The following is a 71,343-nucleotide window of genomic DNA, read 5'->3' as shown; positions in this document are numbered from 1 at the left end:
TATGTTCCCTGTTAGCATATGGGCATGAAGGCCCACACGTCATTTCCGTAAATGTGTTTACACATAGGTTCAGTCCATCTCAAACCTTATAGAAGAGCTGAACTTTCTCACAGGTTTTTTTCACATATCTTCCCTGTTTCCCTGTTACTCAATCATCCACTCGACATAAAGCCTGTTAGTGGTCGACTGGTCTTTAATGTCTTTCTTATTTAATTATGTATGAATGAATTTGATATTACTTTCCTTTCAACACTTAGGCATCAACAGTCATATTTGAATTCATGGCCTTTTGGAATAATGCAAATCTGGGGTCTTTGGACCAGGGTGGAGTGCTTGGACTGGTGCTAAAACAGGCCTAACTCAGGATGTGTTCAGACAGGAGTGTTTGGACTGTTGCAATGCAGATTTACACTGGCTGCAACACTAAGTGTGACCTCTTCATATACAGCAGTCGTAAATGCACAGCTTGCTGTGTTGTAGTCATGGACACAGGGGGTCAGTGCTGCTGTAGGCATGGAGATACAGGGTCAGCCCTGCTGTAGGCATGGAGATACAGGATCAGCCCTGCTGTAGGCATGGAGATACAGGATCAGCTCTGCTGTAGGCATGAAGATACAGGATCAGCTCTGCTGTAGGCATGGAGATACAGGATCAGCCCTGCTGTAGGCATGGAGATACAGGATCAGCCCTGCTGTAGGCATGGAGATACAGGATCAGCTCTGCTGTAGGCATGAAGATACAGGATCAGCTCTGCTGTAGGCATGGAGATACAGGATCAGCCCTGCTGTAGGCATGGAGATACAGGATCAGTCCTGCTGTAGGCATGGAGATACAGGATCAGCCCTGCTGTAGGCATGGAGATACAGGATCAGCCCTGCTGTAGGCATGAAGATACAGGATCAGCTCTGCTGTAGGCATGAAGATACAGGATCAGCTCTGCTGTAGGCATGAAGATACAGGATCAGCTCTGCTGTAGGCATGGAGATACAGGATCAGCTCTGCTGTAGGCATGGAGATACAGGATCAGCCCTGCTGTAGGCATGGAGATACAGGATCAGCTCTGCTGTAGGCATGAAGATACAGGATCAGCTCTGCTGTAGGCATGAAGATACAGGATCAGCTCTGCTGTAGGCATGGAGATACAGGATCAGCTCTGCTGTAGGCATGGAGATGGGGAGTCAGCTATGGGATAAGAAGCCAATGGATCGCCTCACATGTTGTAGATTATTAGTACTATATACACATTAGGATATATAAACTCTGTGAATGACAGAGGAAGACAGTCAGAGAAACAAAATGATTAAGTGGTAAATGAACGTGGAATTTATAAATCTTGTTATCATTTATTTTATGTTAGAAAACAAACAAACAAATATACACGAATAGTAGAAAAAAGGAAAATAATTCTATGCTGAACAGTAAACTTGAATATTCAAAACATGTGTTTTAGCCAAGGGCCACTAGATATGCCCAGGATTGTAGTTTATGACACGCCTCTAAAATATGCCATGGCGGGCTTACGTAGCCTCCTGGTGAAAAAATGCGTGTGCGAGACACTCCTTCCCGTTAGACTATACATAGGTATGCCTACAAGAAAAAGGAGTATAGTCTTTTTCTGAAGCATTCTCCCTCTCCCTCTCTCTCTCTCTCTCTCTCTCTCTCTCTCTCTCTCTCTCTCTCTCTCTCTCTCTCTCTCTCTCTCTCTCTCTCTGACACACACACACACACGCACGCGCGCGCGCGCGCGACCTGGCTCAGGCTTCAGCGGCGCTGAAGTGGAGCGGCGACGCGGAGAGAACCATAAATCTTCATATAGCGGCTGTTTTGATTAATGCAGCCGAGTCGAGCTAGGGGGCTGGACCTATCCCATTACGCCCTAATGGAAGATGGAGCGGCGCTGTCTCCACCACTAGGCCCCTGTCATTTGTTCCACTTTGCAGTCCATTTGGCCGAGAGACTACAAGCCACTCCATCAAAAATATTTTCAGAGTTAATTTCCGCCCGCTTAATTCGCCTTGATTCGGATTGCGTATCGAATGGCAGGATCGATTTTCGCCTGGCGTCTAAATTAAATAAAAGAGGGGGGTATACTTTAAGACCGCGTTTCTTTCTTTTCTCTTTTCCATTCTTTCTATGCTCCCGTTTCCACCCATCTTTCACTTTGGTTGCCCCTAATTCTCTGTTCCCTCATTGCAACCAATTTCCCTCCTTTTTGGTTATGATGTTTGGTGTGGGTGGGACAGGTTCTGTTCATAACCCACTGATAATCTGAGATATACCGGAACACGGATGAATTGAGCTGACAGATAAATGATTCGTTTGTAAAGTGCACGAGTGAACTGTGTAAAGAACAAATCGGGACGACATGAGCTCTTGGACATTTCTAAATGATCTAAGATGCCCATGTAAGTTTAGACCAATCTCAAACTTTTACAAAGGCACAATTTCAAAAATACTGTTTTTTATTAAGTATGCGTTGATTTGGACTTCCTGAAGCATAGGTGGATATGTGAGGGCGTGATTGGGAAAGTAGACTTTTGGAGACATGAAGCACATAAGAAACGGGGTGAAAACGTAAAAAGAGCAATGACAAATTGGTTGAGTGTGTCGCAAATTCCCTTTTAGATTTAAAGCCGCATGTAGCCCATCGTCATATCTTTCCAGAGTAATTTATTTTCTCATTTCTCTCTCTCCCTCAGTCCCCCTCTGTGTGAATTTATCTGTTGGCCCCCGTGCGCGAGCTCCAGTCACGTGCGAATTGTGTGGGGGGGAGTCAATAAAAGTCTCCAGCGACAACTGTTTCCCCCCTCAGGCTCTTGTCTTCCTCGCGCCATCTCCTTTTCTCTTTTTGTTTCTATTTGTTTATCTCCCTAATACTTTTTCTCTTTATTGTAGACTCACGGGCCACTCGTTTCCAAAACAACACATGCGTAGGGTCAAATACACAAAGTGAAATTATGCTTTATGTGTGAAATCATCTGTGTGTATGCCTAATTGAAAGTTTAAAAGATATTGCAGACAAAATGTAAAGGTAAAGAGTTGACTATTTATGGACAAGGTGACAATGGTAAAGACAACCCCTGGTGTGACTATATTGACTTCTCTCAGGCCACAACACACTCTGTCAGTTTCAGTCTACACATCAGTTACCATCTGATTCTTAAGAAAAACTGCCCCAACCCCGAATAATGAAATAAATACACAACACACACAGTCAAACGGCCTCTGGTAAGATACACATTGTGTCAATATTAATCTTACTGACAGAAGATCGAAATACAGCGACTGTCACACATCATCTTCCCTTGCTCCTGTCTCTTTGTGGAATTGGGAAATATGGAGAGAAAGAGACAAAAAGAAAGACAGATAGAAAAAGTGAGAGAAAGAAAGAGGGGAGAGAGAAAAAAGATAGAAGGATACAGAGGCCTTGAAGGTTCAGACATGGACAGTGTAGAAAAGACTGTAATTTGCAAATGAAAGAATAATATACAAAAATGCACATGTGGAGAGTAGAGGGGAAGGGGGTTAATAATGAAATAAAGAGCAAAAGAGGATCGACATGGAGACATATGTGTGGGAGCCATCAGAGATGATTTTATGAGCGTACAATTGCTTTCATTGGGCCACCACTCTCTCCGTCAATTTCCTTACTTGGTTCTTGATTTCATTTATAGACCCTGCTTGAAGCATCTCAGCTCTTACTGTAACATGACTTGAAGCAGACAAGGGGTCACAGAAACTCTAAAGAAGCACCCAAGCTAAACACACATTATCCTTCCCACGTTTCCAACAACATCTTCTGGAAAAAAAGGGTTCTCTCATCCAAACTTGAGAAAAGAAGAGACCAGTACTACTGTTGTTTTCAGTTCTATACAAATATACATATATATATAAATATATATATAAATAAGTAAATGTGGGAGAAAATGTTCAATTTTTCCCGGAATGTAATGTGTTTAAATTTGAGTGATGTAATGGTGTCTGAGAGGAAAAGACACTGAGAACCCATCATGGGAGACCAGAGAAATGATGAGTGTTTAAGGCAGAAAGCTCTAAAGTTGGGCTCTGCTTCTGCTCTGGGAACATCGTGGTTCCTCGGAGGACGCTAAATCAGGCATCATAAATCTGTCAATTGGCCCTTGGGGAATGCTGAGCTTACACAGTGACAACACTTAACATTAGAGGGCATTGTATTTAGTGCCTATTGGCAGACAATTAGCACTGATTTAGCAGTTATTAGTACTAATTATAGGACATTGGCCCATAAGAGCCTAATAATTATAAGTATTTGGACTGTATTTTTTCTATGGTAGTTGATACCAGTGGGCCTGTTAATTTGAACCTTTCTGTTGCATCCTATGTATTAACCTTTATTTGTATAAAAGAGTTCCTCCAGTTACCATGGTTTCCTTTTCAAAATATTTCTAGCACCTGAATAATTCCTCATTGTGGTTATAACCATCAGCTGTCAGCAAATCTTTGTAGTAATTTCCCAGTTTTTGTAATATGTAATAATTTATGTAATTTCCCTTTTCAGACATTCAGTATGCTAACGGGCACATAAGGTCATTAATTTGAATATCATGTCAATCAAAGACAAAGCTGATCCAACACACATTACAATCCCAATCCAAACACAACACATTTGAGTCTTACAATCTCTCCTTTCACCATCGCATGGTGTACTCCAACTACACTAGTACGTTTTTCCAAACACTATTGCATTATTGTATTTGTTCCAGAGCCCACACTTCCTATGATACATGACTGAACTGATCATCCTCTAACTGGTGAGTGATGAGGTGGAAGACTTGTGTCAGCTTCCACAGTTGGACTCTTCTAGTGTCCAGTAGGATCCATTTTGTACAAAGAAGAAAAACGTCCCTCGTGGCAGTGTGGATCTAAGCCAGCTCCCAACAGAAAACATCAAAACCACGGCACCCATATTCCAGACGTCAGACTGTTTCAGACATCGCCTTTCACCCAGCTTCACCGTTTCCAAGAAACGAAAGCTAAATTTTGCCTTTGATGAATTGGTGCATTTAGCATCCCAGCTGGCAGTAGGACAGACTGACTGAAATGGGCCTTTAATGACTTCAGCTTCTCCTGCTTAGGTATGTCTTTAGTGGTCAGTGCCTTTATTCAGTACTGACATGCCTCTCAGTGGTCAGTGCTTTTGTCCAGTAGTGATGTGCGCCTGTGTGGTCAGTGATTTGTTCAGACGTGACATGTCAGTGGTCAATTAATTTGTTCTGTAGTGACATGTGTCTCAGTGGTCAGAGTATTTGTTCAGTGGTGTGGTGCATTTGAGTGGCGAGTACCTTTTTTCAGTACTGACATGTTTAGTGGTCAGAGTATTTGTTCAGTAGGGTTGGCTTTACTGGCTAGGGCCTGGCCTGCACATCTTTATTCCTTTACCTCTCTAGTCCTGTTGTTCTTCTGCCACATTCACCTACGCTCTGTGGCTCTTACCCACCTGACTAACCCCCCCCCACCCCCCACACCGACCACCACCACCCCCCGTATCCCACAGCCACTCCTCCCACTTATCCCTCTTTCCACCCCCCACGCCCCCATGATAAATGAGCCTGTCTGTTTGGCTGCAGTTCATATTTACTGAGCAGGGTAGCACTCACTGTCAGTCTCCCTCTCCCTCGATATCTCAATCCCCCACACTAAACAGACATCCAGAGCCAAAGGTTGGGCCAGGGGCCAGGCAAGGGAGAAGAGGGAGAGGAGAGAGAGAGAGCATCACGTGGCACGGGGACCTCATCCAGAGAGCGGCAGCTAGCTCTGGTTAGCGTCTGGTTAGCATCTGGTTAGCGCCTCTCCACCAGCAGAGTCCGGCACTGACACACTGCCACTGCTGTAGACGAAAAAGGGAGTTGACAGCAGTTAGCAATACACTGACACTAATGGAATATAAGCTCCTCATTTTTTACTTTGACAGATCTGACCCCACTCGCGTACAATGCTAACCAGCTTTCCCCCGTAGCTCTTTCCAGGCAAAACAGACCACAACTCTCATCCTCCTGCCTATCTGTGGTTTCCGGCGCACTGGAAACCCCTCCGTTCCAAAGAACACCACAAAGCCAAAATCAAAAGCAGCTAAAAATACACAGTTTCATCTGCGCCCACGTGAAAACCCTCCCTCGCATGGCTCAGGTTATTTTGAATGGGGGGTGGAGGGGTGCAGAAAAGCGGTGAGATGACCCATGTTCTGACCCCTTCATGAATGAGAGAAGTGGATCTGGGCTTGGCTGAGCCCGAAGGGAGCTGGCCAAAGACACCCCAGAGCCCTCCAAAGACCCCGAGAGCTGCCAGCTCTTCCCACACACTGACCCCCGGGGCCAGCGAGCAGCAAAATCACTCCAGCGTGACGACACCGTGACACCAGCACACCGACGCCAACAATGTGTTTCTCCTGCAAACTGACAAATGTATAGACAGTAAATACGGTCAAAATTGGACTGCTTGAATTACACCATGAAAAAACAAAGCCAAAAAAAATGTACAAGTGGACTTTTATTGGATCCAACATGAGTGTAATTTAATTTTTAGACAATATCTAAAGGCCTAAGGGTGACGGTTTAGAAAATGGTCTCCCACTCCACAGATAGGATTTTAGATGGTGAAATCATTATAGGCTATGTTTTGTTTGTTTGTTTGTTTGTTTGTTTGGGGGGGGTTCTTTTTAATAAAGGTATGATTAAGAGAGTATTCAAAAAAATTGTATGCATAACATGAACTCAAAGAAAGCACTCCAGGCCAGTTGAAAGGAATCATGTTGTCACTGAGTCGAAATAAATATGCCAATTGATGAGACTTATGAGATTCATCAATATTGTCCCTTTTCCACTGATAAGTAGTCCTTTTCTGAATAGAGTTTTTCAACAAATTTTGCGAAGTATGTTAATGGCAGCTACATTATGGGTGAATTAGTCTGCAAAGGAGGAACTCGCACTTAGGGAATAGTGGGGAATCAGAGTCATCTGTGCGTGTCCAAACCAGAATTCCCAAAGCACCTATCGATAGCTATCTGTTTCCCCCTGGTGCTTCAGTCAGGAACTGCTCCAAAATTAAAATACATTCATGGCGATCTATTAACACGGGCAACAAAATTTGTTTGTCTAGCGTATCAGTAAGACATAATAAAAAAGCTAAATATCCATGAATTTGCCCTTCACTCTTTATTACAGAGTACGCACTCTTTTGGTTAAGTCACCGTCCATCTGTGCTCTGCGTCTACAGAAAATCACAGGAAAAGACCTTCAACAAGGTTCCTCAATTTTCAAACTTTTTTTTTGTGCCACTTACATTATGTGTAATATTTGAATGCTGAAATCTGTCCCTTTAATTATTCGTACTATGGGGGGAAATTTTCAAATACTCCCCGCCTCCATTCATCTCCACGCCCCTCCCCTGACAAGCTGCTTGCTAAATGAAAAATGGACGTGCTTTAAAAAGCATTGATTCCAGCTTTAAACAAAGGTGCACTCAATATTATTTAGCCCTAAATACATCTTTGTTATCTGTGTTGGTGCACTAGTTACACTGCTGTCCTAGTAATCGCAGACATAAAATAATAGGGCAATTCCCCCAGCATTGACTGAAGCAGACCTGCTCTGGGCCTTTGACCAGCCAAGTGATCCATCTATTGGCTCTAAATGTCTGTTCAGATCTAATGCTTGTAACTACACGTACTAGATCTTTGTACAAGCGGTGTTACAAAACAGCCCACTATTAAAAATCTATAAGGCAAACATAGATTAAGATAAAATGGCCGTTTCAGTTTTTAGGACAAACGCACGGAATTATCAGCATCATATTTTTAAGGTAGAATTAGCAGCAAATTTCACCTCACTCACTTTGAACTTTACAGTAAAAGTATTATTTTATGTTTATTTTTTGTGACAGACTGACTGAAATGGGCCTTTAATGACTTCAGCTTTTCCTACTTAGGTATATCTTCAGTGTTCAGTGCCTTTGTTCAGTACCGACATACCTCTCAGTGGCCAGTGCTTTTGTCCAGTAGTGACTTGTGCCTGTGTGGTCAGTGATTTGTTCAGACGTGACATGTCTCAGTGGTCAATGAATTTGTTCTGTAGTGACATGCATCTCAGTGGTCAATTATTTATTTATTATTTGTTTATTTTTAAACGTGTCACTTCACACAATGTTAAAATTGAGAAAAGCTGTAGTGTTACCAGAATGCCACCTCAGCAGGGCCAAGGGTCTAAAGCAGCAGGTATGGAGATGACTGCTTCTGTGTGGAAAGCCAAAGTGAGCTGCCATGATTTGCACAGTGGACCGTAGCTACTAAGTTTTCTTAGACAAAATAAAAGTGCCCTTCATATCCACACTGAGCAGTTACGACTAAACAAACCAGACATACTGTTCTCCACTGGAAGCGCCTCACCAGTACACTTCGTCCCTAGACTAGTTTATATCGACAAGCATCAAATGAATTAGTCAGAAATAGTGGATGTGAAGGTGTAATATTAAATAGCATAAATCAATATACCAAAACAGGAGTTGCAATTTCCACAATATCGCAGAGCAATAGAAATTAGGACAGTTAGGTAAATTTAAGCTAGTTCATCTAAAAGCTCCTGTGTTGATATCAGGATTACTAGAATGGAAAACTGATTGAAATGAGGGTTTGAAGTTCTTTAATTTGCCATCACACAGACTGTTCCAGAAAAAAGAGAAGCAGACAACTGCAAATAGAGGAGACACGCCGTCCCTGAGACGCCCAGCCCGAGCAATACAAGAGCTTCCGATGTGGAGCTGCACTGTATTGTCTCCAGACAAATCTTGCCCTTTCCTAACCCAATTTGGCAATGTAATTTCTTTTCAGTTAAATTCATTAAATGCAACCAAAATGCAATTCAAGTACTCTCTATATTGACAGTAAATGAACGATTAATCAGTTTAATACAGTCTTCAACATTAAATCTGTATTTGAAGTCTATGCAATTTGAAGCTAATTTGAAACACACATTCCAGTTGTATTTAGATGTGTGAATAAGTCCAAAGCTGTGAAAACTTTATTGAGCACAAACATTTCAGAAAAAATCCCAAAAAACATTTGAACACAAATTCATTTTATGTTTCCTAAACAAGACACACAATATTTTTTTATCTTTTGTGTTACAAGCACCTTGAACAGGTGTTTTAAACACAAAGCATGCCAACACCGTCACTCAAGATATTTGGTGGATGGATTTTAGCAACACGAATTCCATTATTTTACCATGAGGTTACTTGCAAAATGCATACAAAGAATTGCAGGAACCCTTCAAGGCCAGATTTCCCAAAAGCACTGCAACGATCTTAAAGCTGTGAAGCTTTTAGAGAAATGGGGGTCCAATTCACAACCGTTTCACATGTACACTGTGCAATGGAACAGATTGCAGTTCTGAGACCTATAGATGGTCATTTGATTATAAAATACACCAGGCGCAAGTGAGAATATAAGAGTCCAGGAGTAAATCATCACACATAGCAAGCCCGATCAGAGAGGAACAGCTCCATTGGCAAGGTATTCTCTACAGGACTCGCAATAAGGATGAGCGTAATCAAAGTTGTTGACCTTTCAACAACAATAGTGAAGACCTATGCACTAGAAGCTTCTGCCATTTCAGAGGGTGATGTTTAAGAAGGAGAGTAAAGCGTTGGTGTACAGTGCCTCTAATGGCCACAGACTTGCCTTCTGAAGGCATTTCTACAACCAGTTTAATCGCTTAGAACATTCTGCATGCAATTTCTTAACATGCGTTCCTTAATCTTTTAGTCAGCCAGTCTCTGATGTCCATCCCCAACTCAGTGGTGTTTGTTGATGTGCTGGGTGAGGTGGTGGGTGCGCGTGAAGGTCCGGCAGCAGCGTGGGCAGGCGTAGGGCCTCTCGCCCGTGTGCGTGCGGATGTGCGTCTTCAGGTGGTGGGGCAGGAGGAAGGCCTTGCCGCACTGCTGGCATCGGTAGGGGCGGAGTCCCGAGTGGCTGCGCGCGTGCTTGTTCAGGTCTCCCGAGTTGTTGTAGCGGCGGGGGCAGTGCGGGCAGGCGTAGGGCTTCTCGCCCGTGTGCCTGCGGGTGTGCTTGGTCAGGTCGCCCGACTGGGCGAAGCTGGCCCCGCACTGGTCGCAGCTGTAGGGCTTCTCGCCCGTGTGCGTGCGCTGGTGGTTGGTCAGGTGCTGCACGCGGGTGAAGCGCCTCCCGCAGGCCGAGCACAGGTAGGGCCGCTCGCCCGAGTGCACGCGGGCGTGCTTCTTCAGGACGTCCGGCCGGGCGAACGCCTTGCCGCACTGCTCGCACTCGTGCACGCGCTCCGTGCTGTGCATGCGCTGGTGCGCCTTCATGTTGCCCAGCGTGGAGAAGGCCTTGCTGCAGTGCGGACAGGAGAAGGGCTTCTCGCCCGAGTGGACCCGCTGGTGGAGGTGCAGGGTGGCCCTGTGGCTGAAGCGCATGCCGCAGTCGGGGCAGGGGAACGGCCTCTCGCCCGTGTGCGTGCGCAGGTGGGTGCTCAGGTGGTTCATGCGGGCGAAGCGCTTGCCGCACTCGGGGCACTCGTAGGGCCGCACGCCCGTGTGCACCACCGCGTGCTTGCGCAGGCTGCCCAGCTCGCCGAAGCGCCGACCGCACACGCTGCAGGCGTGCGGCTTCTCGCCCGTGTGCGTGCGGGTGTGTATGGTCAGGCACTGGAGCGTGGGGCAGTTCTTACCGCACTGCCGACACAGGAAGCCGCGGTCTGTGCAGAGGGGGCGTCCCGAGGTCACGGAGGGCTTGCTCCCCTCTTCCTCCTCCTCCTCCTCCTCTTCCTCCTCCTCCTCGTCGTCCCCCTCCGCCCGGCGGCACCGATGCGGGCCGAGCCCCCACATGCCGGCGAAGCTCTTCCCGCACTCGCTGCAGCTCAACTCGCCGTCCGAGCACACGGTGGCCAGACCGTGGCAGCGTCTGCAGTGATTCTGCAGGTTGCCCATGTAGTCAAAGCTGCGGTCGCACTGGGGGCAGGTGTAGCGCTTGCGGGCGGGGGCGGGCGGGGGCAGGTGGGCCCGACGCACGTGCGCCTTCAGCTGCGCCTGCGTTAGGAAGCGGTGGGGGCAGGAGGAGCAGCTCAGCATCCTGGAGGAGATTTTGGGACACTGGGGGGGTTTGTGGTTCCTGAGCCAGGCCAGGTAGTTGCTGCGGTGGGTCCATTTCAGGTGCTTCTCCAAGTAGGAGGAGTCTGTGAAGGACACGGAGCAGTAGGGGCAGGAGACGACAGACGCAGGAGCTGCAGGAGGAAGAGGGGAGAGAGGAAGGAGGGAGAGAGGAAGGAGGGAGAGAGGAAGGAGGGGAGAATGACAGCGACAAATCAACATGTTTTCTCTTCACCAGACGTGCTGAAGGAATTCCTATTCCCTGTATTACATTCCATCATTCATTTTTGATTGCTTCTTAATCTTTAGATGTATTTCTAAACACTTGGGCTACACAGACCTTTAACACGTTTCACTCCTAGGCTGCTCTCTCTGTATAGCTTTAATCGGTTTTGTACCCTTGTACAGTGTCGAACATGCCAAGGTCAGATGAAAACTCTCCCAGACACATGTGACTGGGGCCTTGGTCACACACCTCCCTCGTCTCCTCCTCCACCCTGCCCTGGCACATCACGCAAGAAATAAAAAAATCTCAATATCAATACTGCCTACTACCAACTCATCTTCGCAAAAATTTCCAACAGTCCAGAAGCAAAAAGCTACATTAGAGGATTCAAAGCAAAACAAAAAAATAAGAGGTTTCTGGCCAAAGATTTACAAGTTAGCCTAATAGAGAAACGTCGACACACAAGAGGATGTCGTCCAACACGGCTCTCCTTGGGCAATGGGGAGAGACCAGACGTGATCATCTGGTCCCTGCCACGAGACAATCACGCAGTCATCACCACCCAAACACAAACCAGCAGACTGGGGGAGCTCAGGCCCATCTCTTTGTAGATCAGACTGAAAATTGCTAAAAAGGTTGTGTTCACATTACAGGAATTCTTCCTCAATTCCAATTAATGCATAACAAATTGCTGCGGTTTGCCAGCTGTAGAGAAAAATATTGATTTCATAGCACATTGCATTTGAGTGCTAAAATCCCCAAGAGGTTTAAAAACACAGGTAGCCAATGACAGACTGCATATATAAATAAAATATTATTAATTTTTCTACTATTACATTATTATTTCCATTTGGATTACCATAAAATTACTATTTCCATACAACTAAGTGTTATTGAAACAAAAGCAAAAAAAAAGATACAAATCTTAAATATAGGCTCATAAATCCATTAACCATAGGCCAACCTGTGAAAGATACGCTCCAAACACTTCATACAACACCATGAGAGTGTTAGAGAGATGCAGAAGGGAAATCTCACCAGCCGAGTTGCAAGCAGTCCTAGAGATTAACAGCATGTCTGCCTCAGCTTAGAGGAGTCAGTCAGAACACAATGTCCCAAGTGTTTTAATAGGATGGGATCGAACGGTTCAACACCTCCACACGACATGCCCGTCCGTGTGGAGCTTCAAACATCACGAGCAACGCCTTGAAGTCAACATGGAGTTTAATAGGCAGCCAGTGTGAATTTAAAATTACTTTCCTTCTTCTCCTAGAAAGGATGCTTTGTTTCTGCGCTGAAGGACACAAAAACAGCTGGGACACCAGCCAGAATCACACTGCAGCAGTCTAATCTACAAACACGCAGGACCAGTATAATCTACACGCATGTCATTTAAATCTGCTCACTAAATGGTAAAATATTCCATTTAAGAGATGTTTTTATATTTAAATGACAGGCAAGGCCTACTTCTTCCAAGTACCATCTTGACATATTAAGTGCCAGTAAATTTCCAATTTGGAGAGACCTGCGTGTGTTCTCTCAACAAGCAGCTTAATTACTGGAACCCCAAATAACAGGCACCAAGGCGGAGCGCCAAATCAGGCCAGTCAAACGAGACAAGACACCCAGAACTGCACACAGGCCTGGGTTCAACTAAGGCCCGACAGCCCTATGAATACATTGAATGGTTCCTAAGGACCATCAGCTGGATGTTGGATCAGAGTTAGAAGGTGGAAGAGAAGACATGCCCACAAACTACAACTAGCCTTAATGTGTGGGACAGCAGGCAGTGGAAGAGGACTGATGGTGAAACAATGAATAAAAACCAAATAAGAATTCCAGTCTGACAGTTCTCACTGCCCAGTGATCATAATGCATATGAAAGAGGACAATATTAGAATGTGGTCCAAATGCAATTTTCAAAGATCTAAACTTTGTTGATGTGGCTTTTGTGTTCTTTTTCATAACCCGATCAATAAAGTACAAAAACAGACCTGAATGTTCACATTAGCACCTATAAAAGTCAAATAGAAAGTTTTCTTGCATCAACTTCCTCAAAACCAGGTGGTCTCATCGTGAGGAAAATTAACTATGGAAATTAATATTTATCCTACACGTTTTCAATCCAGTCCTGAAAGACCCACAGCCAGTCCACCTGAGGCAGGTAATCAGCACTCTCCACCTCCTTCGTTATCTGATGGAGGTGTGTGGAGGCAGCACAATCTAAAACTGGACTGTTGGTTATTTTTACATGGTGACCTGACCTCTGATCTGGCTATCTTCAATCTGTGAACGGCATAGCCTTCAGGATGAATACACAAACACTGTTGCTAGATCGACACCGTACAATTACACTTAAATGTAACTTCCAAGTTAATGTATAAGCAGAGGTGTCAATTCCAGGTTCAGAAAGTAAAAGTCCTCACCAGGATTTTGCTTTCTGAACCTGGAATTGTAAAAGTGAGGACTTTTACTTTCTGAACCTGGAATTGACACCTCTGTGTATAAGTAAATGTATTACTTGCACAACACAGAAAAAGTGCAGTGGATAACTTGATAAAAATGTGCTTTGCCTTACTTACTGACCGCCACTGTAAATTCAGAAAGCCGCCAGTCCTACCTTCTCCGTCATCGTGCTGGAGGTCACGCGCGGGCACGTACACCCCCGTCTCGAGCTTGACCGTTGACCCGTCCTCCTCTTTCTCTTTTTTCACACAGAAATCTCTCTCTCCACTCGACACCTCGTCGTGCGTGTCCGGCTCGGTTTTGAATTCGGCTACCAGATTCACCGGCACACAGTCCGGCTCCGTCTTCAGTCGCTTTCTGCCAACTCGTGGCGTTTCCTTCTGGACTCCGTACGAGTCGAACTGACCCGGTTCTTGTTTAATTTGGTCCATCTCGGCGGACGGGTCGGTCAGAGAGTCTTTAGGTCCGTTAGATGGACGCTGTACTAGAGGCTCATCCGCCTCTAAATGTAGCGCGTCCTTGTCTACGGAGAGTGTCTCCTTCCTAACGTGTGCGTCTCTGGCACGTTTGGTCCTCGTCTTCTTTCGGGACGGTCTGCCTCTCTTCGCAGAGCTGATTTTCATCATGATGTCCAATATGTCTTTTATGGACTCAGAGACTCGTTATTAGACTTATAGACGTCCTACATATTTCATAAGTCAACATCGATGAGTCCTTGATATGCAGCTACAGAGACTGTTCAACAAAATTAACACCAATCAGCTTAAATAGGGCTGAACACTGCAGTATCTTGTACTATTAAAGGGATTTATGGCGACAATTCATAAATTAGGCCTACTTACTACGGAATTGCTCAAAACGACCTCTTTGCATTGTCGCACCCGTCCACAATGTGTAGTCCAGCACAAACGTGATCATCTCTCTGCTTAACCAGCTAGTGGTGGGTTAGCGGGTCCAGCTAACCTGCACACACAGAACCAGAACCAGCACCGACACTGCACGACCACGCATTAGCGTTACCGTAAACGGGGCTGCTGGCTCGGTTCGTGCGCAAAAAAACAGCAACAACATAAGAAGGTACTAACGTTTTGTTATGTAAAGATGTGATCATCAAAACTATTTACTATGTAGGTAAATGCGTGTTGACCAAAAAGACAAACACTGCCAGAACTAGCTAGCTGTTTAAGTTTCGAGAAGCTAGAAACGAGCCAACCTACGTCAGCGTGGCTGGCTTTGGTCGGCTTTTCAAAATAATAGTGCCCGGAAAACGGTGTGAAGTAGCGCGCTGCTCGGAAACATTTTTTAAATCAAATACTTGGCATCTTTTTAAAATGTTCCTTCGTGGTTGACTTGATTTTCACTTTTCCCACTTTTCATTGTTATTTCAAATCATTTTAGTAATAATAATAAGAAGAATAGTAACAAGACTATTACGACTTCCCCTTATATTTCAGATCAATATTTTTCATTACCGCTGTGAACGAAAGATTTGATATACTTAAACAGAATTTTTTAAAATAAACTTTACAACCCAGTGACTGCATACCTTTTAGAAATGCAGACGTCAGATCCTAATTCTGCTTATCACAGTGCCAGTGATCCAGAGCAGTCTCCTGGGACCTCCATCCTGCTTACGTTTTCATTGTGTTCCATTTCCTGTCAAGTCTAGTCTTCGCTTTAATTACCAGCCATGGCGTTGCATAAGAAAAGTGTGGGCTAGTCACCCATCCCCTGAGGTAGTGTGTTGATTATTATTTACATGTCCCTTGCAAGGTGGAAAAAGGTCTCCAGCATGGCTACTCACCCACTGGGAGTGAGCACGGGTGGGGTGGTCCCAGTAGAAACCTTTTAAGTACCACTGAACATAAATTTGTCCTCTGAGCTTTGGTGTAAAAATAGGGGAACACCCCAGTTACATGTATGCTTAGCATATATATTTAAGCATCATGTGAGCAAAGATTTAACTCTGGATAGGACAAGGTCCACTTCTGCAAACACCAGTAACTCTTTAAAGTATGGAAAACATCAAAGCTGAATGATGTAAAATGAAACATTTCTGCATTACTCCAAAACCTGTCACCATGTAAGATTTCACATTATATTATTTAAAAAATACTTTTTAATGTGATAACTTCCCTAAAAACTGAATAAATTATCATGATTCTCCTTGTCTTGGTTCAGTCAATTTCCTACAAAAGACTTGAGCTGAAGGACACCACTCAGGAAGAGACAGCCACAGTTGTGAGGTCTTAGAATGATCTGAGTTTATTTTCACACCTGTAAACTTATATTGTGCCAAACAAGCATAAAAATAACCTGCGCCTCAAAAGGATGTGTGGAGGAATAGGGCTTATAAAAAAAGACAGTTCAACTAAAGGTCAGCATCAAGGATGCAGTGATATACTTATTATAATAAGTCACAATATTTCTATGAAAAAACAGACTATGAATAGACAACAGAAGCATACTTGCTCTATGAAGACGTTATGGGAAAGCGTGCCCGCACAGACCTTTCTAAATGTTTAAGTGTTGGCTGTGTTGCACTAATCTAAGAGTTATTTACTCCTTTCTAAAAAAATACATTTGTAAGCAGGCTTATACAATTTACACAAGTCCTTCTGGTTTTTGTGTTACTTAAAAACATTTACAGCTCTCACATTTTCAGAGATGTAAAAGGTTCTCAATAAAATTAGTTAATTTTTAGTTATTTTAGCTTAACTGCATTGTCTTGACCCCCTCCTGTCCGCAAAGAGACAAGACTAAATAATCACCCACACACCTTCTAGAGGTATAAATGTATTGTATTGAGAAATCATGAGGGGTTGTGTGGAGTGTGAATAATATTCCATGAGAGAAAAACTACTTGTGTCAGTCATGGTGCATTTTTCACACATTTTCACTGTTGTGTTGTTGATGGACCATATCAAGCTGGTAACATCCAATAGGTGAAGAAAATGACCTTAACTGTTATAACAACATAAGAAAACGCCCCTCTCGGATAGTGTCTCTTCACGGGCAGAGGGAGTGAGGGGGTATTAGTGCTACTCTCACATACCGGTTTTGAACAACAAAATATTCTGTTCTACAGTAACTGCTGGACCTCGTTAATCAAACTTACAATAAGCAAATTAGTGCACACCTGCAGCTCTGAGGTATGCATTCCAGGGACTGGTGTGGCAAAGTGTTTACGGAGCCTGAAATGTTGTGTAGCCAATGGACTGTCTGTCGTGAACCCCCCTCCCCCCTTCTGCTTGTAAATGTGTTTCAACCCAACGGCTTGGCTGGGGATTCCATGTGGATGTGGATTTACCTGCAGGGCCCTACGAGAATTATGGCCTCACTCACATTGACGGCAGACGCTGCTTCTAGGCCTGTCACGATAACAAAATTTTCAGAATGATATATTGTCCCAGAAATTATTGCGATAAACGATAATATTGTCATTTTAAAGTGCCACAATAATGTGGCATAATAATTTTTTTTTTTTAATTTAAATTTTTTCTTGCTTCTGGGCTCCCCAAAGGAGCTTTAAGACAATGTGCCACAATAATAATATAGTAGCATAATAATACAATTACACCAGTTGGCAGTAATGTATTGTAAAGCTCATGTATGGGTTCATATTTGAGCTTGACCACATATCTGTAGTGGCAGAGTAAAATGAGATGTCTAATCTCCTTCAGAACACGTGACTTCATTATATAAGGTTGGAATGGCAGTTTGGGAGATAAAGGTTTTCTTTGGCAGTTCATACTGCATGTTAAATCTTTGCAGCATGTTTATAAATGTTTTCTGACTGTATTTAACGGCAGCATCTCTTTGGCTATATAGCGAGTTGAGTCTGGTTTAAGCCTGTGTAGCGCTTTAGACACGAATGGGTGATAACGTACAGTAAGGTTACCTCAATTGACAATAGGGATAACACCAATGGACCAGTTAGGTTCGCTCGGGGAGCAAGTACATGGAAGAAATGAGACCAGGGATTGTTGAAATTTTAAAATGTATTGAAAGTTCCTTTTGTAAGATCTTTGAAATAAAACAAACGATCTTTAAACAAAACAGGTGTTCACAAAATACAATTTTCACAGAAAGTAAAAGAATATGAATGATCAACCCACAGGTAAATATGCACCTTTACTCAGTTTCACCTTTTACTTTGAGTTAAAGTGTTAATCAGGTCTAACACATATTTCTTTCTTTTAGATGTATTTACTCAACCTCTGTAAGTACGTATTATTATTATGGTATATTTACAGCTATTTTATCAACTAATTAATTAATTTATCCTTCTAGGTTCCCTTTAATTTAGGAGAAGTATTACGGTAAGTATTATATTTATTATCTTGGTAGGCTAGAGTTTAGAAATTTATTCTCTGTTTAAGAAGTTAGTTCAGGATTAGTTCTATGTTAGATTAACCTTTAGATTATTTAACCCAAAAACCATGAGTTTTACAGAACCATGAACAGTTACAGTAAAACAAAAAAAAAACAATAACCTCTTGTTTTCTTTCCACAGTTCTCAAATCTACAGAAATAAAATAACTTGTTCAAAACAATTAAAATGTCCAACTTCTTGTTTCAGTGTCTAATATTTTTTCTTCCAGAAAAAAATGCTTTTGAATCAAATTTCAGTTCATTCAATTACCAGTGTCCGTGTGAGTGGAAACTGCTCAAGAAAATATTCCAAAGAGAAAATATACTCAAAGTTTACTCGTGTTGTCCGATACGGGCTTGGCTCGCCATCTTGACACCCACTCAGTGCACCGGCCGTGTGCAGCTGAGCGATGTGAAGAGAGTTCTTGAAGATAAATCAATCCCAACCAAAAAACTGACCTGTTTACATAAAACAGCGTCTGAGTAACTCATATCATTTCTACAGTTCACTTAGCAAGATTAGCTTAGCTTAGCTGCTTGTGTTACATTCAATAGGATTAGTTTAGCATAGCGAGTAGCGCTAGCCGCTAAGCTAATTAGCGATATTTCATAGCTCTATTTACGTGACAGTTTCAATCAAAACACGTATAAAAGTGTGTTTAACACTCACCGAATCCACCCCGGTGTTCTTACACCGTATATTTTGATGAAACCTGGTTCAAAGTTCTCCTCCGTCTGCAGATTACCTAGGGCTAACTTAGAAAGTTTGGAAAGCTCGCAAAAGGATAAACTTCCTCCGTTTACCCTACTTTAGAGACGTCCTAGGTTCACTAGGTTCAGCGACCGTACTCAGCTATGATTAGAAAAGCTAAATCCTAGCATTTTCTAGGTTTAATACTCTTAGGTTCAGAAGTGCTCTCTCTATCTCTCACACAGAAGTCGTTCTGAGTATCCGAGCACTGCCCACTCCTCAACATAACCCGCTTCCGTCTCGCGGAGCAGTATGATTGGCTGCTGTTTAGCGCTCTTTCATTTTCTGGGAAACTGGTTGGCTACTTTTTTAGCGCCTTGAACCCTCTGAGAACTGATTGGCTGCATTTTTTTCCTTTTTAGCGCCTTAAAATCTATTATTTCTTTTCTGAAATAAATTAAGTTTCTCTTTTTTTTATTTTAACCTCTGTCTGGAAGAGTTTTTAATCTATTGGTGAATTATTTATACTATTTCAGAATAAATATAGATTATAATTATTATTTGCATTCTCCATTAATCTACTTTATCAGTGTCTGTGACCCATTTAAGACCTGGGTTACACCCTCCCGCCTTTAACTGCATTCACGTCCCTGTGCATTGGACTAATGGGGTGTTTCACAGCAGGCTTGACGTATTCCATAGAGGCAGCTTCTACAAGAGACTGGGTGAGGGCTGTAGTCATACCTTGGAACAGGGATTGGACTATGGAAATCAGCGGGTTTCCTAGCTCTGGGTAGGTTAGTCTCTTTGCTTTTCCTCTTTGTCTTGTGGAGCGTCTCACTGAGGCTTGAACTTCTTCATCATCAGATTCCTCTGTGGAATGCTGTAGGTGTTCTGCATTTTCTTCTTCCACTTCAGCAGGTGTAGCAGATTGTGACAATTCAGAATTGACAGCTGGATCATCTACATGGTCTGTAGGTAAGTATTCTATTTCTGCAACTCTTTCAAATAGGTTTTCTCTTTCAGGGATGTTCTCAGGTAAGTTCTCTCTTTCAGGGATGTTCTCAGGTAAGTTCTCTCTTTCAGGTGCTCTAGGTTCAGCAGGCAGATTCTTTACAGCTGGTTCATGCCGGATTCTGAAATTAGAGTCAACTGGTATTCTCTTATCCTCATGGATCTGAACAATTTTTACTGGTTCAAGTCTTAAAGGGACTGAAGAATAGTAGACTGGGTAGTCATCTGGATCAGAGTTGGAATCAGACTCTTCTGAATTCTCTTTGGGTGGCATCTGTCGTGTTCTTGGTCTCCTCACCTTGGTAACAGGGAGGTCAGCATCTTCTGGTGACAGGAAGTTGCATGGTCGGAGCAAATCTCGGTGCAATGTACGTAGGGGCCCAGCCTTGTTCTCAGGCTTTACCGTGTACACTGGGAGTTCTCCTGCTCTGTCTACAACAACATACACAGTAGATTCCCATTTATCTGACAATTTGTGTTTGCCCCTCAGTTTCACATTCCTGACTAATACACTATCACCCTTCTCTAGGGTTGATTCAGTGACTCTTCTGTCAAATCTGGCCTTGTTTCTTTCAGCAGATTTTGCAGCATTCTCTGTAGCCAATCTATAGCTCTCTTCCAATTGACTTCTCAGGTGGCTCACATACTGAGAGTGAGTTCTTCCATGTTGCTTGTTGACAGAAACATTGAAAGCAAGGTCAATTGGCAGTCTTGGTTTCCTTCCGAACATAAGCTCATAAGGGGTAAATCCTGTACTGTCATGCTTTGTACAGTTGTAAGCATGTACTAATGGCTTTACAAAATCTCGCCAACATGTCTTCTCTTTCTCTTGCAAAGTCCCAATCATGCTCAGTAGCGTCCGATTGAATCGTTCTACTGGATTTCCACGTGGATGATATGGTGTAGTCCTTACTTTACGGATTCCCATGACTTCACATAACTCTTTGATCGTTTTTGATTCAAAATCAGGACCTTGGTCACTGTGCAGTTTTTCAGGAACACCATAGTGGATTATGAAGTTCTCCCATAGGCACTTGGCTACAGTCCTGGCCTTCTGATTGGGAGTAGGTATTGCCACAGCATACTTGGTGAAATAATCTGTGATTACCAAGATGTCTTTGGTGTTACTGCGATCTGGCTCTAATGACAGGAAGTCCATACACACCAATTCTAGGGGTCTGGTTGCTCTGATGTTAACTAGTGGAGCAGCTCTTTCAGCTGGTGCTTTCCTGAGTACACAGCGACTACAAGTCTTAAGCTTCCTCTCTACATCTAATGCCATTTGGGGCCAATAAAAGCGTGCTCTTAAAAGATCTAGGGTACGCTCAAACCCTAGATGGCCCATGTCATCGTGGAGGCTCTTCATTACCATCTCTCTTAGCTCTTCTGGTAGAACTAACTGGAAATTGACATCTTGTCCTACTTGTCTTTTCCTGTACAAAATTCCATCCTTCAGTTGTAATCGATTCCATTCTCGACACATCATGGAAAGTTTTGGCATCTCTCTTCTCGCAGATGGGGGTGGCACCTCTCCCCTTTCAAAGGATGAGATTACTTCCCTGATAACAGGATCTGATCTCTGCTTCTGTTGTAACTCAGCCTCAGTTATCATCGGGATTACAGGAAACCCTTCAACATGTTCACCCAACACGAAAGCGTCAGGTATGGAATCAGGATGAGTGGCCAAGGATCCGACTAAGGGAATGGATTCAACTTCTGATGCATTCAAGGATGGCTGGCATACTAACCGAGCTTCACAGATTGCTTGGACCACTTCTGTGCTCACTTCTGCATTAGTGGTAAGCTCTGGTAAGTGCTGCAGTGTAAACTGTCTGATTCTGTCTTGTTCTTTCTGTGATGTAGGATCATCTATCCTAGTATTCATGGGATGGCGTGAGAGAGCATCTGCATCTAGGTTATGTTTCCCAGGTCTATATTGCAACTTAAAGGAAAACGTTGACAAAGCTGACAACCACCTGTAGCTTGCAGCGTCCAACTTCGCTGAAGTGAGGATGTACGTCAGCGGATTGCTGTCAGTAATCACTGTGAATGAATTTCCATATAAATAGTCAGAAAATTTGTCTGTTACAGCCCACTTGAGGGCCAAGAACTCAAGCTTATGCGCTGGGTATCGCGCTTCACTCTTTGAAAGACCACGACTGGCATATGCTATTACTCGTTGGTGCCCATCCTGCTCCTGGTATAAGGCAGCTCCGAGACCAATGGTGCTGGCGTCGGTGTGTAAGACGTATGGCAGACTGGGGTTGGCAAATCCCAGGACAGGGGCTGAAGTAAGCTTAGCGATGACTGTGTCAAAAGCTTCCTGACAGTTTTCTGTCCAACGGTCTCCAAACAGTTCTTTTGGCTTGTAGTACTGATTTTGACTTTTGGTCAGTTGGCACCCTTTTCTCTTAGGAGCATATCCTGCAGTTAGCTCATTCAGGGGTTTGACTATCTTTGAGAAGTCTCTGATGAACCTTCGATAGTACCCTGCAAATCCTAAAAAGGAACGGAGTTCTTTGAGGTTCTTGGGACTCGGCCAGTTCTTCAGGACTGCAATTTTCTCTGGGTCGGTTTCGACTCCATTACGGGATACAATGTGTCCAAGGTATCTGACAGATGTTTGGAAGAATTTACACTTCTCAGGGGATAACTTGAGACCATACTCCTTGAGGCGTTGGAGAACTTTGAAAAGGCGCTCCTCGTGCTCTTCCAAGGTTTCTGAGAAGATGATGAGATCGTCCAGAAAGACGATGACTTCTCTCAGATTGAGGTCTGACATACACTTCTCCATGAGCCTTTGAAATGTGCTTGGGGCATTGGTGATCCCTTGCGGCATACGGTTCCACTCCCAGAATCCTAATGGGCATACAAAAGCTGTTTTGTGTTTGTCTGCTTCTTCTAGCTCTATCTGATAATACCCTGACTTCAGATCAAGAACTGAGAACCACTTGGACCCTGTCAGCACAGAAAATGTTTCCTCCAAATGAGGTAGAGCATATGCATCTTTCACCGTCTGCAGATTGAGTTTACGGTAATCTACGCAGAGCCTTACTTCACCGTTTTTCTTCCTGACTACAACAATAGGGGATGAAAAGGAGGACTCAGACTCTCTGATTACTCCAGACTCTAATAACTCTTCTAGATGTCTTTTAACTGCATCAAAGTCCTGAGGATGTATGGGTCTAGCTCGCTGTTTGAAAGGAGTTTCATCAGACAACTTGATGCGATGTTTCACTTGGTTTGTGTGTCCAAAGTCCAGGTCATGGTGAGCAAAGATTTCAGGCATAGCTCTCAGTTTGCACTCTATCCTTTCTCTCCACTCAGTTGGGATAGGTGAATCATCAAAGTCGAACTTGATATTTGCATCTGTGACAGAGGCTGTTATAGGTAAGGTATCACTGGGCAGGATTTGTTGCAGTGCATGCAATTCAGCAAGAACTCTGTTAGGAGTTAGAGTGATATCATGGTCTGTCTCATTCCTCAGCACAACAGGCAGCTTAGCATGAAACTTGTCAGGCAGAGTAATCAGGCTGTTGGTCACAATGAGGCCACCAGGAAAAGAAGCTGTTGAGGGTGACTCCAGAACAACCCAGCGGTCGGCACCTCTGTGGTTTACAGATCCCTCCACAATAGAGCTCTGGCGTGCCGGGATGACCTCGGGTACATTACTGTGAAGCCTTACGGTGCCTACTGTGCAGTTTTCAGTTTGTTTATGTCTCATTTCCAGTGTTTTCAGGACCATTTTATAGCCATGATGCGGTGACTGATGGTTGAGCCGATTCCTCTCAAAATGCTTCTCATACAGGACATCCAAGGTGTTTGTTCCTATCAGCAAGGTGGGTCGTGTGGCTTCGCTGATGTCTGCGACAACTAAGGCTAGGGTAGGAACTTCCACAGCTGTACCTAGAAATTCTTTTGGAAAAGTGATATTCAATTCTACATAACCTGAATAAGGAACAGGCTGTCCATTAGCTGCTTCTACTTCTAGAAGATCACCAATAGGGTTACATCTCAGGGTTGGCTGATGTGTCTCATGAAAGGATTGGGAAACAGTTGTCACCTGTGACCCTGTGTCAAGCAAGCAGTTGTATGTCTGTCCATTGATTACCACTTTAGAAGTACACTTGGTCCCTACGAGACCTCTTGGTAAGTTACCATATGTTTTGGTCTGCGTGGTTTGGTTATTTACACTAGCCCTGGTAACATTAGGGTTCTTAGTTCTCTGTGAGATTGCCGGGTTCACTGGATTGTGTTCTCTGTCCCAAGCATGCTGCTTCTCAATCAATTGCTTCTTTTTAGTAGCTACTAGGGAAGGATTGGAATCAGCTGAACAAAATACAGCAGTATGTCCGTCTTCCCCACAGCAGAAACAGTACCATGGTCTTGGCCTTTGACTGGGCTCTCGGGGTGCACTTATCTGTGTTTCTTGTGTCACTGCTCTGTCTCTTTTCTTGTTTCTCATCTCTGACAGCATTGCAATGGGTTTCTGTGGCTCTGGAACCATGTTGGCAACTTGACTCTGTAATTGGGCCACTTGTTGTCTCAGCTCTAAAATAGCACCGCCTGAGTACTCAGGGCATTTTGGCTTCGGCTTTGACACTTTAAGTTGCCCTTGCAGGTCTTTGATTTGTTTCCTTAGGCTGTTAACCTCAGTACTAAGGGATTCTTCTTCTTGGCTTATGTCACAAGTCTCAGCCCTGACAGCATGGGAACTGGCACGAAACTTTGCATTACCAAGATGCTTCTTCATTCTCACGTCTTTGGCAATGTGTTTATCTTCTTCCATACGAAGATGGAACAAAAGCTCAGAAAAGGAAGGTGGGTTGTTCCTCTTTTGTTCCAGCTGGAGATCAGCAAGTAACGCATTATCCCAACATCCACGGCAGAACTGGCGTAACAGGTGCCTGTTCATTTCGCTGGTGGGTAAACTGCCTTGTTTGATCACTTTACTTAAGACAATGTAGAGCCTTTGGAGGTATTCAGATGGCTTTTCACCAGCATCCTGTAGAGTATTCAAAAATCTAGCAAAGAGCTCGTCGCCGTCTTCGACAGTGGCGTAAGCTGAGTCAAGTAGATCAAGATACGCTCTTGGGGAAGCCTGTGGTCCCAGATGCTTTACTAGATTAGCTGCTGGAGGCAATAGACTATCAAGAACTCTTCTAGATCGACACAAGTCTGACATTGCAGGGTCTTGCAGAAGTAGCTCAACATTGTTTCTCCAAGTCTCATAATCTACCTCATTGTTAGGATGGGGTTTCTTTCCTGAAAAGACTCTGAGCCTTACTGGGGCATTTGCAGATGCTGCGGTTTCTCCACTCCTTATAACATGTTCAACAACAACTCGTTGGATAGCAGGTGGGTTCAATTCCTCAGGTGTGAGCACCATATTATGTCCCGATCGTCTTTCTGAGTTCATCACTGGGAAGCTCTGAGAATGCGTTGGTGAATGTGGATAAGCTGAAGGCACTTGATTCATAGGTTCTGCCTCACATAAGCTGGAATCATCTTGGATTCGGTCAGTTTGGTTGTCTTCTTGAGATTCCATTGTTTCACGGCATAGGGAGAGTTGCTCTTGTAAAAGTTCTACTAGTGGTTTTCTGCTCTGTGCTGCTAGCTTTTGAAATTCTGCTAGGAACCAGTTTGCATCAGTTTTTGTGGCTGAAGGCATGTATACACTTGCCAAAGCAGTTATCTTGTAGGAGACATCTTTTTGCCTTGAACTACGGTAAGTAAGGGGCAGCAAAGGTCTTAGAGTTCCGAGAGCTAAAGAGCTTTTAAACTCGATTATTGCACTTTTGTGAAAGGCTGACGTGGGGTTATCAATATGAAGTACCCTTCCAATGTAGCCATGCTGCTCTAAATAGTCAGATAGTTCTGTATCTATCTCTGTCTCAGTTAAACCACTAACAAGAACTGAGTTAGCAACTATAACTGCTTCTTGTTCTACAATCTCCATGGTGAGTATACGCTTTGAGTACTGATTTAGATCTAGCTTTTGCTTAGCTTACTTCTGTAGTTTATAGGTACGTGTTCTAGTTATTTGGTCTCACTGCTTTCAGTTTTTATTGCTCCTGGCTGGCTCGCCAAGTTTTATGTAGCGCTTTAGACACGAATGGGTGATAACGTACAGTAAGGTTACCTCAATTGACAATAGGGATAACACCAATGGACCAGTTAGGTTCGCTCGGGGAGCAAGTACATGGAAGAAATGAGACCAGGGATTGTTGAAATTTTAAAATGTATTGAAAGTTCCTTTTGTAAGATCTTTGAAATAAAACAAACGATCTTTAAACAAAACAGGTGTTCACAAAATACAATTTTCACAGAAAGTAAAAGAATATGAATGATCAACCCACAGGTAAATATGCACCTTTACTCAGTTTCACCTTTTACTTTGAGTTAAAGTGTTAATCAGGTCTAACACATATTTCTTTCTTTTAGATGTATTTACTCAACCTCTGTAAGTACGTATTATTATTATGGTATATTTACAGCTATTTTATCAACTAATTAATTAATTTATCCTTCTAGGTTCCCTTTAATTTAGGAGAAGTATTACGGTAAGTATTATATTTATTATCTTGGTAGGCTAGAGTTTAGAAATTTATTCTCTGTTTAAGAAGTTAGTTCAGGATTAGTTCTATGTTAGATTAACCTTTAGATTATTTAACCCAAAAACCATGAGTTTTACAGAACCATGAACAGTTACAGTAAAACAAAAAAAAAACAATAACCTCTTGTTTTCTTTCCACAGTTCTCAAATCTACAGAAATAAAATAACTTGTTCAAAACAATTAAAATGTCCAACTTCTTGTTTCAGTGTCTAATATTTTTTCTTCCAGAAAAAAATGCTTTTGAATCAAATTTCAGTTCATTCAATTACCAGTGTCCGTGTGAGTGGAAACTGCTCAAGAAAATATTCCAAAGAGAAAATATACTCAAAGTTTACTCGTGTTGTCCGATACGGGCTTGGCTCGCCATCTTGACACCCACTCAGTGCACCGGCCGTGTGCAGCTGAGCGATGTGAAGAGAGTTCTTGAAGATAAATCAATCCCAACCAAAAAACTGACCTGTTTACATAAAACAGCGTCTGAGTAACTCATATCATTTCTACAGTTCACTTAGCAAGATTAGCTTAGCTTAGCTGCTTGTGTTACATTCAATAGGATTAGTTTAGCATAGCGAGTAGCGCTAGCCGCTAAGCTAATTAGCGATATTTCATAGCTCTATTTACGTGACAGTTTCAATCAAAACACGTATAAAAGTGTGTTTAACACTCACCGAATCCACCCCGGTGTTCTTACACCGTATATTTTGATGAAACCTGGTTCAAAGTTCTCCTCCGTCTGCAGATTACCTAGGGCTAACTTAGAAAGTTTGGAAAGCTCGCAAAAGGATAAACTTCCTCCGTTTACCCTACTTTAGAGACGTCCTAGGTTCACTAGGTTCAGCGACCGTACTCAGCTATGATTAGAAAAGCTAAATCCTAGCATTTTCTAGGTTTAATACTCTTAGGTTCAGAAGTGCTCTCTCTATCTCTCACACAGAAGTCGTTCTGAGTATCCGAGCACTGCCCACTCCTCAACATAACCCGCTTCCGTCTCGCGGAGCAGTATGATTGGCTGCTGTTTAGCGCTCTTTCATTTTCTGGGAAACTGGTTGGCTACTTTTTTAGCGCCTTGAACCCTCTGAGAACTGATTGGCTGCATTTTTTTCCTTTTTAGCGCCTTAAAATCTATTATTTCTTTTCTGAAATAAATTAAGTTTCTCTTTTTTTTATTTTAACCTCTGTCTGGAAGAGTTTTTAATCTATTGGTGAATTATTTATACTATTTCAGAATAAATATAGATTATAATTATTATTTGCATTCTCCATTAATCTACTTTATCAGTGTCTGTGACCCATTTAAGACCTGGGTTACACCTGGTTTAAACTTGACGCATCGCGAGCCGAGCGAAGGTCTGCGCGGCGAAAATTACGTAATCGCGGTGGCCTCGCGCACTGTCGATTCGCGAGGTCGTGCACCTCTCGAATTTTGTAACTTCGCGCTCGCGCGCCGCAGCGCAATGAACAAAGTCATGTTTGCGGAGTTCATATTCGGGCTATGCGGAGTTTAATTCATAAAGCATTTGTACGTCACTTTAAAGGTCCATTTCAATATTTCCCAGCACGTTAAACTTAATTAAGTTAAATATTTATACATATACTCGAAATAATTCGCTTTTTATCACATCATTTAAGGGTTGTTTATTTTAAAAACGCCCAATCTTAGAACGTCTTCACGTTCTCTCATGTTTCATCCTGGAATTACAAGAGGCTCGTATTTGTTAACTGTTCAGTCAGTCAGATATTTATTGTGAAACGAAGTAGTTACAATTTCAAGTATTTTCAAGTACTTTAGCCTAAATTCCAGCACTTTTCAAACCTGAAACACAAAGCAACATTAAAATTCGTCAGGTAAATGTTCCTTCCACTGTTTTTGAGGGGATTTCCTTTATACTACCACATATCGTTTCGAACAACAACGCTTTCACCGTTCGCGCGAGGTGAGCGGAGTCGCGCGCTACGGTCACTATAATAAACAACCAGGCCCGTTGACAGTCTTGCTAGGGCCCGGGACAAGAAAGTTTAATGTGCCCCCCCTCCCCCCGGCGCACGTCATTTGAAATTCGTTATTTGACAATCCTTCTGTTAGGTCATATAGTATATAATATAGCCACACATCAAAGCTGTTTCTGACAGCTGACTGGTTTATACTTGACGCGTCGCGAGCGGCGCGAGGGTTCGCGCGAAAATGACGTAATCGCAGTGGCACCGCCCGTGTGCGAGGGCCTCGCGCGCTGTCCATTCGCGAGGTCGCAATGAACAAAGTCATGTTTGCAGGGTTCATACACCTTTATAATGTGGAATTAAAGCTCTTGTACTTCACTTTAAAGGTCCATTTCAATATTTTCCAGCACGTTAAGCTTAATTAAGTTAAATATTTATACATATACTCAGGGCCGGAGTGGGACACTTTTTCAGCCCGGGAGTTTCATGCCCAAATCCGGCCCAAAATTATTTTTCCCTCCCAATCGGCCCAAACTAGAGACTGACATGAGTCGGCCCATCGGGAATCCTCCCGAATCTCCCGATTAGCCACTCCGGCTCTGGATATACTCGAAATAATTCGCTTTTTATCACATTATTTAATGGTTGTTTATTTTCAAAACGCCCAATCTTAACGTCTTCACGAGAACTGTTCAGTCAGACAGCTATTTGTTGTGAAACGAAGTAGTTACAATTTCAAGCATTTTCAAGTACTTTACCCTAAATTCCAGCACTTTTCAAACCTGGAACGCAATGTAACATTAAAATTCGTCAGGTAAATGTTTTCCTTTCTTTTCTGCGCTCCAGATTTCTGTTTTCTTTAACTATCCACCACTGTATTTCCCGCTGTTGTGCGGGTACCAGCCGGTTACGGTCGGTGCTGGATCAAACCATTTTCCAGTGGGATGCGGGGGTGTATGCACTTAATGGAAAATATGCAGATAGGTAAAAAAACATATATATTTTAGCCATTGAGTTTAATTTGAGTACAGAATTTTATATTAATGAAAGATTTCAAGATTATTTAAAAATTATAGACTTTAAATAAAAAATAAATTGCTGGGCTCTTTGATGGGCCCCCCTGGCCCTGGGGCCCGGGACAACAGACCCGGTTGTCCCCCCCCGTCGACGGGGCTGTAAACAACCATTAAATAATGTGATAAAAAGCGTATTATTTCGAGTCCTATTAGCCTCAAATACGTTCACGAGCTAACACATCTCCACCTGTGTGCGTGGAGGCACTGTTATTGACGTTATTGAAATCTAACGTAGTTGCGGTTTATTCTCATGTAAACAAATTTGAGCGGAAACCCAATGGTCAATTATCGACATCAGCAAAAATGATCGCGATTAAAAAAATTATCGTACGATAAGTCGATAATGTAATTATCGCGACAGGCCTAGCTGCTTCTGATAATATGTTGGGCCTGAATCTGCTTTTGGCTTACTGAGGTTACCTTTTGCACTAGGAGTCATACCTGCTTACTCAACCAGCTTAGTCAACACACACACACACACACACACACACACATACACATACACATACACATACACATACACATACACACAGGTCTGAAGAGCAATCAAATACAAAACCTCACCTCTATACTCAAGTACAGTTTTAGGTTATTGTACTTGAAAATTGTAATCTTTGAAAGCTTAGATTTTCCCTACAATGTTAAAAGATAAATGCGCAAAACCAAAAACATTTATTGAATGATGATTTGGATGACATTTTAATCGTCATATTTGAATATACAGTAACTACAGTTTTCACACTAGAACAGTGGGTCTGATACGATCACAAAAGACAGCGACGTTCCACTTTTTCGAGTGTTATATGGTACATGTTCATCTTGCCAGGGATGGCTGCTAGAATATACCTGTGAGATAATATGTGGTCTCAAATGCCTTCACAGCACACCGGCGGGCTGTGCTAAGTGCTAACGTGTTAATCCCTGCGTGCTAAACTGCAGAATGAGCGCTTCAGTGTAGCTGCCGCCATGACCCCAGGAGGAACGACCGCCAGGTGACGCATCCAGACACCCAGGCCAGGGTTAGACAACACAGACCCCACTGCATTAAATCTCCCTCAACGCTACTCCTTTACTGCCTGTACCTCACAGAGTTCACAGGCGTTTAACAAGCACAAACATACTACATGTAGCTTCCTATTAAAGTGCAGTTAAAAATAAAACAAATACACCGCAAACGATCCAAAAAACGAACACGAAATCTGAACTGATATAACACAAGATTAATAGCCACTGGTAGTTTAATAGGGACATGATGCTGTACACATAGAAGGCATGAGCGTGGACCATGTGAGTGCAGGGTTTCTGTGGAACACCCTTCCATATATTCCCAAAGTACCTGTGCATGAGCTGGTCTTCCCACACACGTCCATTGCTTCATTTGTTCCATTTCAGAGCAGTTCACTGAAAACGTCCGTCCCAAAAAGCCACTCATCAGAGCAGGCTCCTCTAGTTTCATGATCTTGAGCTATTTCTACCAATCTGAGGTGATTTGAAGGTCGAGAGATTTATTTTTGGCTTTAATGTTCTTTTAAAGCCGAGTAGAGGCATATGGTTTCCAAACCTGTCCTCAAACCTCAAAACAGCCTCATAACAAGATCCCTTACATTAAAGACAGGCTGTTTAAAAAAGGTAACACAAACTCCACCCAAAATACTGAAATAAAATACTGATAAAGGCTCGTCACAGTCTTTTTGACTTTGATTCCCTTAAATAATTGTATCCCACAAGGAATATACGGTATGTTCCACGTAACATTTTTCATTTGATTTTTTTTGTGGACTCTGGTCATGTTGTGGAGAGGGGGGGTTGTAAGTTGTTAAGTATTCAGTACTGCTTAGAAGCCCCCACTGTCTTACTCCGGAAAAATGACTCCTCAGTAAGCCAAAACCTCCGAGCACAACCTACAGCCAACTTCAACACTCAAGCTTACATCATATGTTCACCATAACATCCAACAAGGAGGAATGTTTTTTAACCGAAAATAACAGAATCAAGCACTTCTTAAGTATACAAAGCGTAAAACTCTACATAACTCCACTGGAAAAAATATCCAAGTCTGCTCAGTTTATCACTGAGGCATAAACACTTCGGTTGACTCAATAAGAGAAGAGACCTGGTCTAGACCCCATGGAGCTGTTTGTGAGCTCAGACATGCACCGCCAGGATAAATATGTATAAAAATAACAGCATGTCTCTCAACGCAAACTTTCTGTGAGAATCATTCTCCGTTATCATGGCTCCAATATAATACCAGTTCATGGACATATTATGAATAACTCAGACACGGTTTCCCCTGGTTGCAGACGGCTGGGTTTTTCACATTCAGTTGAAGGCGGTGTGAACCCACTCCTCGTAAACTGCAATTCAGATTGTCATTTGAAGTTCTAAAGCACATTTTGGATCTGTAACGGAGCTGCCGTCCTGACTGGGCAAAGCTGAGATCCAAAGTGTCTCTGTGGCCAGACGGAGGGGTCTTCTCCTTCATGGCTTCAGTAGTGGGTACAGGACACAGCGGCAGGGGCGGTACCAGCACCGAGCTCTCTGGGTTAGTGCTGCCGCTGCAGTCACGTTAAGCACGTCATGAATAATGATAAATAAGGAAAGAAAAAGACACTGAACAGTGTATGTACAACTGTTATCACAACCACATCCCAGGTGTGGTCCACTGCTACAATAAATATACATCCCTTATGAAACACTCACACACACACTCACACTCACTCACTCACACACACTCACACACACTCACACACACTCACACACACTCACACACACTCACACACACTCACACACACTCACACACACTCTTCAAGCAGCTCGGCCCTTCAAACTGAAGACAGTCTGTGGTCTCACACTGAAGGATGTCATTCTGGACTTCGCGTCTTCAACATTAAGACATTAAGTTTCAACATGATCATCCTCTCCGACATCTTCCCACACCAACCGTGCGTGCGTCCGTCAGTCCATCGCCCGCTCTGTACCAGTACACCCCCCCCCCCCCCCCCCCCCCCCGTGATCCTCACATGGCCATGGTGGTGAGGTGCTGGTGACCCAGGAGGCCTTTACGCCCACCCACAGCGCCCGGGTGTGTGCCCGCCCCTCCGTGCCCGCAGTACTCCTGCAGGTTCTGGCGCAGGGTGACGAGGGCGGAGCCTAAGCAGGCGCGGTTGGGCGCCAGGATGCCCCCGGGCAGCTGGATGAGGACGGTGGCCACGCCCGCCATGCCGTCGTCTGTGGGCTCGAGAGTGATGGGCCCCACCTTAAAGGACGAGTAGGAGAAGCCCAGGAGCTGCGACAGGAATGGGTCGGAGCGGCAGAAGTGCTGGTGGCTGCCGTGGGAGGCCGGGTGGTGGTGGTGGTGATGGTGGTGGTGGTGGTGGGGCGCAGGGTTGGGGGCGGAGTTGGCCGTGTAGTGATGGGCGTTCAGGTAATGCAGGGGGAGGTGCTGACCGTTGTTTCCGACGCCCAGGGCCAGGTGTTGCTGTGGGTGGGGAGGGGCGGGGCCCGTGCTGGGGTCATGCTTGTACGGCAAGGCCCCGGGTCGCCCCCGCTGGCCGACCATCACCCCGCCCACTTTGCCAGTGCGAACGTGAGGCAGGGGGCCACTCCCCACCACGCCGCTCGACGGCAGGTACACCAGCTGGGCCTCCTCGGGCTCCAGGTACACGGTGAGCTTGGCGAACGGACGCGAGGCCATCTTGGTCATCTCCTGGATGTGCCGACGCTGCTCGCGGCGGAAGTCCAGGAACTGCTTGACCTTCCAGAGCAGCACGCACACGGACAAGAAGAGGAAGAAGCAGGAGAAGAAGACGGAGAAGAAGACGAAGAGGTCGATGTGCGCCTGGTCCTGGCGCAGGAAGAGTAGGCCCTGTGACTCTCCGTCGGCGCCGGCCGTGCCCACGCCCCGCAGGGCGATGTAGAAGCGGCTGGACTTGAGCGAGTGCACCTCGTGCGGGAAGGTTATGACCACGCGGTCTCGCACTCCACGTACGATCAGCACCGTCTCGGGTTTCCACACCGTGATGTAGGTGATGAGGCCCCGGGCCCGCTCCTCCCGCACCTCCCGCTCCCCGCCCAGAGCCTTGCCCGGGAGGCCCTGCAGGGCAGAGGCGTTGGCGCTCATCTTCAGCGGAGACAGGGCCAGGGGCACCTCCCTGTCCCCGCGGCCAACGGACGCCACCGAGGCGTTGTGGGCGATCTTGACCGCGTGCACGCCCGTCTGCCGGTCCACCTCGACGATGAAGGTGTCGTGGGAGTTGGACACGTACACCTCCACCTCGCCGAAGGTGACGTCGATGGTGACGCGGATGTCCACGTTGGTGAACTTGGGCTGCGCGGCGAAGAAGACCGTTCGCCCCGTTGGCAGGTTGCGAATGTTGGGCTCGTGGAAGCAGTTGGCCTGCGACGTGGGGTCGAAGCAGCACTCGTTGTCCACGTTGAACTGCCGGTAGCACTGGCGGCCGTTGATTGGCGTGCCGTTGAACGAGTCTTTGCACTTGGCGCACTGTGGGAGACAACACCATGAGAATGACCCAGGAAGTGATTTCTAGTGTGATGTTCCTGCCAAACAGTAACCCTGGTCCTGGACCCATGGGGTGTTCAATGAAAGTCAGATGGTACTCTGGATGGTACCTACTGATTCCCGCCAATAAAAATAACCCACCAGTGTGGTCAGCATCCTCATAACTGATCGTACCTGTTGTTTGTAACAATCCTTGCGTTCATTCTGCGAGTTGTTCAGACACGAGGACGTCTCCGTGTTGTTCTGACAGGGGCAGCCGGTACCATCGTGCTCGTTACAGGTGTCTGCATGGCCGTTACACTGACACCTGTCAACAAGTCACACTGCAACCAATCCACTTCCAACAATAAATCAAATGAATAAATTAGCGGAATAATATTTTAAGTACAACTCACTGGTACTGAAGGTTTTTACTCAGCCCAATGAAGCCCAAATTAAATGCATCTATATGGTTTTCATTAGGACCCGAGTTAGTATACAACAAAAAAACTATTTAAGATCTTATTATTCAAATTATTGGGCATGACCAAATTATGCAAAATGATATATAATAAGTTGTATACCTTGTAAAATGATTTTCTTGAGTTCTAATTACAGCATACCCACCCTAAACACAGGCAGATGATAATTAATCATCTATTATTCAACAGGACTGAACAGATTGAATGACTAATTCTACGGTGAGGACGTTTCTAAGAGCAGAGAACATCAAGGCTGGTATCAGGCATCATGGATGAAGGCGTCCTGCTCAGGTCGAGAGTATTCCACGTTCTGTCCATTTGTGCCAGTAGGAATTCTCTTCTTGGATTTCCACTACTGTTCACACCGCCACTGAAGATCAGGCAATGTTTCTTTTTAGAGGTGAAACTACTGTTGTCTGTTACATTTTGCTATTAAGTATAATTAAGTATAAGCTATTAAGCTCATTATACTGGAGCTGTGTAACTTCACAGTTACCAGATTAATACGCATACATTCCGATAATAGGAGGAAAAAGAGATACAACAATAGTTTTATAAATGAATAACATGACAGCCATATAATTGGGCCATATGTCCTCATAGAAGCCATAATCTGATAAGATAGTGGCACTATGTAGGTTTTTGGGTGGGATAATGGAGGTGATCCCAGGGGGTGTTGTTAGAGACTGTCAAAGGTGAAACTGCAAGAGGGAGGATGAACGGTGAACATTCTCCACTACAGTTCATGCACTTTAGGCTTACTGGGTATATTCTAATGTAAAAAACAACAGTACTTAGATGGTACTTCAGATGATGCGAATCCATGCTCAATAATTTGCATAACAGAGTCATCAAGTGCTCATTGAGCAATGTAAGAGTTATTTGCTCATGAAGGATCTCTGACTTTGTACTTACACAGGTCATTATGAAAAAAGTATAACGCATAGTAAATAATGCATTTATAAGTGGGCTTTACTGATCTGAGAACAACAACATGTGCAACATGTGAGATGGACGTGTTGTGTCTCGAGTGTGTCTCTGAGGGGACTCACTTCTCACACTTGCCGTGCAGGAGGAAGTAGCCACTCAGACAGCTCTCACACTTGTCTCCAACGCTGTTATTCTGACAGTTCACACACACGGCACTGTCCTCAGACGGACCCTCTGTCAACCACTGCACAATCTGGAGGACAGAGACAGAGAGAGAGAGAGACATTGAATTGGTCAGAAACACACAGGGAGGACACACAAACAGACAGCATACAGTTGTGATCAAATTTATTCAACCCCCACTGAAATAAAGTGTTTTGGCCAGTTTGACATTGATTTTGATCATTTCAGTCATCTTATTTACAATTATATCAAAGAGGCACTTATAAATTAGACAAACATAACATAATATTTATGATGGAATAACCACAAATGTCTTTACTGTGCTCACATCATTATCAGTTTTATTCAACCCCCTAGTGACATTATTTTTTAGTACTTAGTACAACATCCTTTTCCAGTTATGACAGCTTTCAAGCGTGAAGCATAGCTTGACACAAGTGTCTTGCAGCGACCTATGGGTATCTTAGCCCATTCTTCATGGGCAAAAGCCTCCAGTTCAGTCACATTCTTAGGCTTGCGCACTGCAACTGCCTTCTTTAGGTCCCACCAGAGGTTCTCAATTGGATTTAAGTCTGGTGATTGCGATGGCCACTCTAGAATGTTCCAGCCTTTCATGTTCAACCATGCTCTAGTGGACTTGGATGTGTGCTTCGGATCATTGTCCTGTTGGAAGGTCCAACGTCTCCCAAGCCGCAGGTTTGTGACTGACTCCATCACATTTTCCTCCAAGATCTCCTGGTAATGAAGGGAATTCATGGTACCCTGCACACGTTGAAGCTTTCCTGTACCATTAGAAGCAAAACAGCCCCAAAGCATAATTGACCCCCCGCCATGCTTCACAGTAGGCAAGGTGTTCTTTTGTTCATAAGCCTGGTTCTTCCTTCTCCAAACATAGCGCTGGTCCATTGTCCCAAACAGTTCTAATTTAGTTTCATCTGACCACAGTACACTGTTCCAAAACCTTTGTGGCTTGTCCACATGACTTTTGGCATACTGCAGTCAACTTTTCTTGTTCTTTGGAGTCAGCAAGGGGGTGCGTCTGGGCGTTCTGGCATGGAGGTCTTCGTTATGCAGTGCGCGCCTTATTGTCTGAGCTGAAACTTCAGTGCCCACATCTGACAGGTCTTTTTTCAGTTCCTTAGCAGTCACGCAGGGATTTTTCTCCACATTACGCTTCAGGTAGCGCACAGCAGTCGCGGTCAGGATCTTCTTTCTGCCACGACCAGGTAACGTTTCCACTGTGCCCTTTAACTTGAACTTGCGAATGATACTTCCGATAGTGTCTCTTGGAATATTTAACAACTTCGCAATCTTTTTATATCCATTGCCATTCTTGTGAAGAGCAATAACCTCTTCTCTTGTCTTCTGGGACCATTCTCTTGCCTTCACCATGCTTGGAAACACACCAGTAGATGTCTAGAAGGAGCTGAGTATCACAGTCCTTTTAAATCTGCCTAATTGGTGCTTATCATGCTTGATTGCTGCTCGTTGACATCCACAGATGTTTTCAATACCTGATGGAAAACACTGGAATGAACCTCTGTTCTTAGGAGTGGTAGTCGTAAAGGGGTTGAATAATTGTGTCAATGAAGAAATCACAAAAAGGCCATTTAATACTTTATGACAAAAAAAATTGATGCTATCTTAGTTGCATTTAGTTCTTTAACAAGTCCTTGTAAGATTTCATTATGAACACAATTACAAATGTGCACTGAATTCCATAAAACCCTTCGCAGCATTGGGGGTTGAATAAATTTGATCACAACTGTATGCAGACAGACATCTGTGAGAACATGCGAGACGATATGTGAGACGTCCTTACGTCTTCGGGGTCCAGCGGGTAGTCTGTGGGGTGCTGGAATGCCAGGCTGTGTTCGTCTCTGGACAGGCATATGGCACTGTTCCCCTTACAGAAGTCCCTGCAGGGCCGACACTGCCCCCCGCCGACAGCCGAGCCCACGTATAGAGGCTTACACTTCTCACAGTGCTGCCCCTGAAACACACACGCGCACGCAGACGCACAGAGGAGGGGGGGGGGCAACAGGAAAAAGGAGGGATTAGTGTCCGCGTCTTCACCCACAGCCCCGAATCCCTCCATGTTTGGAGGAGATTGTTTTCATTTCACAGAGCCCCAGGACTCATGTCTGTCAGCAAGATCACCGTAAATACAAGCCACTCCATTACTGCCTGCTTTCAGAAACAAGCACAGAGCCGTGCCTCTGCTATCTGGAGCCGTGTCCTCGGCTTAATGCCGGCCCTGTTTTCCACAGCACAAACCCGCCGAGCGAAATGAAACCCGGCAGAACACTACAGAGGCTGATCTTACTCACACTCCTCAGGAATGAGTACTGGCGAAGACCAGGCCAGTGAGTGGTGCGATACCTTGGTGTGGTTATGGCACTCCAGGCAGGTGTCCAGCTGCGTGACGCTCTTACAGTTGCTGTGTTTATTACAGCGGCACTGAGACGAGCAGTTCTCCCCCACAAACCCGAAGTGACACTGGCACACTCCCGGGGACACACACGTGCCGTTAACACAGCCCTGGGCACACACCGGCTCACACTGTCCAGACACACTGAGAGAGAGAGAGAGAGAGAGAGAGAGAGAGAGAGAGAGAGAGAGAGAGAGAGAGAGAGAGAGAGAGAGAGAGAGAGAGACAGAGAGAGACACCAACCATATTATACATATCCACAAGAGCTTTATTTTCCAATGGCACCACTGTGGTATGAGGCGCTCACCCGCTCAGCGTGTAGCCCTGTCTGCAGCTGCAGTGGTAGCCGTCGGGCAGGTCGTGGCAGTCCTGGGTCACGTTGCAGCGGTGGTGTCCGTTGGCACACTCGTCCTCTGGCGGACAGTGCAGGAAGGACCAGCTGCTGTTGCGCTGCGAGCACAGAGACTCGCTCACACCTGAAGGGCAGAGAGGACACGCCTCAGTCAGGACGCGGCTAACACCACCTCCACCCCGCAAAGGCTCTCAGCAGACTTTGCGTCACTCTGTAGAATAGCTTTTTTGGGTTTTGGCTAATCAAGTTCACTCTAATTTGTTTATCCTGTGTTTATAAAACACAAACAAGACAAAACAAGCAAGACTTATGAAGCTCTACCCACAAAGCCACAGCGGCGAGCACCTCCCAGGTGGTGGGAGGGGCCTACGTACCGTCCAGCCCCCCCTGCAGGCACCGCCCCGCACCGTTGCCCCCCCGGGCGGCGCACCAGCCGCACTGAGGCCTGGCGATGCACTGGGAGCACTGGGTGAGCTGGGAGCAGTGAGGGGAGCAGGAGTCGCCCCCGGAGAGCAGACGGCCACACTGCCCGGCCTCACAGCGCAGAGGGATGAAGGACGGACTCATACACTGGACACACACACACACACACACACACACACACACACACACACACACACACACACACACGATGTGATCACGATGCATCAGATATTTGATCTGCAAAGCTTAGACTTGGAGAGGAGGATATACAGGTGACAGAAATGTTATATATTATTTATAAATATTATTCTGAAGTAGAATTTGTATTTTGCGCCAAACCAGTCCAGTGCAGAACTAAGTGAAAAAAATAAAAATACCGAAAGTCAGACTGAACACAGAAGAACCAAACAGCAGATCTGAGAAACACGGGTTCTGCGGAGTACACGGAGCCGGTGATACAGCGTGCCGCGTGGGTGTGGAGGAGGTGGGGGTTCTGACCCACCTGCTGTAGCGCCAGGCTCCACACGCACTGCTGCCAGCCCCCATCCGAGCCGCGCGAGTCCAGGCACTGGCCGCAGGTCCGGATCTGGTGGCAGGGCTCCGGGCACGGCAAGGGCGGAGACGACTCCACCTGCATGGGCGACACGTTCAGGAGAGCGTAGCTGAAACACGTCCAGTCGTACGTCGGGTTCACGCTCAGAATGCGCCTGGTCTCTCCTGGGAATAGAGAGAGAAGGGGGGGGGGGGGGGGGCAGAAAGAAATTAAGTCATTTTTTTAAATCAAGGAACAGCACTGTGAGGTTTTGGAGATGTCTATCGATTAGAGGCCTGTGGAACCTCTAATCAGTTATTTCATGACTTCTGATATATTTTAATGGACTCAGCTAAACACTTGACCATACTTTTGTTTTCTAACCGGATTACCTTATCAGCAAAACCAGTTTCAGTTACACTGCAAAATAACACATTTCCAGTTTCCATATAAATGTTTTTTCGGCATTACAATTACTTCTGACTGACAGAATTGTTCTAGACAATCTTTAATGATTAACCTGCATTGAAAGAGTCCATAGTGAATGTATCCAAACAGGCTTTGTTGACTGTGATATAACAAGGATTGATCGTACTGAATAAAGTCTGTCTGGAAGTGTCTGGAACTTTGCGGAGGATTTTTGTCCAATAAACATGTCATGATTTGCATAAAACTGTGATTGGCTGAATCTGAGATGAGATGCAGTAGTGTTTGCACACACCGGTGCGTTTGAACTGGCGCGTCCACATGCACTTCACTGAGGCGGTACACTTGGGGCAGTCGGACGCTTCGCAGCTGGTCTCAGTGCAGTTACTGGAGAGGAAGATCTCCCGCTGGTTGATCCTGCAGTCGTGCTCCGAGGTGCAGCTCACCGAGCTGCTGATGCAGGCACCCTCGGGACAGTTGGTACACCACTTACACTGCAGCGCGGGCTGTGGGGGACACACCATCAGAGCCAGGCAGAAGAATACTGTTTGTAGGAGTGCGTGTTGATTTTGGAGTATCGCGTGTTGATGTTTCAGTTTATACGGTTCAAATGCAGTTTTAAGACCCGTTTAAGATATTCAGATTTTGGGATTTTTCAATCCGGGAAAATCGAAGATGTTGAATCTACTGATAAGCTCATTTATGGGCGTCATTAAGGGTCTGAATACTTAGGTAACTGTGAACTACATCAGGTGATGAGGGGCTGGCTGTGATGAGTATTATGTGAAGATCAATACTTTTTTTAGCAAATAGTCAGAGCAACTTGCCTGTTCCTCAGTGTGACTATGATTGTGCTCCCTTGGGATCAAGCTTATGACCTACAGTATCATAGTGGACCTGCACCACCATCGAAAGATCTCAACAAAAAGTGTGGGGTTGTAGAAAGTTCTGGGGTTATTTATAACGCCAAGGAGCCCCGGTTGTCTTACCTGTGAGGGGGAGGAGAATGTTCTGGGATGGCGTGCCAGGCACTCACTGCAGGTCTTCAGCCGTCTGCACTGTTCGGAGACGCGTGGAGTGGGTGAGCAGGGGGAGGGGCCAACAGCACAGCCCAGCCTAAGACACACCCACACACACCACATAGGCAGAGTGAGACCACGGCCAGCCATTTAAAGGGGCAGCGCTTCATAAACAGTCGTCTACCCCGCATCCGTCCCTCATTCCAATATTACATGAACGCAGTCTATCATGCGCACAGAAACACACATCCTGACCTTTCATATTACATAAATCAAGTCCGTTCACACACACACACACACACACACACACACACACACACACCCCTGACCTTTCGGCCGTGTCTGAGGAGGCGCAGGAGTCCCGACACCACACACAGCTGCCTGTGCTGCTGTTACATGCCTCCGCGGTAGGGAGCAGGACACAGGGGTCAGAGGGCAGCGACAGGGTCAGCAGCCGCCCCAGTGTGACCCCATTAAAGCCACCAGACAAGAAGAGACGCCCTCCCAAGGCCGCCATGCCCAAGGAGATGGAGTGGTTCACCGGCTCCCCGACAGAAGACACTGAAGAGGGAAAAAAACATCTAAAGCTATTAGTAGAAATAAATGCCACTTCAAAGGTGTGCATTTATTTTGACATTTATATTTTTATGCTTTTTATTGGCTTCAGCCAAGTTTCATTAATGTAAGAATGGATCCACACATTATCACTGAGTAACTTTTTCAATAACTTTTTCAGTAACCAATTCAAGGTGTATGCAACAGATAAATGTTTAAATAAAACCTTAACTGCCAATCGCATATAACAATATACTGTATATGTAAAGACTGTACTAACCATGACCTAAGAGTTTATTTAGCATTTTTGCAAATTGTTTCTGTTGGTGACATATTTTTATTTTTGCATAACTCCAGTGATGTGTCTGCCTGGGTTACCTGGTTGAATCCAGGTGTTGCAGTTGATCTGATAGAGATGCACGTTGTTGCTGTAATCCTCCGCTCCGGTCCGGCCGCCTACAATCACCATGGTGTCCTTCATCAGGGCGGCCGCATGGAAGAACCTGGACAGGGGCTGAGGGGTTGGACCGGGAGGACCGGTTAGACCGAGCTTAGGGTTAGAACCCCGATACCAGTCCCGTCTGTTCCACTACCTTGTTTCCCCGCGAGGGCACCAGTAGGGACCAGGTGAGGTTGGGGTAGTAGAGGCTGTAGAGCTCTCCGGAAGGTTCTACGGCTTCCACGTGGAAACGGTAGCCGCCAAAGACGTACACGGCGTCCGTTTGCTCGTGGTACACTGCGGAGTGACCGTACAGCCCTAATGCCACGACACAAGAACACAAACCACGTCAGCGCGATGCGATGTTCAAACCCGAGCGTGGTCTTTGGATGCAGTGTCAGGATTATACCTGTAGGCGGCGTGCCAGTGTGCGGAGCGACGGTCCAGTTGCCGGACTCGGGATTAAACTCCAGTAAGAGGTGGTTGAATCCATTCTCAGGGGAGTAACCTCCGATTAGTAGCACAGACGAGCCCCTGCGCACCGTCAGAGTATGGCCAGCCACTGAAGGCAGCACTGAGCTCTGAGCACAAAAGCCACCAGGTCTAAAACATCAGTGTGTGAACTGCACTCCTCACAAATCCATTAAAAAAAATTGAACACAGAGCCACTTAAAGGCTATCTAGCTCATACTTATACCTTATACTCTATCCACACCAGACTGCTGAGATTAAGGCTCCACGTATCACTAGCCACACCCTTCTCGGTGACCCCGCCCACCACAAGCATCAGGTGGTGAGGGGTTGGCTGATTGCCAGAGAGATGTTCGTGAATGGATATGACAGCAGAGGCGTGATGATAGCGGGGTGTGGGGGTGGAGCCTTCCTCCACCGAGCTTGTAAGCATCTGAGTCCAGCGATGCTCAACCACAAAGTACCTAAGCCAATTATTATAATCACACATCATTACCATGGATACAACCACAACGCAAACATAACGCACCCCTCATGTAGAGACGACATCTACTTTATCGCTCACGCCAAATCTTCCTCTACACACTGGTAAAATGAAAATGTGTCAGAATACTCAGGATGATCACACCTTCAAGAATAGCACCACTGGGTATGTATCAAACAATGTAACAGTAACAATAGTAATTAATATATGTAATAATTTGTAACAATGTTCTAACACTGACAGTATGGAAAACAGTATCAATGTCGACAGTGCAGAATGAGCACAGTACATTACAAATGTAAATAACGGTGTAGTTACACTGTAACGGTGATGTAAAGTGCTACCTTCAGATATTTTACTGCTATATCCCATACCTGTATACGTTACCCAGAATACCCTCAGAGAGAGAGAGACCTCCATACATCCAGAGTGTGCCCTGAGGCCCAGGGACGAGTGAGTGGCCCAGCCTGTGAAGGAACCTGTGGGATGGGTTCTGGAGATTGGGGAGAGGAGAAGGTTAAAAAATGACTAACAAAAGTCATTTTTTAAAAGAATACACCAGCCCTCAACCCCTCGCCACACCTAGTCCACTACCCCTCACTACACTTAGTCCACTACCCCTCGCTGCACTAGTCCACTACCCCTCGCTACACTAGTCCACTACCCCTCACTACACTAGTCCACTACCCCTCACTACACTAGTCCACTACCCCTCACTACACCAGCCCTCAACCCCTCACTACACCTAGTCAACCACCCCTCACTACACTTAGTTCACCACCCCTCACTACACTTAGTTCACCACCCCTCACTACACTTAGTCCACCACCCCTCACTACACTTAGTTCACCACCCCTCACTACACTTAGTCCACCACCCCTCACTACACTTAGTTCACCACCCCTCACTACACTTAGTTCACCACCCCTCACTACACTTAGTTCACCACCCCTCACTACACTTAGTTCACCACCCCTCGCTACACTTAGTCCACTACCCCTCGCCACACCTAGTCCACCACCCCTCGCCACACTTAGTCCACCACCCCTCACTACACTTAGTCCACCACCCCTCACTACACTAGTCCACCACCCCTCACTACACTTAGTCCACCACCCCTCACTACACTTAGTCCACCACCCCTCACTACACTAGTCCACTACCCCTCACTACACTTAGTCCACTACCCCTCACTACACTTAGTCCACCACCCCTCACTACACTTAGTCCACCACCCCTCACTACACTTAGTCCACCACCCCTCACTACACTTAGTCCACCACCCCTCACTGCACTAGTCCACCACCCCTCACTGCACTAGTCCACCACCCCTCACTGCACCTAGTCCACTACCCCTCACTACACCTAGTCCACTACCCCTCACTACACTTAGTCCACCACCCCTCACTACACTTAGTCCACCACCCCTCACTACACTAGTCCACCACCCCTCACTACACTTAGTCCACCACCCCTCACTACACCTAGTCCACCACCCCTCACTGCACTAGTCCACCACCCCTCACTACACTAGTCCACTAACCCTCACTACACCAGCCCTCAACCCCTCACTACACCTAGTCCACTACCCCTCACTGCACCTAGTCCACCACCCCTCACTGCACTTAGTCCACCACCCCTCACTGCACCTAGTCCACCACCCCTCACTACACTAGTCCACTACCCCTCATTACACCTAGTCCACTACCCCTCACTACACTTAGTCCACCACCCCTCACTACACCTAGTCCACTACCCCTCACTACACCTAGTCCACTACCCCTCACTACACTTAGTCCACCACCCCTCACTGCACTAGTCCACTACCCCTCACTACACCTAGTCCACCACCCCTCACTGCACTAGTCCACTACCCCTCGCTACACTAGTCCACTACACTGTCCGCTGTAGGTGACGACGACAATTGCGACGACATCTCACTCAAACGAACCGAAACACTCAAACGCCTAACGTTAGTTAGTCTGACTAACTTAATATACTACTAATCCACTGCATCAATTGTGTTAAATATTGAAATTACATCTGGTGACTTGACTAGGACTTGAAGTTTAAGACTTGGGACTTGACTCGAGACTTGATTGTATTGACTTGGGACTTGACTCGAGACTTGATTGTGAAGACTTGAGACTTACTTGTTACTTGCAACTTAGTGACTTGTTCACATGTCTGCTTAGTCCACTACCCCTCACTACAACAGAAGTCAGCACAGGAACAGAACTGAAGGAAAGAACTCTCTCACCGCCGTGAGCTGTGTGTCCATCAGAGTTTCCCACACCAGGCTGTTAGGATCTGAAACAGAGGAGCAGTCTGGCCCAGCCCAGCCTTCTGTGCACACACACACTCCCAGGGTCTGCAACACAATACACACGTTAAAAGTAAAAAAAATCACACCACTTTTACCAGGCAAAAAAAAGCACAATCAGATAACCTCATTTACAACACAGTAATTGCTTATTCACATTTGAATTCTCCATTCAAACCCTGAAGGGATGTGTCCATATGCCAGCTATGTACGTTTTGTGAAGGTTGTGATTAATTTGTAAGTCGTAAGTGGTCTTTGGTTTCTACCGATTTCAGTGGTAATACCATACCACAATGATCGGTAAAATCTGTAAATGCCACTGGCTTAAACCAAAACCAGAGTCTACTTCACTGTAATGAAGGCACACCACCACCAAAACCCTGCAGGGATTTGTTGTGTGTGTTCGTTTAATCTACTATAAAGTGCGTTTGTGTTCCCTCTCTCTCTCTCACCGTATTGCACATGCCCCTGCCATCATGCACTCCGCACTCTTCGGGGCAGATGGGGCGGTCGCAGAGAGGCCCGCGGTAGCCGCTGGGACACTGGCAAACCCCCCTGTGGCACTGAGCCCGGCCCTGGCAGCGAGATAGGCCGGCGTCGCCGTACTCCTGGCCCGATGCGCTGCAGCTCCGCGCCCAGAAGGAGGCGTTAAAACCCTGCGGCTGAGTAGAGGACATGTTGGCCTCGAAGTAGACGGAGATCACGCCTGGAACAGACGACAAACGAGGTCAGAGGTCAGTCGGGTCCTCTCGTAATCGGGCTGAACACGATTAGGGGTTGAAAAGGGTGTCGTGTGTGTTCAACGTTCACTGCCTCAATCGTGTCTTGGGTCAGAATTACCAGATGTAGCTTCAACTGTGATGGGATGATTTCGGGTCGTGCCGCAGAAGGCTCCGAGCAGGTTGTGGTCCGCGTGCATCACGCCGTTATCAAGGAAATGCGGCAGTCCGTCGAAGACGTACACGTACGAGCTCTGCACAATAAACCGAACCACACATGCGGGTTTACAAGGGTCGCACAGCAGTGCTTCGGACCGCGAGCTCTCGTGCTCTCTTTTGGGTCGGGGCAGCTTTGCCAGAATGGCACACCAGCTTGCTTACTGTGCAGAGAGTGTAGGAGTCCGGGTGCAGGGTCAGCGCCACAGGCGGGCAGGGCTTGCTGGACACGCAGGGCGCCAGGTCCTCCGAGACAGACAGGACCCACAGGCAGTGCGAGAGCCCCCCGGGACCCCCCGCCGCCCCACGCCAGCCCAGGGAGGAGGAGAGGGGCAGCGTGGTGGCGGGGGAGGACGAGAGGCTGACGGAGCGACCCTGGCACTGCCTGAAACACGTACCGTTGTTCCTGAGAGAGATAAGGAGGACGTCAACACTTTCATCAAGACAGAAAAACCTAAAGCAAACTACAACAAACAACACAAAACACCTCCACCTCACCTGGGGTCTCCGTAGTAGCCAGGCAGGCAGAACTGGCACTGGGGTCCGTGGGTGTTGTGGGCGCAGTAGCACTGGCCCGTGCGGTTGTGGCAGTAGCCCTGCAGCGGGTCACCGTGCCCGTTACACTGGCAGGGAACGCAGCCCGCTCCCCCGGTCAGCGCCGAGCCAAAGCTGCCTGGGCGACACGACTCGCACCGCGGCCCTGTGGTCCAATCTGAGGAAGCGAGGGGACGGGTCACGTGGGGCGGAGAGGACGGGTCACGTGGGGCGGAGGGGACGGGTCACGGGGGGCGGAGGGGACGGGTCACGTGGGGCGGAGGGGACGGGGGAGCGGGTCACGTGGAGCGGAGGGGACGGGTCACGTGGAGCGGAGGGGACGGGTCACGTGGGGCGGAGGGGACGGGTCACGGGGGGCGGAGGGGACGGGTCACGTGGGGCGGAGGGGACGGGTCACGTGGGGCGGAGGGGGCGGGTCACGTGGGGCGGAGGGGACGGGTCACGTGGGCGGTGAAGGCGTGCTGAGGGGAAGCTCACCCTGGCAGTGGTCGCAGATTCCCGGCGCGGTGATGCAGGTGCTGTGGAAGTTACAGCTGCAGTCGACGTCGCACTCGACCCCGCTGAGCTCCAGCGTGGCCGGGTCGGAGGTCCAGCCCAGCGAGCACTCGCACTCAAACAGGGGACTCCCACTGCAGCGGCCCATGCGACACTCATTATAGCACCTGAGAGAAAGCGTCCGTTTGTTGTAGTGTTAGAGAAAGACTTGTTACGTTGTCTGAAAGAACGAGTGATTGTAATGCATCACAGAAACTCCCCACATCTCTCCATAGATTAAGCTGATGATGATGATAGGGTGCGGGACGAAGGCGTGACGACTCACGTCTGGTTACAGTGGTGTTCTCCGTCCCCCGTGAAGCCCCTCTCACAATGGCACTCGTAGGAGGTGGGCGTGTTCACGCAGGTGGCTGACGGGTGACAGGTGTGGAGGCCCAAACGACACTCCTCCACGTCGGGGCAGGAGGGGTACGACCACACCGCCTCTCCACCATCCTCCACCCTCTCCAGGAGCTCCAGCTCCAGCTCCAGCTCGATCGGCCGCGGCGGAGACAAGGTCTGTGGCTCCGGGCTACGGGAAGCGGGTTTACCATATGTTCACATTTTCCCCCACCTGCACTGCAGGAAACGTTACTGCTTTGAGGTCGTGGTGGAAACGTTTTTTTTTACCTGGTGGCCTTTACGTTTGCGACAGCCGTGGTGCAGTTGGTAGCAGACGGGTCGATCATCCCGCCCCAGTCTCCTTTCAGACACCTGACAACAAACAAACAACAAACAACAAACAAACAACGTGTGGGGGATGCACCCACACGTGCATTTTAGAAGGGCTGTTCATATGGGAACCACGATGCTCTCTTGCAGCTACTTGACATCTGGCACAAATAATGTAGCGGGTCGAGTGAGGATACTCTTGCAGAACGCCTTTGTGGTGGAGATCTACGTAACCTCTCTGGTGGCCGGCGCTATTTAAGCCCCTGCTCACGAGCTCCTAGCAGGGTTATTGGACTCTCCGCCCACCCCTGCCTCCACCTGTCCTGCAGGGGTCCGTTTTATGAGACTGGCGGTTTGGCGCAGGGTGTCCGGTGGCTTACGCTGCTTCGGCGTGCAGTTCCGTCTCCCGCCAAATTTTTTATTTAGCGTGCAATTTACGTCCATGCCAAATAAATAACTCAAGTACATTACACGAGAAATTACACGTGCGTAACACGACCCGTCAAACAGAAGGTGGAAATATAACCACAGCAATCAGTCAAAATGTTACTTCAGTCGGTTTCAGAAGTGTGTGTGTGTGTGTGTGTGTGTGTTCGTTCTACCTGCCAATGGTGGGGTTATTGTAGTCCCCACACCAGCCGCACTGGAACGTCTGCAGGCACTCAGTGCATGTCGCCAAAGCAGAACACTGCTTACACTGGGGGACAGAGTGCACACTACATCCACACACACACACACACACACACACACACACACACACACAACCACACCCATACACACACACACACACACACACACACACACACACACACACACACACACACCCACACCCATACACACACACACACACACACACACACACACACACACCCACACCCATACACACACACACACACACACACACATACACCCATACACACACACACACACACACACACATACACCCATACACACACACACACACACACACACACACACACACACACACACACACACACACACACACACACACACATTATAACTCAAATGACACTTAGGTATTTTTTCCGCAGACTCATTTTGTGAAGTGATTCCTCTTCATATTTCTCATATGCAACACACACATTATGAGTTTTCCAAAGTGTGGACGATTTCACTGCAAACGGGCTGACGAGAGGTGGGGGGAGGCAACCGCATGGGCGGAGTACAAGACGGCAGCGTCTCACCTGTCGTACCAGTACCTGCACTCCCCGTACGGGAACTTGGTCAGGTAGGCCGCAAAGTAGAAGCAGGCCTGGGCGGACTCGCACCACGCGCACTGGCTGGAGTTGGACAGGCACTCGGAGCAGGTCAGCCTCCTGCGATACGCACACAGAGGGGCGATGACCACGTGTGCGTGGGGGTTCAAAGGGGGGGGAGGACAAACGCTGACGATGATCGGCACTCACTGGTTACAGACTTTAGGACACCCCACAGGGTCCCGGATGGAACCTTCCAGTCTCCCCCGGCGACTGCACAGGTAATCGCCCTTCTTGATGGAGTTGATCTGCCATTCGCAGTATGGATCCTACAGGGGTTACGACGGCAGCAACACAGGGCACTGAGCTACAGCATACAGAGCCCCAACACACACACACACACTTTCTCAGCAGTGCGGCTGGGTTTGTTGCGCAGTACCTGAGCACATGCGGTGCAGTCCCTGTACTCTTCACACAGCGTGCAATGGTGTGGACTGAGCAGCAGATGGCGCTCCTCGCCCTGCGGCCCCAGGCAGGGTTGGTGGGTGACGTTGGAGCGAAGGACGCAGAGTCTGGAGGTGGGGCACCAGCCGCAGGACTGATCGGCCAGACAGGAGGAGCAGGAACGGTAGGACAAACAAGATCCTGAGCGATACGGCTCCAGGAACAGGAACGAGATCTCCTGAACGGCGGAGAACACAGAAAAGACGAACGACGGACAAGACGTTGTGTCAGAGACTCCTGAATGAGCGGCGTGGCCGTGATAGAAGCTGAACTGAATGTGTGTGCTTACGCTTCCTCCGGGCAGGGCGGTGCGGTTCCACGTGAGGGCCATCTCGCTGGTCTGGCCCGAGGCGGAGCTGTTCAGGTAGCCCTCCGCCTGCACCAGGTAGCGGTTCCCCCGCGTCAGGTTCTGGAACAGGCGAGAACCGTCTGTCCGAGACAGCAGGTGGGTCTCCTTCTCCTCCTGAGCCGACCAGCGTCCCAGCACGTCCGTCTGGAGCCGCAGAGAGGGCGAGAACACCATTAATGGAACACTTAAAGGGGGAAATATCAGCTGTTAGATATTCATAAATAATGCCTGGATTGACCAATTAGAATAGAGTTTTCCTCCAAAGGGAACGCACGAGTGTCACAGTACAGATCTCTGTTAGAAATGCACGGTGTTGGAGTTGGGCCCCGTCTCTCTGTCCTCACCAGCTGCATGGAGTTGGGCCCTGCAGCCATCTGAGCAGTGAAGTGAAGCTTCTGGATTCGTGCCCACATGGCAACGGTCTCTGTGGGAGGGGCCGCAGGGGGCGGGGCTCCCCACAGGGGGTGGATAAAGCCACGGAACTGCAGTGTGACGTCCATCTCCGTGGAGGGGTTCAGCGTGATGGACGTGCTTCTCAGAATGGACACCTGCGGAGAGGACGGAACGCAAAAACACACGAACAGATAAACACATAGACAGACAAAGAGAGAGATGGAGAGACAGAGAAAAAGAACTGAAAGGAAAGTATAACTGAATGTGAAGAGATAAAACAAGGCATAGAAAATAGCTTGACAAACACAAGAGGGAAACTGAGCAAATGTAGAATAATGACGGACAGAAAGTCCCAGGACAGACGTCCAGACAGGCGTCCAGACAGACGTCTGGAGGAACTCGGCCTATGGGGAAATGAGAAGTCAGAGGTCAGGCCCGAGGGGGCGGAGCCGGAGTCCTGACGTACCTTGTCGGGCTGCGAGAGGTTGCGGGGGTGCTGGTAGGTGAGCAGGTGCAGTCCCGGGACATAGTTCTCGGTGCGACAGGAGGGGAGGGAGGTGAGGAAACGCGTCCGCTCCCCCCACCAGCCATACGCCCCTGAGATCTGGTCCACGCGGCACGCACTATGCTCTGCCAGGGGTCAGAGTTCAGAGTTCAACACATGGCCTACCCACTACTGAAATTCACCTCAGAAGCAGCATCAAAGCAGATTACATGGCCTTCAAACAATGGAAGTAGATCAGTAAGCTATGAAAGCTAGTACCTAACACAGAGCACAACAAGAAAACCAGACCGCAACCACACAATGTCGAGCAATTCACTATTTTACTGCCTCAGAAAAGTATACAGGCGATAAAACACTGATTTGCTCTGGGGTGTGTGGTCGTATACGGAGGTGGTGGCCCGTGTGGGGGACTGACTGGTGCTGGCGTAGCTGAGAGTCTCCCGCCTGCTCGGACGGTCGTACCTAAGAGCGGCAGACAGGAGTCGTTCTGGACGCACCAGCCGAAGTCGCCGGGGGCGCGGGGCAGGGAGAAGGGCTCGCCGCTGAACACCAGGCAAGACTGGCAGTCCGACAGGAAACGAGCCAGACCCAGACAGCCGGTACTGCCACACTGAAGGAACACACGCACGGCCACAGGTGCAGGCACACACACACACACACGTGTACACACACACACACACACACACACACACACACACTATAAGTCATAAAAAAGACAGGAGTAAACAAGGATTAAAGTAACAACAAGAGAGAAAAGAGAAACTGAAATCCAAACATTCTCACACACACACACACACACACGAAGAAGAGAAAGGCAGAGAGAGGAGGAATCAGACAGAGGAGAGGCGTGTTACCGGGTCGTTTGGGTTGTACTCCCGACACCGGCCCTCACACCAGCTGCACTCGGGGTTTCTTAGACACTGGCTCTCATCTGGGGCTTCAGCACACACTGCATCCTGTCAAACATGCGCGCACACACACACACACAGCCATGTCACTAAACAGAGTGAGTGCAGGTTTCAGAGGGTTGAGTTACAGTTCTACCGTGTCAGTAATGTACGCCAGGCTTTTGGTACTTGTCATGGAGTACAGCTCAGTACAGCTCAGTACAGCTCAGTACAGCTCAGTACAGCTCAGTACAGCTCAGCCATCATTCCAGGCTGGAGCTTCATTACAGGTAGGATGGAACAGCTGAGGTACATTTAAAGCTCGTATAGAACAGCTGAGGTACATTTAGATCTCGTATAGAACAGCTGAGGTACATTTAGATCTCGTATAGAACAGCTGAGGTACATTTAGATCTCGTATAGAACAGCTGAGGTACATTTAGATCTCGTATAGAACAGCTAAGGTACATTTAGATCTCGTATAGAACAGCTAAGGTACATTTAGATCTCGTATAGAACAGCTAAGGTACATTTAGAGCTCGTATAGAACAGCTGAGGTACATTTAGAGCTCGTAAAGAACAGCTGAGGTACATTTAGAGCTCATATAGAACAGCTGAGGTACATTTAGAGCTCGTATAGAACAACTGAGGTACATTTAAAGCTCGTATAGAACAGCTGAGGTACATTTAGATCTCGTATAGAACAGCTGAGGTACATTTAGATCTCGTATAGAACAGCTGAGGTACATTTAGATCTCGTATAGAACAGCTGAGGTACATTTAGATCTCGTATAGAACAGCTAAGGTACATTTAGATCTCGTATAGAACAGCTAAGGTACATTTAGATCTCGTATAGAACAGCTAAGGTACATTTAGAGCTCGTATAGAACAGCTGAGGTACATTTAGAGCTCGTAAAGAACAGCTGAGGTACATTTAGAGCTCATATAGAACAGCTGAGGTACATTTAGAGCTCGTATAGAACAACTGAGGTACATTTAGAGCTCGTATAGAACAGCTGAGGTACATTTAGAGCTCGTATAGAACAGCTGAGGTACATTTAGAGCTCATAGAACAGCTGAGGTACATTTAGAGCTCATATAGAACAGCTGAGGTACATTTAGAGCTCATATAGAACAGCTGAGGTACATTTAGAGCTAGTATATAAGGGCAGAGGAACATTGAGAGCTAGTATATAAGGGCAGGGGTACATTTACAGCTAGTATATAAGGGCAGGGGTACATTTACAGCTAGTATATAAGGGCAGGGGTATTTACAGCTAGTATATAAGGGCAGAGGTACATTTACAGCTAGTATATAAGGGCAGGGGTACATTTACAGCTAGTATATAAGGGCAGGAGTACATTTACAGCTAGTATATAAGGGCAGGGGTACATTTACAGCTAGTATATAAGGGCAGGGGTACATTTACAGCTAGTATATAAGGGCAGAGGTACATTTACAGCTAGTATATAAGGGCAGGGGTACATTTACAGCTAGTATATAAGGGCAGGAGTACATTTACAGCTAGTATATAAGGGCAGGGGTACATTTACAGCTAGTATATAAGGGCAGGGGTACATTTACAGCTAGTATATAAGGGCAGGGGTACATTTACAGCTAGTATATAAGGGCAGGGGTACATTTACAGCTAGTATATAAGGGCAGGGGTACATTTACAGCTAGTATATAAGGGCAGAGGAACATTTACAGCTGGTATATAAGGGCAGGGGTACATTTACAGCTAGTATATAAGGGCAGAGGAACATTGAGAGCTAGTATATAAGGGCAGGGGTACATTTACAGCTAGTATATAAGGGCAGGGGTACATTTACAGCTAGTATATAAGGGCAGGGGTACATTTACAGCTAGTATATAAGGGCAGGGGTACATTTACAGCTAGTATATAAGGGCAGGGGTACATTTACAGCTGGTATATAAGGGCAGGGGTACATTTACAGCTAGTATATAAGGGCAGGGGTACATTTACAGCTAGTATATAAGGGCAGGGGTACATTTACAGCTGGTATAGAACAACTGAGGTACATTTACAGTTAGTATAGAACAACTGAGGTACATTGACATTTACAGAAAGTGCATTGACGCTGTTGTTTGCTTTTAATAGTTAACAGGCTCACTCTGTCTCCAGGATCACTGCGGACAAACAGCGGAACTTTGTAGGACACAAGGTCACCATGAGCAACGCCACTGTAACCACCAGCGACAAGCAGCACGCGGCCATCCATCATGGCGGCGACATGCGAGTAACGGCCTCTTACCGGCTGACTTCCTATTGGAGCACAGATGGAAGACCCGCCTCATTAACAAGAATCGCTTCATCACACACACACACACACACACACACACACACACACACACACACACACACACACACAGGTCTAAGAGAGATGAGCAACTAGAGCAGATGTTCACAAAGACTTTATACTTCTCTCTTTTAATTTGTTGATTAGTGACGTACTGAGTTTGGCAGTCTCTCCAGATACCCACTGGTGGCAACCCAGATGGTAGAAGAAGATCTCTTCATCATAGCACTTCTCCTCTACATAATGGATATGAACATTCCCACCTAAAAGGACAAGACAACCCTACTCAATGTCTTCACTTATAAAATACCATTATTAAATAAAAATATGTAAATATATGCAAACACTAAACTACATTTTTTTGCATTTAAAATCTTAATGTGCAAAATGGTAATGCCATCACACATGAATTAAACCGCATAAGTGGGCATGCACACACACACACACACACACACACACACACACACACACACACACACACACACACACACACACACACACACACACACACACACACACACACACACACACTTACTTGTCGGGGTGATTGCTGTGAGACGGCTCTGTAACAGCAGGCGTGACACTCACCGTAGACCACCATGTAATTGCCGATAATGGTGGCTGAATGGAAGGCCCTCTCCCGAGGCCCAGTGGCAGGAAAACGGGAACGGAGGGACGTCCAGAAACGCTTGTCCACGTGGAACATGTCCGTGGAGTTCACCCGCACGCTGAACCTGACAACCATGAGAGAGCCACCCACGGGGTCAGACTTTTTACGTCGTTCCGTCTCTACCGGACACATGCTCGTACTGGGATTTAAGGATCTGCCGGCTTGCGGGTCTGTGGTACCTGGCTGTGGTGGGCCTGTGCCCCCCGTACACCAGCAGGGTCCGGGACGGGGCGTGGAACACCATGCTATGACCTGCGGTTGCGGGAGCCTTCCCCCCGTAAGGCTGGACAGTCTCCCAGACGGCGTCCACCAGTCGGAAGCGATACAGGGTGGACGAGAACATGTCCTCCACCGTCCGACCTGTGGACAAAGACACACTCGGGCAGTGAGGGAAGAAAGGAAAGCTCTGCTTGGACTCAACACATCAATCCCCTCCTCATACCGCTGCTACACTGAGCTGGTAAACATGACGGAGGTCTATATTATTATAAATGACAAATTATTATCATCATCAAATTGTAATCTGATGTGTGCAGTCACTCACCCCCAAACACATAAAGACTGTTGTCCACCATAGCAGCAGCATGATTCGCCAGCCTTGGAGCCCCTGCAGCATCTGATTGGCCAAGCTGTTGCCAAACATTTTGCAGTGGGCGGTACAACCAGACATCACTAGCCAATGAGTGGTTGGCAAGCTCGCCACCATAGATGACCATGTTACCCTGCCATTCGACAGCTGTGTGAGAATGTCTTGCAGCCTTTTAAAATGAAAGAAAGAAAACATAAATCAACAATGATGCAATGCAAACAAAAGGACCTGAGAAAAAGGTCTTTAAGGTCTTTCTTACTGGAGCAGTGGTATGTAGTAACTTCTCCCATTGATTCGCTGAAAAGTTGTACATCACTAGGTCTCCCAGCGCTGTGTTCAAGTCAAAACCTGAAACAAAAACCCATTCAGCAAGATTACCCAACAACCCCAGCAATCCAAAAAATTTGATTGGCAAAAATGGATTCCCAGAATGTTCACTCACTTTCCTATGGTGCTTCAAGAACCGTCATTTGGCACATTCTTCACTGGTTAATAAATGGATTCATAAGTTTATGAGTGGATGGCAAATTCCTTCAGTGGAAAAGAGCATTCCCATGAGACTACCACCCCCACACTTCACTATTGGGACGAAGTTTGCTTGTGTGGGGAGTGTTATGGTTGTGCCCCAGAAGTATTTGTCTTGCTCTGATGCCCAATTTTGATGGAGGGTCTTGTCTAGGCTTCATCTGGGTGTTATGATGCCCGGAACTCCAACATAGCCCCGGTGAATTTAAAACAGTGGAACCACTAAAGTCCCATTTTCCAAGTCTGTTTTCACCATGTCCCTGTTGCTCACCTCCGAACATGTAGAAGGCCGCGGTGGAGGAGATGTAGAGTCCAGCCGAGGCCGTGCGAGGGGAGGCCTTCTCGTCACCACGGCTCACCTTCCACCACTGACCCGCACCATCGTTGTCATGGACGCCTAGCTGGCAACTCTGGCCCACAAAGCCAGCACTGCAGAGGCAGCGCTCCCCCCTCTGAGTGAGACACACAATGTAAGAAGGATGGACTCAAAATTAGCGACATGTTTTTCACAGCAGCTACTGTGGTGCAGGTGTGTTGAGAGCAGGGGGCTGTGCAGTGCAGTGAGGCCCCAGGAGAGCTAAGAACTCATACAACAGTAAAACTGAGAGACCTGCAGTGAATTGAAAAGTATCTTGTATAAAATCTGTATAAATATGACAAGGAGATCAAAACCCTAGGTATGTGCCTATGTATGAACACCAAAGTATCATCCCAAAATGAATGGCTGGGTGATTCTGGAAACATGAAGGAGTACAACCACTTTTAAACTGTAAATGTGTATTTAAATACATTTACATTATTTATAATACTACAGTAAAACATTGTATATCACTGATAATAATGGAGCAAAATTGTCATTGTTAACATTAAGAAATTTTTCACTTTAAATCGTCAGTGCAGTGTAGCAGAAATTAAGATGAATTATTGGAGGTCCCCAGAAAGATTCTGTCTCCTCCGGGCCACACCCACCTTGTCACAGTGGCCATGCTGGGTGCACTGGGTGGAGCAGAGACGGGTGGTGCAGTCTGGGCCTCCCCAGCCTTGCTGACACTGGCAGCGGGAGGAGGTGGAGTCACAGCGCCCGTGACCCCCGCAGTCGCCAGGGCACAGTGAAAAGGTGTAGGTGGCATTGAAGCCCAGCAGATTGTAATTGGCGTCACTGAAGAGGTGGAGTAGCATCTGAAGAGGAGGACAAGAGGGTGGAGGTGAGGGAGACGTTTGTTTAGAGGGAGAAGGTACTGTTTCTCACATTTCAGGGATTTCTTGGGATGTCCTGATCCCGGAAAACATAAACAAAAGCTTTGTTACATAAACAAAGCTTTGTAGCAAATCACTGGGGGTCTCTACCGACAAAACACAGAGCAATTCAATTCTATACTAGTAGGGCTGGGCAATTAATTGAAAATAACATCAAAACTGACATTCAGAACCTCTAACAGACATAATATTGCCACGGTCATTTATTTATATATTATACAAATACTTTTTTTTTATATCTCCACTGTTCATGTACTTATATATTCTACCACATGTGTAGTCTGTGACTGACACATCTAGTCAGCAACAGTAAAGCAACAAGAACTCAAACACCAAACAGCTTGTGCCAAAGAAATATGCTGTGTCCATCTATTCTTTGCATATCAGTCACTAGTTCTCCATCTGAACGTGTTTTTAGTTTAGGAGGAAACTGTTCAGATGCTGAGATAAGAGCAGAGGCGTTTATTTAGCAATAGCGCCAATAACACATTAACCATTGAACTTAAGAGACGACTGATGAACATACATACATACACACACACACACACGAAAACAGACACACACGGATGCAAACACACACAGACGAGCTCAAGAGAGGAGCCAGCGGCTCTACCGTGTGATCAATAAATATCCATAAATAGTTCAACTGTGCGTTTCCTTCAGTTATTTTATCATTACAACATGACCTCTCATTTGAAAAAAATATCCCAGCTTTAATAGAACATTTATCGAACTACAAGGGCAAAAAACTACATGGACTACAGCAAACTACATGAACTAACAAAAACGTTCATTAACCGTAATCAATGAAACATGTTCAATTACTCATGATCTTGACGTGAGTTCACATCACCCAGCACTTCATTCACAAATGCCTTACAGGTCAGTACCGACAGACACACACGATGACGGCCATGACACTGCGGTCAGTGCGGCCATTCAGCAATACCAGTCAAAGTCTGGAGGAAATGAGGGCCTACATAAATTTTGCCCTCTGGGTGTTCATGTCCTCCACTGAGAAACACAAACATCCCTCGTAACAAGGCCATCACCCCATTCTACTGCTTTCTCCCATTTCCTGTTCTTTCAGAAAATGAATGAAGAGTGTTCCCTGTCCACTGTAATGGTAACATGTGAATTCTTCAAGCCAAATTGGCTAAATGACATCAGTCAGTTAAATCTGCATCTGTCTGGTCAGTTCACTCATGCTGATTCACTCAAATATGTCAGCTAATGGTTAAGAAGAAAGCTTGATACACAATACTGAGTTTTTAACATAGAACGAACTTCTGAATATTTATTTACTAAGCTGTTTGCTTAGTTCGTGGAGATAGCTGTGTATAAGGATTGCATTTTGAATTGCCATTATGAGAGTAAACACGCAGAGAAATACAAGAACTTTTTTCATTGTGAATCTGCAAAGGCAGCAAGGATTTTTTGCATGTTTGCAAAGAATGTTTGGTGGACTTTGCAGTGCTAATTTGTCTTGAGGAAAAGGAAGCATTTGCAAATATGTCCCTCTCCAGGCCAACCATTACGAGACAGATCAAGGGGAGTTTGGACATTCAGCTGCAAAACAAAGCAGATAAATGTGACTTTTTTACGTGAAGCTGAGATGATATAGCCCAGTTACTGATCTGTACATGTGGGGTAACGAAAAACTGAGACAGAAGGAGGAGCTGCAGTTATGAAGTGACAGGATGCTTTTTTTTTACTTTCTAAACCAATCACAACTTCATTAAATAATGATAGAATTCCATCCTCCACATTTTCATTGTAATGTTTCATTTACTGATTTGTTTTATTAGGATATAGTAAATACTCTATGTAAATATACTGTGTATAGTATATATGTATTGTGCAGAACTGAGTTAAGTATATAAGTCTGGCCCTCTAAAACCATTCCAGTTTCTCATGTGACCCCTCAGGGAAATTTAATTGCCCACTCCTGGTACAGAAATAGTACCTGGACTAAATTTTTTGTTTGTTTGTTTGACTGCTTTTGCTTTATAATATAAAAAAAATATTCCATTAACACATTCCACTACCAAGTCCATGAAAATGTTTTCATGACTTGTATATTGTTTTCAACCTGGGCTCATAGACCATGTCCTAGAAGGCTGAGAGAACACGACCCAGCTCAAAGCTATGCCTGTCTAGTAATTCCAGCTCATTACCCTTGAGTGCGGTGGCTGGAGGGTATAAGAAACTTTACCAGGAAAAAATAAAGAGGTCTGACCACACACTCGGTCAGTCAGATACAAGTACTGTGATTTTCTAAAGCCAAACTACAAGAAGAAGAACAGAAGGAATAAAAAAGAAATAAAATAAACAAATACCAACATAAATCTTTTCAACAGATAATGTGTTCTGAATTTTCCTCCAATATTTCCAAGCCCAGCTGGAAAGGTCATAGCAGCCAGACTCTTTATTGTGTTGACCATTTGTCTGTTTGCTTTGCTTTAAGCTTACCTTGCCTGACTTGGCCTCTATTGGCTGGGGCAGTGTAGTGCCGCTAAGACTTGCTAGCAGGGGGCTCTGATAGGAGTCTCCATCATAGACGAACAGGTAATCGTACGTGCACTCCGTCTCCATGAAGGTGAAGTTAAGCACAATGCGGTAATTGCTAGTGGGAGCTGAAGGAGGGAAGGAGAATTTTGCAGTGGACAAAATGAGAACCCTTTAGCAACACTACGGCTCGACAAGACATGCAAACTATCCATCTGAATAGACACCCTTAAGAGGTCTTCAGGGATTTAGCAACACTCCTAATCAGTCAGTGGACTGCTACAAATAAGATTTCCTCTGTTCAAGAGGAAAAGGATTTATCTAGCTTCATTGTGTTATTACATAACCAGTTAATGTCAGTAATTGCTCAAAGTTAGCCCATTAATATTGCAATATATAATATTATTAATATATTAATATGATTTGTAATAGTACAATTAAAAATATATATTTTTAGTAACTTTAGCAAATCATGCTTGGCTGCACCCTTGCCAAGTCACTAAAATAACACCTGCACACTGCACAGTGATCAAGTGTCACACTGTACTCAAAATAGTAGCTGAGCATTACACACTAAATATTACACTAATAACAATATTGTGTCATCTGAAGTATCAAAGTCAATCTACTGGAAAAACAACTACCAAGCAAACAAGTGCATTCACTCAAGAGTCTTTTAACACTCACCTGTGATAAGCCATTCACAATTCCCATTGACAGAATAGTTTCCCGGCCCATCCGTGACATATCCTGGGGGTCCTCGGAGAACCTGCCTTTGGCCTTTACAGTCCCCTGCCCAACAGCTGGGGGCCACAACTGCCATTACAAGCAGCAGCCAGGCCTGAACAACGGGATTCATTCTTTCCCCCACCCAGAGGCGGTGGAGGGAAGCCATGGCAGTTGAAGGTCTTACTTGCTCACAGCTTGAGGGCCTTGTGACAGAGTAATGGAGCACAAATAAGATCGACTATAAGAGCTCTACTTTGCAAAAAAATAAAAATATATAAATTTGTGCTTTTGTAAGTCAAAGTAAGTAGCCACTAAGTATATATTGCTTGACCCTCAGTTGTAGTGAAACGTGAATTACACTTGTCCAACCTTACAACTAAATCACTTAGTCAGAACAAATAACTGGGATTTGTCACTCAGTGTTGATAGTGCACTAACAAGAGAGACTCCACCATCTGAGAGACGGAGAGGTCGAGATAGCTACACGACCCTTGGGTTTTAGGTCGCCACTCAGCTGAGTTGGTTTAACTATGGGGTTTAAATGTTGCTCTCTAGCTAGCTATGCAAGTCAGCTAACATATCTCTAACTAACCTGGACATATAGTAAACTTGCTAGCTAAAATAAGCGAACATTCGAGGCGGATATCAACAATTTAGTAACGTTTAGGTTAGCTAGCGAGCTAATAAACACAACAGCGAAGAATACAATATTAACAACATGAAAAGACCAGTTACGTGGTTATTAGCTATTCAATAAATTCCGTTGCTGAGTTAGTAGGCTTGCTGCCAATTATGTTAGCTAATAAGCTAACGCTAGCTCGTCCCAGCGATATAAGCCAACATACATCAGCTAGCCACATCGCAGGGTGGACGCGGCCGTTTCCGTTCATTTACTTACGGATGCCCGAGTCTTTATCTTCATTCTTCATATGTGAAAACACACAATGGTAAAATCGCACTTCTCAAGGATCACCCAAGAGCTAATCTGGCAGATCATCCGAGAACTAATCTCGAAAGATAGATAAACAGCTGGTTAGCTGACTACTGTTGTGATTGTGAATGAGTGGCCGACCACCGCTGGTTCGAGGAACCCACAGTGGACGGGTCCACCACAGGGCAGGACGGGCGGCCTTTACAGTCTCCACCTCCGATTTGTTAGCACACTGGCTAGCTGGTTATCTGATGATCTTTGCCCGATGCACCCTCGGGAATTTGTAGAGCCACCGCGGTTCATTATAAATACGAATAACGGTCAAAGCGTCCACAAAAATGACATTGCATGTGCAAAAGTAGTCACAGTTTTCCGCATGTGCACTGCGGTTAGTGGACAGCACAGAATGGTCAGTAGAGGTACTGGCGATGGTTTGGTTTGTCAGTCCCCAACAGCGTCTGTGTGTACCTCACAGATGGTTATTGCGCACAAAGCCCTCAAATTAATCCCTGTATTGCTCTCTACTGGTAACGATCAGCACTGCATTCTCGTCAATATTTTTTGTTTTATAGTAAAATAAAATAAAAACATTCAAGAAGAACCAAGGACATTGGCACACTTTCTAAGTCTATAACATGTTTTCTTTTTTACTGTCATCCTAAGTAATTATTATGTTTATTACATATTTACAAATTATATTAAATAATAATTCGTCCATTAACATTTTTTGTACCAGCCGAGCCTTCCTTGTGTTTATGATTTCACTACATTTAACTAAACTGATTTCCTCACTCCTTATGAACTCTCGTCTTCTGCTCATTCCCCTTGTTTTCCTCAGGATTTAGCTTAGTGCATTCAGGTAGTCGATGCAAAATCGAACTATCTTTGCAATGGAAGTTGCAAAAAGTCTTTAAATTATTATTCTGTTTGGAGATATTGGTAACCCACTGTAAGCCTCTCATCTAAGGTAATTTATTTTAACATGTCACAGTACCTGTCAACAATGACATGTAAGTTTCCTTTCAGAAGCAAACAGCAACTGAACATCACATATCCACCTGCATAGTGGACGGAGATGATGGTCCCTCTTTATACTGAAATTTCTTTCGGCATCTCATCTTATACCGCAGTCAAGAATCGAGAGGCTTTTATGTAATTCCAGCTAGCTACAAGAATGTAGTAAAACTAAAAAAACAAGTGGGATAATCTACCATCCCTTAGCAAAAGTCTATAATGCGTAATAGACTAACCCTACTAATTGAATCTAGTATTATGTCAGCACGTCTGCAGTAGTATACATTTATTCTCTGTAGAGGTTGAAGTACTGGCCTATCGGGAATGCATTTTCCAAAACATACCAAATATTCGTAAAAATAAATAAACAAATGTGTAATAATAAAAATACTAGTAGTAATAATGGCAGTATTTGTAATACTGGAGAAAAGAAGCAGTATCATTTTAGGGTTTTTATCCAATCAGACTGTACTTTCGTTTTCTAAATACGGATAAAATGCTACATTTTAAAACGCTAACGTTTCGTGCTGTACATATTCACACTATAGATAAAATTACGTTATGTGACCGGTTCTTCCACTGAACAGGTTCGCCCACCAAACTGTCGTGAAGCGACTCGGCGACTCTAGTTTTGACAGCCCTAAGGTTTCAGGAAGAAGTCTGAAACGGAGAAGCCAAAACGAAGAAGTCACTTACTATTAAATTACAATTAGAAAAAACTATTTTTTTCATTTCGGGTGCGATTGTCAACTACCCTGGAGCTGATGTTAGAGAAACAAAACGAAAACCTCTTTGTAAGTAGTTACAACTGACAACCCGGAAAGTGAAAGCAAAGCGCGTGCGTCTGGAAACAATATGGCTGTGAACATGTCGGACGAAGATATCACCGACAGACCGTCTCTTCTGGAGTCAGATTTAACCTGTCCCGTGTGTAAGGAGCTTTTTCGAGACCCCGTGTTGCTTTCGTGTAGTCACAGTTTTTGTCGTGAATGTCTGGACGCCAGCTGGAAGCATAAATCAAAGAAGGATTGTCCCGTATGTCGCAAGTGTTGCGATGGGGAACAACCGATCTCAAATCGGGCTCTGAAGAATGCTTGTGAATCCTTCCAGAAGGAGAAAGGTTGGCGAATTCCCGGAGGTGCCGAAGTTCTTTGCGGTCTACATAATCGAGAATTGTCATTGTTTTGCATTAAAGACGAGACACCTATATGTGTCGAGTGCGTGACACTGCATAGTGGCCATGATTTTTATCCTCTCGACCAGGGAGTCCCGTTCTGTAAGGTAATTGCAAGAGGACGTCCTGTAGCCCACACACACTATGTGCTTAGGTACAGTCTTGTTGCTTAGCCAGCCTGACTTTATTTAAGCTGAGCAGGATTTTGTTGACAATGGCATTTAGCGCTTAAATTGCCCGAATTGCACATGACTTTTCTGTGGGGAATACTGTAGTATTTAAGAAGATATTGTATTGTTTTAGGATGAACTCAATATGAAAATCAAGATTCTATCTGAAAAGTTGGAGTCTTTTAAGAGAATGAAGAGACGATATGGTGATACAATCACTTTTATTCAGGTAATTTATGTTCAACCTTTACCCACTCAGGTTTCACAATCCAGTCGTATTATTATGAGTCATGTTGTTTCTAAATTGGGGTTCTAGGCCTGTGTTCTGTACATAAGTAAATGCACAGTCTGTTGTCTCACTACTTCGGTACCTCAGACCCAGTCTGAGGAGGCAGAGAGGCAAATCAAACAGGAGTTTGAGAGACTTCGTCAGATCCTGAACAATGAGGAGGCTGCCAGAATTGTAGCCCTGAAGAAAGAAGAAGAGCAGAAGAAGCAGTTGATGAAAGAGAAAATTGACAACATAGCTCGCGAAATCACCACTCTCTCTGAGCTGATTCAGTCAGTGAAGAGAGAGATGGGTGCAGAAGACCTGGTTTTCCTGCAGGTATGGATCTCCACTCTGTTCAAGAAACATTTTAACACATAGACCTGTGCCGAATGGTGGAGCGAATATCTTACTGAACACTCTTCTCTCTAAAACGATCTTAATACTGTGATGCTTTTGGGAAATGGGTTGTTTCTGTAAATATGCAGTGTGTTTTGTTTTGAGTAACCTTCGCTATACAGAAGGATTTGCAGCTCCATGCTTGATAAATCTGTTTTTCTTTCTTTCTACAGAACTTCCAGACTCTTAAACGCAGGTAAGCTATGGATATATTCATCCTGATGAAGAAATAACAAATCCTTATTTCCATGGGTATAGAGATCTTTATTCATGCCATCTCAATGTGACCTAGGGCACAGTGGACAGCTGAGGATCCCCAGAAAGTTCCAGGTGCCCTGATTGACATGGCAACTCATGTTGGAAGTCTGGGGTACAAAGTCTGGGAGAATATGCAATCTCATATCAACTGTTGTAAGTTTCTGTTTTCTGCATCTTGAAGAAGCTTTTAACATACAAGCAAAACTCATGACAGTCATGTGACCCAAACAGAGGATTCCTAATCCATGTTTATGTACTATATGGAAGTTTTCATATTTATTATTTTTGTTAACATAATTGAGCATTGCAATACGGTTGTGTTTAAAGCTCTTGCATTCTGTAACTTGCATAGTGTCATGGAGCGCATTGGTGTATAATTACAGCCTGGTTAGATGTTCCATTGGACAGTGTTTGAATGCAGCAGGTCCATATTTGATAGTTTGGCGATAGTGTAAGTCAGCGTTTGGCCTAAGCTTTACTTACTAATGCATGCAGAGAACCAATTAATGCTAAAGAGAAGTGAGCCATGAAGTGTTAGCCTTGGGTATTGAAATGTTGCATTAATGTCAAAAATATGGCCAGGTTAGGTTATGACACCAATGCTCAAAACACACATGTAGAAAGTGAAACTTGGATGCATGTGTAAACCTATCAGTCTACGATCCATCTTCTCCACAGTTCCAGTGCTAATGGACCCGAACACTGCTTCTCCCTGGCTGTCAATGTCCCCCGACTACACCAGCGTCAAGGAGAGTCCAGAGAGGCAGTCTTTCCCAGACAACCCCGAACGATTCGACCCCTGCGTCTTCATCCTGGGCTCGCAGGGCTACACTTCTGGCCACCACCGCTGGGATGTGCATGTGGGCGACAATCCCAAGTGGATTGTTGGAGTGTGCAGGGAATCGGTCGCCCGCAAGCGCAAGTTCACAGTGACCACGACGGGAGGGGTTTGGAGCATTGGGCTGAGCAAAGGCGTGTATAATGCCCTGACCACGCCTCGCACGGAGCTGACCATAGAGAGGAGGCCGGACACCATCAGGGTGAAACTAAACATGGAGAAAGGAGAGGTGTCCTTCTGGGATATGGGTACTGGAAGGCACCTGTGCACCTACACCGACAAGTTCACAGGGAAGATCTTCCCTCTGTTCGGCCCGGGACTGCAGAGCACGCCCATGAAAATTCTGCCGGCCAAAATCACCATCCATAAGAAGTGATGTGGTTCCACTGCAGCTGACCCACTACGTTTTGTTTTGTTTTAGATTTAATAATCATCATTCTCACAATCCTGAAAAGTAAAAATTGTAGAATCTTTTAATGATATTTACTATACCACCTTTTCAGCTTTGTTACTCTGCCTCCCCTGTCAGATGAGTTACAGGAAAAATTTTTTATAGAGTTTGGCAGATGTCTTCCGTAATCCCTTGGCAAACCACTGACCTGCATGGTTTGTAATTATTCCCATTTAATGATCTTAGTCATGAATTATTAAGCAGCTGAAATGCCAAATTAGTAAGAATGGGGGTGGAGCAGCAATAACACCAAGGTCATGAGTGACGCAAGGGCTTTCCTGTAATCATGATAAAACTTGATGTGTAATCTTGTTTTCGTTAGCAAACTGCTAACAACATTTAATGCCTTGTGAGATTATGCATTGATACCTTCATCATTTATTACAACTTGTTTCGTTATTCCCACCTTTTCAGCTTTGTTCAGCTGTGAACTGGCTCAGATTATCCATGGGGAAGATAGTTTCACTTTGATGTTACTTAAGTAGTAAACTGGTTCAAATTAACTGGGGAAGATTTTTAATCCTATGAAGTGATCTGGGAAATCGGCATAAAGAGCAAAATGTATAACAGTACAAAAAAAAGAAAGTTTTAAATCAGTGTCTTCTGTCCCAAATTAATTACATTATCATATTTTCATGTTTTATTATACATATGAGCCTATGTGACATGTCAGTGTACAGCTTTATACAGTATGTCCAAAAGAAATAAAATACTGCATATATTCATGTTCTTGTTGACTTGTTTTTTTTCACATTTTGTTAAGCTGATATAAAATCAGCAGTTTAAGATTGCAGAGATTACTTTGGAAACTTCAGTTATGTAGGTGTAATTTTGTAATGCAATGCGACTTCTGTATTCTGTATCTGAATTGTGCTGTAGGCTGAGTGTAGTACCTATTCTCTTAACTAGGGGGCCGATAAAGTACTACATAGAGACAATACTGAGGGCAGCCCTCAAGACTTTGAACCCTTGATGTGACTGATCAACATAGCTTACATTACTTATTTCACTAGAATTACATTTTGTTTGTTACAATGTACTATTTTGTTTTCTTCTGATTACATTTTTTATTTTGATTCTGAGAGCCATGCCACTAGCTATTTAAAAGAACGGCAATGTAACACTGACTTGGAGTGTGTTCCAGTGTGTCAGATCTGATAATTCACTGAGTGTGCAGGAGAAGTAGGTGAATTCCCACAAGACTGCAGACTGTAGTTTTGCAGAACCTCATCAGTCTCCTGGAGTTTACCCCTGAGACAGTGAACAGATTTTCTGACGGGAGATGGTGATCTCTTGTGACTGGCAAACTGAAAGTTTTTCATTTGAGTGATGACGGAGCAGATTATCCACAAGCATTTAAGTCCAGTCTTGTTAGAATAAAGCCGATCAGATTTTAAAAGCTCAGGACGGCTCCAAAAGATATTGAAATTGTCAGTGAATTTTACCTTCCAATAAAGCTTCACGATAACTTATTCAGCCGTTTTTCACCTCACTTACTCCTTCCTTTTATAGGACAGGAAGCCACACAATTAAGAGGGCTAAGGTGAACCAACACAAACATACGCATGATCTTCCACAGCCAACAAACACAGTACAGACACATTTAGTGATTCCTGACCACAGAACTGTTATATTGATTTCAGTACATGGCTTTTTTCTTTTATCCCGGATATACCAGATACTTTTCCCAGTACAATACTTCTATGTGGGTTTTAGTAATCAGAAAATCTGTATATGTGTGTGTGTGAACTAAAGATCTGCAGAAATTCAGCAACAGTATTAAAAGCTTCTGCATTGTACAAATCAACTTTTATCTGCCTAGATCCCAGGGTCTGTCTTCTGTTTTTATTTTATCTATAAGGTGTCCCTGATAGAATGGTGTACTTGTTAAGTTCCACCTGTATCTCTCATTACACATGAATGCTCACATGAACCAAATTACCTAAAACAAGTGCCACTGCGATTTACTTTCTGTGTAACAGGGCATTTCAAGTTGTGCATGTTTTAGACTGTCACTTAGGAATAACCAATTCCAACAACCCAGGGTTCTGTTTATCACTTGTTTTACCTATCCATTGTCACGGTGGGTCAGCCTAGGAGCCACCAGAGGGCGCGCAGGAGCACTGACTCACAGACACTCACGCACACACCCTCTCTCACCAGACCACTACTGACACCTGTTCCCCATCCGCAGTGCACAGTACTTAAGCCCACAGGTCGTGCAGTTCTGTGCTGCTCTTTGTCAATCCTTTGCCTTGCAACACTGGACGTAGCCTGCTACTTCTACACAGAAGCCTCCTTAACCTGTGGTCTACCTTCAACTCCTGCCTTGAGTATTCTTTCTGCATAGTTGTTGCCTATCGGCCTGAGTATTTGTGTTTGTTTTATCATGGACAATAAAGCATTCAGTTTGCAGCCTCTGACTTCTGCGGCCTCTATCTCTGCATCACACACATGCATTAAATTTAAATGAAACTGATGTTTGATGGAGAGACAAGTTCTCCTCCCAATATTGAGAACTGTCTCCAGGAAGCAAAAAAATAAACATTTTCAAATTTTCTTCTTTTAAATTCCGGTAAGACAGGTTTTGCTTCTTGGACCCAAAGCTGCAATAAGCAATTGGTCTAAAAATCCTCTTACCCTAGATGGTTTTTCAGTACACCTAAATCTACTACAAAAGCTTAGGTGTCTCTATTCTGATCTTTCATTTGACACACACACACATGCAAGCACTAGAAGTCCCAGAAATGTCAACCTCCCCCCTGCAATCCTGAAAGAGGGTCAAAAGACCCTTAGTCCAAACTGACACCTCTGGTGGCTCCAATTAGCATCCTTTCATTTGTAAATGTGGCCATTGTCCGGGGAATCAGCAGGGGGGAGTCGAGCTGAACTCACTCAAACGTCTGTCTCCCTCAAACACAGATCAAGAGACTTTGTATTTTGAGGCCACTGACAAGTTTTATGAAACACACATTTTGTTTTGAAGCATACGTGAAGTGTTTTGGGTGAGATGACCTTTTGCTGCTGATCCATGATGTTGTGCTGCATTATCTAGGTCATTTTGCCAAATGTACATATAGCTTGCAAAACGTACAATCTGATTCAAGAAATATGCTAAAGTTTTTTTATAAAACAATGTAGTCATATTTTTTTCTTTTTTAAAAAGATAAGTGGGTTCAAAATGAAGGTTTAGAAAAATAACGAAACTAATTGTGTTGATCCACCTCAATAAATGTCATGCAAAAGAGTGTAAGCAAAAAAGTGTGTAAGCTGGTCCTGGGTGTGTCTGCCCATCCACCAGCTGCACTGTTGTGCAGGGGACATGCATAAGGTGAGAGAGGCAGTCAGAGGGCCTGCATGAGAGCAGCAGCTACAGAGGACATGCTGTAAGTTTAGAAATATATACAATAAAGTTTAAATGGTCTCATCAGAACACTCATATACATCCACTCTAGATGCCACTCCCTGTATGTCCTCACTGTATTTAAATATTTTATTGTCTTAGTGAAAGAGAAACAAAATGGGTTCACTAAAGTGGCCAAATGAGTGGCAGACTGAGTGGATGTATGTGAGCGCTCTGATGAGACCAATTTAGTGGTCTTCAGGTTAGATTTCTCAAGCTACCTACTTTCATTTCCTGATTACCTTTTTATTTAGAACCAAACATTGCTATTTCCTGCAATACATTGCAACAAAACCAGACAAGTTTGGCATCAAGTTTCGGGTACATCTGTAATGTCCTCCCATATCTTGGCAAGGACGACAGTTGTCCCAGCGAGGACAGACTGGCCGAGACTGTAGTGATGAGACTGATGGAACCATTCATGGACAATGAACTGTAGAACTGTAGAACTGTAACCATGTACAATTTCATTACATCACTGTCACTTGTCCAATGACTGCTTAGCCGGAAAACCACTATCCTTGGCCCAATCAACCAGAGTCGCCGGGAAATTCCTCAATCCGCTAGACAGATGGACTGCACTGAATTCACCACTCAGGTGATTTCAACCACTGGTGTCCTGCTGAGTGTATGCACCCAAACGGAAGAAGGCCGTCTACATTCTCAGCATCATGTGCAGTATGGATGTGATTGTTGAACCAAGTGCTTGTATTTTCACTGAAGCTGCTCCATGGGGTAGGTCAGGGCCGGCGCCAGAACATATACAGTGAGGGGGCGTCAGAAAATTTCGGGGGGGCGAACGTAAGTTTATGAGCGGGGGGGGTGGGGGTGGCGAACGTAAGTTGTTGAGCGGGGGGGGGGGGGGGGGGGGGGTGCGTGTAACGATTGTCGAGCGGCCGAGGGGGCACCATGTAGCGATTTTTGTAAAATAAATGGGTCTTATTTTTTACATTGAGGGGGCGGGACACCTCGCCTGAGGGGGCAACGCCCCCATTCGCCCCCCCGTGGCGCCGGCCCTGGGGTAGGTGTGATCTGCTAGGTCAATGCAAGCTGCAATTAATGCTCCTGTGATGCGATACTTCCATTTGGGGTTGGCAGGAGAGGAGATTGAGAAGGACACTGATGCACCATGGAGAGTCTGCACATCTTGTCGTATGGTACGCAGTGTTAAATCTGGGGTGCCTTGCAGACTAAGCCTGTCTGTGGCAGCAGGCAGCAGCATTGTTCTCTTTGAGCCATCATCTAAGACAGCGAAAGTATCAACTGTCTGGTTGCCGTGATGAATGAGTATGCGGACAACTTTCAGCAGGACTCTACTGCCTGTCGGGGGCTAACGAGGTAGAGTACCTCAGTGTAACGCGGAAGTACAGGTATTGAGTAACGCGGAAAACTCGAAACGTGGAAAGAAAGGCTCAACCGTAAGGAGACTGGAGAAAGAAACAAAAAAAAATGAACGTAACTAAAATAGCGCAGATAAAAGCAACGCGAAAATGAAACTAAAGATGCCAGGGGAGGTGGCTGGCAGCAGGCAGAAAACGCCACAGCAAAACAAAACCAATCCCAAAAATAAAGACAAAATGGACAGGAAGAGGTAGGAACTTGAGGTAGGTCAGGGAGTGACGCAGGAGAGAGAACCTTGAAGAAGATAGAGAGAGAACAGTGACGAGACACCTTGTAGTTTAACGCAACCTCTGGGAATGAAGGAGCAGGCTGATAGCGTGAAGGCATATCCGAACGAATCAGCAATGATCCAATTCACAAAGCTTCCTTAAGAAGCCTTCAGATAGCTGAAACGGATCATTGCTGATTACGCCCAGCCAGTCTAGGACTGACTCGGGTGCCCCTCCTGGTGGTAGAAGGAGTGGCATCCGAGGCAGCCCTGACAGAGCCCCCCCTCTAGGCCCGAGACCTCGCGTGCCCAACACGACGGCCCTGTCACGGCGAAAATCCTGGATAAGGGACCAATCAATGATGCAAGAGGCAGGGACCTACGAGCATTCCTCAGGGACGTAACCCGTCCAGTCAACCAGGTATTGGTCCCGACCCCAAACACACGGGGAGCCATGCGGGGAGCCGGCGGGACAGGAGCATGGGGCATGTTACACAAGACAGGACGGAGACAAGACGCGTGAAAGACCGGATGGACCTTCATGGATGGCGGGAGCACCAACTGGTAAGCGACGGGGTTAATGC

At 45.5% G+C, this 71,343-nt stretch overlaps 3 protein-coding genes across 4 annotated transcripts; 1 reads left to right on the top strand and 2 right to left on the bottom strand.

Annotated features, from left to right (window-relative positions):
• Positions 1 to 8,655: 8,655 nt before the first annotated feature.
• Positions 8,656 to 15,129, bottom strand: LOC143519374 (uncharacterized). Of its 2 annotated transcripts, XM_077012735.1 has the most exons (3): positions 14,674 to 15,129; positions 13,986 to 14,566; positions 8,656 to 11,273 (listed from the first exon to the last, which is right to left on the bottom strand). In XM_077012735.1, the coding sequence occupies exons 2-3, from the start codon at positions 14,455 to 14,457 to the stop codon at positions 9,826 to 9,828; spliced, it is 1,920 nt and encodes a 639-aa protein (XP_076868850.1). In that variant the 5' UTR covers positions 14,458 to 14,566; positions 14,674 to 15,129; the 3' UTR covers positions 8,656 to 9,825. The 2 variants fall into 2 exon arrangements, with proteins under 2 accessions (XP_076868850.1, XP_076868851.1); XM_077012736.1 differs by lacking the exons at positions 13,986 to 14,566; positions 14,674 to 15,129 and adding an exon at positions 12,404 to 13,737.
• Positions 15,130 to 32,540: 17,411 nt separating this feature from the next.
• On the bottom strand, positions 32,541 to 61,653 carry megf8 (multiple EGF-like-domains 8). The gene is made up of 44 exons (XM_077012734.1): positions 61,143 to 61,653; positions 60,203 to 60,447; positions 59,480 to 59,643; positions 56,720 to 56,929; positions 56,022 to 56,202; positions 55,485 to 55,573; positions 55,181 to 55,394; positions 54,816 to 54,996; positions 54,555 to 54,700; positions 54,122 to 54,229; positions 53,781 to 53,932; positions 51,611 to 51,712; positions 51,219 to 51,366; positions 50,718 to 50,881; positions 50,203 to 50,406; positions 49,799 to 50,002; positions 49,445 to 49,687; positions 49,216 to 49,334; positions 48,994 to 49,125; positions 48,391 to 48,504; positions 47,747 to 47,830; positions 47,403 to 47,648; positions 47,060 to 47,244; positions 46,526 to 46,739; positions 46,193 to 46,433; positions 45,933 to 46,065; positions 45,545 to 45,798; positions 45,030 to 45,140; positions 43,144 to 43,262; positions 42,512 to 42,749; positions 42,224 to 42,395; positions 41,969 to 42,132; positions 41,754 to 41,889; positions 41,150 to 41,381; positions 40,791 to 40,917; positions 40,097 to 40,307; positions 39,346 to 39,560; positions 38,795 to 38,990; positions 38,376 to 38,544; positions 38,020 to 38,212; positions 37,460 to 37,630; positions 35,577 to 35,707; positions 34,238 to 34,370; positions 32,541 to 34,045 (listed from the first exon to the last, which is right to left on the bottom strand). Exons 2-44 carry the CDS (start codon positions 60,408 to 60,410, stop codon positions 32,561 to 32,563), a joined length of 8,643 nt encoding a protein of 2,880 aa, XP_076868849.1. The 5' UTR covers positions 60,411 to 60,447; positions 61,143 to 61,653; the 3' UTR covers positions 32,541 to 32,560.
• A 1,137-nt stretch (positions 61,654 to 62,790) lies between these two features.
• Positions 62,791 to 66,472, top strand: LOC143519372 (E3 ubiquitin-protein ligase TRIM35-like). The gene is made up of 6 exons (XM_077012732.1): positions 62,791 to 63,470; positions 63,667 to 63,762; positions 63,910 to 64,140; positions 64,374 to 64,396; positions 64,493 to 64,611; positions 65,137 to 66,472. Exons 1-6 carry the CDS (start codon positions 63,045 to 63,047, stop codon positions 65,670 to 65,672), a joined length of 1,431 nt encoding a protein of 476 aa, XP_076868847.1. The 5' UTR covers positions 62,791 to 63,044; the 3' UTR covers positions 65,673 to 66,472.
• Positions 66,473 to 71,343: the final 4,871 nt, after the last annotated feature.

This window comes from Brachyhypopomus gauderio, chromosome 7 (genome assembly GCF_052324685.1).
Source record: "Brachyhypopomus gauderio isolate BG-103 chromosome 7, BGAUD_0.2, whole genome shotgun sequence".
Classification (NCBI taxonomy): domain Eukaryota; kingdom Metazoa; phylum Chordata; class Actinopteri; order Gymnotiformes; family Hypopomidae; genus Brachyhypopomus; species Brachyhypopomus gauderio.
Note: the sequence above shows the minus strand (reverse complement) of the source record. Positions and strands in the feature narration are given on the sequence as shown.

What these genes read in the sequence shown, in the direction of transcription:
- LOC143519374 (XM_077012735.1), bottom strand. Translation starts at nt 14,457, where the DNA reads ATGATGAAAATCAGCTCTGCGAAGAGAGGCAGACCGTCCCGAAAGAAG. An exon ending in CCAGCACGATGACGGAGAAG is followed by an intron (nt 11,274 to 13,985) that starts GTAGGACTGGCG and finishes TTCCTCCTGCAG; the next exon opens with CTCCTGCGTCTGTCGTCTCC.
- LOC143519372 (XM_077012732.1), top strand. Translation starts at nt 63,045, where the DNA reads ATGGCTGTGAACATGTCGGACGAAGATATCACCGACAGACCGTCTCTT. An exon ending in AGGGAGTCCCGTTCTGTAAG is followed by an intron (nt 63,471 to 63,666) that starts GTAATTGCAAGA and finishes GTATTGTTTTAG; the next exon opens with GATGAACTCAATATGAAAAT. An exon ending in ATACAATCACTTTTATTCAG is followed by an intron (nt 63,763 to 63,909) that starts GTAATTTATGTT and finishes TCGGTACCTCAG; the next exon opens with ACCCAGTCTGAGGAGGCAGA.
- megf8 (XM_077012734.1), bottom strand. Translation starts at nt 60,410, where the DNA reads ATGGCTTCCCTCCACCGCCTCTGGGTGGGGGAAAGAATGAATCCCGTT. An exon ending in AGCATGGCCACTGTGACAAG is followed by an intron (nt 56,203 to 56,719) that starts GTGGGTGTGGCC and finishes TGTCTCACTCAG; the next exon opens with AGGGGGGAGCGCTGCCTCTG. An exon ending in CAATTACATGGTGGTCTACG is followed by an intron (nt 54,230 to 54,554) that starts GTGAGTGTCACG and finishes TTGTCCTTTTAG; the next exon opens with GTGGGAATGTTCATATCCAT.